At 34.3% G+C, this 71,415-nt stretch overlaps 6 protein-coding genes and 1 long non-coding RNA gene across 10 annotated transcripts; 4 read left to right on the forward strand and 3 right to left on the reverse strand.

The window, feature by feature from the left end:
* Positions 1-8,315: 8,315 nt before the first annotated feature.
* On the reverse strand, positions 8,316-14,307 carry LOC108220999 (uncharacterized). 2 transcript variants are annotated; one of them, XR_010291867.1, is made up of 3 exons: positions 14,222-14,307; positions 11,723-11,837; positions 8,316-11,596 (listed from the first exon to the last, which is right to left on the reverse strand). It is a non-coding gene; the product is annotated as an uncharacterized LOC108220999 (long non-coding RNA). The 2 variants fall into 2 exon arrangements; XR_001806841.2 differs by lacking the exon at positions 14,222-14,307 and adding an exon at positions 12,518-14,207.
* Positions 14,308-14,840: 533 nt separating this feature from the next.
* LOC108220541 (exosome complex component RRP45A) lies at positions 14,841-20,090 on the reverse strand. 3 transcript variants are annotated; one of them, XM_064094758.1, is made up of 9 exons: positions 19,783-20,087; positions 19,391-19,595; positions 18,958-19,053; positions 18,742-18,856; positions 17,197-17,277; positions 16,890-17,078; positions 16,531-16,784; positions 15,794-15,852; positions 14,841-15,290 (listed from the first exon to the last, which is right to left on the reverse strand). In XM_064094758.1, exons 1-9 carry the CDS (start codon positions 19,829-19,831, stop codon positions 15,082-15,084), a joined length of 1,257 nt encoding a protein of 418 aa, XP_063950828.1. In that variant the 5' UTR covers positions 19,832-20,087; the 3' UTR covers positions 14,841-15,081. The 3 variants fall into 3 exon arrangements, 2 of the variants coding, with proteins under 2 accessions (XP_063950828.1, XP_063950827.1); XM_064094757.1 differs by having other exon boundaries at positions 19,391-19,600; XR_010292573.1 differs by lacking the exon at positions 14,841-15,290 and having other exon boundaries at positions 15,789-15,852; positions 16,531-16,638; positions 16,719-16,784; positions 19,391-19,600; positions 19,783-20,090.
* Positions 20,091-25,117: 5,027 nt separating this feature from the next.
* On the forward strand, positions 25,118-25,940 carry LOC135152847 (protein MAIN-LIKE 1-like). Its single transcript, XM_064093972.1, has 3 exons — positions 25,118-25,213; positions 25,300-25,827; positions 25,917-25,940. The coding sequence occupies exons 1-3, from the start codon at positions 25,118-25,120 to the stop codon at positions 25,938-25,940; spliced, it is 648 nt and encodes a 215-aa protein (XP_063950042.1).
* Positions 25,941-33,549: 7,609 nt separating this feature from the next.
* LOC108223408 (potassium channel AKT1) lies at positions 33,550-40,146 on the forward strand. The gene is made up of 11 exons (XM_017397660.2): positions 33,550-33,856; positions 35,402-35,767; positions 35,854-35,911; positions 36,008-36,325; positions 36,416-36,661; positions 36,772-36,870; positions 36,968-37,000; positions 37,092-37,277; positions 37,383-37,577; positions 37,680-37,755; positions 39,185-40,146. Exons 1-11 carry the CDS (start codon positions 33,684-33,686, stop codon positions 40,054-40,056), a joined length of 2,622 nt encoding a protein of 873 aa, XP_017253149.1. The 5' UTR covers positions 33,550-33,683; the 3' UTR covers positions 40,057-40,146.
* A 244-nt stretch (positions 40,147-40,390) lies between these two features.
* On the reverse strand, positions 40,391-46,278 carry LOC108223409 (uncharacterized). The gene is made up of 7 exons (XM_017397661.2): positions 46,163-46,278; positions 45,845-46,058; positions 43,644-43,729; positions 43,419-43,565; positions 42,598-42,721; positions 41,311-41,597; positions 40,391-40,678 (listed from the first exon to the last, which is right to left on the reverse strand). Exons 2-7 carry the CDS (start codon positions 46,047-46,049, stop codon positions 40,586-40,588), a joined length of 942 nt encoding a protein of 313 aa, XP_017253150.1. The 5' UTR covers positions 46,050-46,058; positions 46,163-46,278; the 3' UTR covers positions 40,391-40,585.
* A 3,613-nt stretch (positions 46,279-49,891) lies between these two features.
* LOC135152848 (protein FAR1-RELATED SEQUENCE 5-like) lies at positions 49,892-51,566 on the forward strand. Its single transcript, XM_064093973.1, has 3 exons — positions 49,892-50,784; positions 51,021-51,297; positions 51,375-51,566. Exons 1-3 carry the CDS (start codon positions 49,892-49,894, stop codon positions 51,564-51,566), a joined length of 1,362 nt encoding a protein of 453 aa, XP_063950043.1.
* A 125-nt stretch (positions 51,567-51,691) lies between these two features.
* On the forward strand, positions 51,692-52,551 carry LOC108221533 (protein FAR1-RELATED SEQUENCE 1-like). Its single transcript, XM_017395405.1, has 2 exons — positions 51,692-51,940; positions 52,171-52,551. Exons 1-2 carry the CDS (start codon positions 51,692-51,694, stop codon positions 52,549-52,551), a joined length of 630 nt encoding a protein of 209 aa, XP_017250894.1.
* Positions 52,552-71,415: the final 18,864 nt, after the last annotated feature.

Genomic DNA, 71,415 nt, shown 5'->3' on the forward strand with positions numbered 1-71,415 from the left:
AGATAAAATGGATGAGACGAATGTCGCTTGAGGGATATTAGTTTGTTATATATTTGATTGCTAAATGTAAATAAGATGGATGAGATAGAATGTCGTCAGATACTTTTCTTATGATATTATTTAGTTATAATTAGATATTGATTAAAAAATAATTAATTAATAATAATTTTATTAAAAATAATATTTTTTTAAAAAAATATTAAGTTCTTAACTCTCAATACAATAAATATAATGTATTAATTTTTATATATAATTACATTTTTCAATCATAAGACTGCTATCTTATACTCCCCCGTCCCACTGGATTGTATACAGTTTCTTTTTTGGGACGTCCCATCAATTGTATACATACCAAAAATAGTAAACTTTTATAATATAAAAAACTTAACTACACCCACTACCTTCTTCCACTACACCCACTTTATACATTAAATATTAGTAGGTCCCACTATTTTACTAACACCACACTCATTTTACACATTAAATATTAATGGGTCCCACAAATTCACCCATTTTTCTTACTTTTCATCACCAAATTACACTTTTTCTTAACCTCCATGCCACTTCCCATACGTATACTAATCACTGGGACGGAGGGAGTAGGAACTTACAGGGACTTAACTGTATGTTATTTTAATATTAATTTATAAACTATAAAAGTAACCGATGAAACATGTGTTCCACCATATTTAAAATATTTAAACATAATTTTATGAGACCCGATCTATGATATTGATTGTTAAGACAAATTATTCATATTATCTTACTGTTATTTTACAGAAAGACATTGCCCATCAACGTTTTAAATATGGGTAGCTAATTTGTTAACGGAGGAATTTGGTAGTTAACAAAATTTGAGGTTTATGGCCGGAATCACGATCTATGACGGTGGCTGAGCGATGGTGATGAAATTTGAGGGGTGGCTGAGATTAGGGTTTCGAGTTGCCTCCATGTGCTCCCAACTCGTGTCCCCTAATTTGCCTACGTACCCCTATATTTATAGGGGATCAAACCAATACGTAGTTCTTTTCTCCTAAGAAACCTAATAGGATTAGGTTTCCCCTTCTGCTGTCTTACTCTTGAAAGGGGCCCAATACGATGAGGCCTAGACTTGGGCCTTGTAGACTCTCGAGCACCCAAGACTTACCCCAAATGCAAGGACGCTTCTCTACTCCCCGACAGGGACAACCCGCCAGACTACAGAGATAGAGCCTTCCAGGGCGTATCTTCGAGAAGGTTCCACAAGCTCCCCGACAAGGACAACTCGCCAGACTACAGAGCAAGACCTCCTCTAATCTTCATTCTCTATCTCCCAAGGAGGACAACTCCTCAGACTACAAGGTAGAGTCTTCGACAAGTTAACAGTAGAGCCCATATACACCTAAGGGCGTCCCCCTAGGTAAAATATGTCTCCTCCTGCCCTTCAAATAACGATCTTTCTCTGTAAGATACAACTTGGCGCGTCCTGAAGATAAGGCGCGCCCCATCTTTTTGACGACACAGATTTTAGGTCGTTGGATGAACCTGTATGATATTTAAGTGCTGAGTAAGACTCGTACAACGGTTAAAAAACATTGTACGTATTAAAAAAAATGTTATAATTGTGATTGCAGGATATTCATCTAACAACCCAAAACATGTGTGTTGTTTAACTCATCTACAATCATTAATGACTGCGAACCGTGACCCGATAGGCGTTTACGGTAAAATAAAAAACAGTGATTTATCATGGACAGGGGCGGATCTAGGAAGAGGCACGGGGGACACGTGCCCCCCCTAAATTTTTTTTTTTTACATTTGTTCACCATTCTAAATTTTAAAAAATTATAGAAGTGCTCCCCCAAATTTGAAAATATATAGGTGTTTTCCGAAAATTTGCTTGGTGCCCCCCTAGATTTCATCTCTAGATCCGCCCCTGATATTCATGGACCATCTCCATTTTCATGATCAAACGTTGCACAATGCAATAAAAAAGAGGCGGTATAGACAATGGTTATCGAGAGTTTTGTAAAGTGAGGAGGTTCTCATAGACATAGGAATAAAATTTGTCATGTGTGTACGTACAACTTATCAAATGTTTATAGATCTGCAAGGTATATCCAAATATGCTTGATTTAGCCTCTCTTTCAGGTGTCAGATGATAACTGAAAAGGCTGCCCGAAACAGTTTTCTCTGGAAGATTTCTTGCAGAATTTTTGGCACTTTGTGAAACTAAGGCGTAGCAACTGCGTTTTAGTTTATGAGTTGGTTATATATTTCCTCTTTCCAGAATTTTCCATTCATTTTCCTTAGAGCATCTACGAGAGCCTCCTTGTTGCCTCCTAAATATAATATAAAAAATGTGGATCTTAGCAATTTAGGACAAAATTAAGAGTGTAAATTCTAACAATACTCTCTACATCTCTTCTCTATTTTATATTTTATTCATATATTAGGCTCCACTATAACAAAAGAAAGGGAAAGATGAAGGTGAATTGGAGTGAAGGATTTTTTTATTGTGAAAAAATAAGTTAAGAGCAATGTGGCGGCTCTTAACTTTGAGGAGAGAGGAGAGATAAACAAGAAACTATTAGTGATTTAAAGAGCTACTAAGAGTTTCTTGGAGCAACATTTTCCACTCCTTACTCAAATCTCAACTTAGGAGCCTAAATCAAGAGTCTTTTGGAGATGCTGTTGCTCCTTTATTCATTTTTTACATTACTTTTTGGCATGATTTTTAAAACTCATTTAAAATTTGGTTCTGTTATATATTTTTAAATTTTTTTGTCCCAAATAAAAATTGGATGTTTAAATTTTTATTTTGAAAAGAAAATTTTCGAAAAATTATGGAACTATAATTTATAAGAATTTCAAGATGGCATGTTTTAATGTGAGTATAAATAACCTAGAGCGAGGGAGTATTTGCTTTTATGTGTATGCCTGCATTTATTGATTGGGCGTTTCTTTCAAGTCATCAGAAATTCCTGCCTTATGCCAGTTATTTTTGTGTCACTCGTAAACAATTCCGTTTATCTGTTTATAATAAAAAAAGATGATCCGTAAATTCACTAACGACTTAAAGTTACCGTAAGTAAATTTCTTCAAAATTTTATTTTTCGAGAAAAACTACCGTAAGTAAATCTCTTCAAAATTATATTTTTCGAGAAAAGTGTTATCCTTCGTATTTAGAATTAGAGAGACCCGAGTGACAACTATCGTATTTTATTTTTCTTCTTTTGGGTAATCACACCATCATACACTTAGGTACTCCCTCCGTCGCAAAATGTAACTTTGATCCTTTTTTTTTCCCACATAATTTGAAGTGTAAAAAAAACATAATTCTACATATTATTTTTAATTTTTTTTTTGAATAAAAGTTTAGCAACTATATTTTTATTCAGAAAAAAAATTTGAAAAATAATATATTGAAGTTGAAATATGTTTTTTTATTTTTTAAATTACATGTAAAAAGTCAAAACGCTACCCTGAAATCAGGGAAAGTATAACAATAAAAGTAAGACAAAATTATCGTAGACATTGGTCTAGGATGTTAGCGAGAAAAATAAATACTCCCTCCGTCCCTCCCATTTCTTTACACTTTCCTTTTTGGGATGTCCCATCTAATTCTTTACATTTCAAAACTTACCCAAAATAGTCAATGGGTCCCACCACTTCTTCACTTTTCTTTCCTTTTCACACTACTTTTACTCCACTATCTTCTTTTTATACATTAAAAATCAATGGATCCCACCACTTCACCCACTTTTCATTCTTTTTTTCACTATTTTATACATATTTCTTAACCTCCGTGCCCAACCCAAACGATAAGAATTGGGAGGGACGGAGGGAGTACTAGGCAGTGAGCAAAACGACAAAGCAGGAGGGGAACAAGGCGGGGATATCTTTTTAAATGTGAAGCTGAGTCCCCTACCTTCAAATCACATCTTTTTCCAATTGCTTAATAATTTATCCCTCAGATTCATCCCTTAAATAAGGATGTGAATTATGAAGCAACCCTACGTCTTTTTTACACACGAATCCATCTGCCTGACATATAAAAAATTGAAAATATATTCGATCTTTACAAAAAATTACACTCTAATCATATCAACCTCTTCTCTATAATTATAGTCAAACTCACTTATTTGTCAAAGATGTACAAATCTGTAACAATCTGTAAGAAATTTACACATTATATATTCTCATATGAAGCTGATATATTTTATTTATAACAATCTAAATATTAACAACATAATATTAACTATGGTCTGATTTCCGTAAAAGATAGAATATTGGAGTCGGTCTGAACTAAAGGGATGCTCCGAATATATAATAAGGCCGTTTGGGTAAGTTTAAAATAAGTGTTTTTTGCTTAAAGTTAAAAAAGTGATGTAGAAGTTATAATTAAGTTAAGACTTATAAATGATTAAAGTGTTTGTAAAATAAGCAGAAGTCCTGAAACAAAAGTTAACATTTTTAGCTTTTTTTAAATGCTTCTCAATTTTTTACGCAAACGGATTAAGAAAAACGGAAACTAGCTCCTCCAAAAAAGAAGCACTTGTACTAGGCACCAAAACAGGCACAATATATAATGAGAAGAGAAGTCGGTAAGGCAAAAAAGCGAGGGGTGTTAGTTATTGAGGTGACAAAGCTAAGAAAGGGAAGAATAATAGATAAAAGGACTTGACTTGCTTCTGATCTTCATCAGCTGAATGTAAATGTTTTGAGTTTTCGTCTACGCAATCAAACAGTGTGACTCGTCGCTTGAGTGACTTGTCTCTGTTAATTATTTTATGGCATGCATTAAAACGTCTGTCAAATTTTAAAAAAACGGATCCAATCATTTATAGCTGCAGCTATTTTGTGATCTCCACCGTCCAGTTACCAAATCTTATCAGCTCGTTACATCAACTCATATTCATAGCCAGGCCTCTCTTGGTCCAGCTACTACTTAGCCTTTTATAGCACTTCTCTCTTTACTATTATTGCTTCTTTGTCCTTTTTACCTTATTTTTTGGATCTTTTTCTTCTTAATTATTTTTTTCGAATATAGCACAATCATGTGACTGCAATTTTCAACAATTTAGCTGCATAATTGTGTTTTGATATTTTTTCCTGCTCTGAATAAAATTATATTGAAAAAAATGAGGTGGAAATGGGAGGAAAAAAGTAAAAGATGAAGAGAGAGATGAAAAATCACGTGGTTTGAAGATGGTACGAAACAAGGTGAGATACTCAAGTTCAGATTTTGATGAGAAACATAACAAACTTTGGAGGTTTTTGCAGGGAAAAGAATCACAGGCCGAACCCTACAAAATAATAAATGCCTCGCAAATTGTGTTGTGTAATTTAGTAGTACTCTCTCCGTTTCAATGCACTTTGAAGAAAATTTGTTGTTTCAAATTATTTGTCCGCTTCAATTTTTAATGCAAAATCATAATTACATTCTACTCCACATATATCTTATTTATATTTCCTAGATCAATCTCACTACATATATTTTGATTATTTAATGCAATTAATTTGTAAACAACCACTTTTCTTAAACTGTGTGATTTTTTTAAAGTGTACATCTAACTTGAAACGGAATGAGTACTTATTATAAAGGTATTTTTATTTAACCCTTCAATTCTTTGGAAAAAAAGTATCAATACTTAAACATCGTTTTGCCTAGCATATCGCTGCTCCTTCCTTCCTTTTCGTTGTCTTGTTTGATTTTTCATGATTAAATTGATCAAATTTTGATCAGTGATGAGTATTTATTTTATAAGACCTCTAAAAATCAAAAAATACATCTTAAAATGGAATAATGTAGATTTTAGTAATACATTTTTTATAAATTTTTTAAAATTATTTAATATACATGAATTTCAGTTAAAATTTAGTCAATTTGACCATAAAAAATCAAACAAGGTAAAAGAATCGGGACAGAGGAAGTATATTTTTTCCCACGAGAAAATGAAATTTCATTAATCCAATAAATCATATATAATTACATCAATGAGTTCCGAATGGGCGTTGCTCACTTGTCAAATATATAACCGGTAATTGAATAATTGTATATCTCGGTAAATAAGGAGCTATTCTGAGCGACAGACCATTCAACAAATGTTAGAGACACACTTTGATTTTTTTGAACTCGGACAAAAGCTGTTTGCACTCGTTTATTATTATGCTAAGTAGGGCTGAGCTGAAAAGAACTCAAACCGAAATTGAAGTCAGTAAAAACTGATAAAAACCGAAACATATAACCGAGAAAAACCGAACTGATTATTTAAAGAAATCATGAATATTATTTATTTATGTAATTCTATAATAGATATATAGATTAAATTAATATCTCATAGCGTATTTTGGGCCTAGTGGGATCATGGTGGCCAAGTTTTGGCTACTAACTCCTAAGACTGTCTGGAGCCTGTCCAGGCTCTATACGGAGTTTTGGCGAGGCTCTAGCGGCCCGAGGTAGATTAAGTTGGGGCGATGGTATGCCTAGATGGATGATAGACATACATGGGTGGGTGATGTCGTTCATGTGTAATTTATCTTTGTTTTGTATTTTATATTTTATGTTTGTGGTTTGTATTGAACAATTGCATATATGTGTGTGTATGTAACCCCATTTAGCTGAGTTTATGATCTATGACTTCACAAGACTCATGACTTAATCCGACTTATATGATAAGCTGGGTGTTTAAAATATCTGTTTGGTTAATTTTGACTTATTAATAACTTGTGAGTTATTGAAATTAGGGATGAACACGAGTTGGGTTGGCCGGGTTAGTAGTAAAAATTCAACTCAACCCAATATAATCATCAGTTTATAAAAATCCGAACCCGTTAACCATGAAAAATATTTCCAACCCAACCTTATTATATATACGTCGGGTAGGGTCGGGTCAGGTTGGGTTGATCGGGTTTATTTTCGATTGTCTCGCTATTGTTGCATATAATTTTCTAAAAGTCTTCTCATACGAGTTTCTTGAAAGTAGCTATTTTTGAAAAAAAATCAGCTACGACAACATATAAAAAAAATGAAAAGCTGTGTTTAATTCTATTGTAAATGTTCAGCATACTTGTTAGTTTGTTCCTGATATTTTCCTTCATTAAGTTATTGACAGTGTATCTTGCATTGCAAAAAACTGGAGTATAGCAGTTGGTTCAACTCTTTATACTTGTTTCTTTAACATTTACGTGTGACAATGCTTATATTGCTTATATTGTAATAAACAACTAGTTGTCCAGCTACTTCAAAGTTTTGGTTTGATCATTGAAATTATTTATAATTTTAATATTATTTATATTTCTAAAGACTATTTTAAACGGGTTGGATCGGGTTGGGTGGGGTTGATATTGTAAAAACCCTAACCCAACCCAATCTATTCGGTTAATAAAAAACGAACCCAATTTTTTTTCGGTTTAGAACAGTTCGGTTTATTCGGCTGAGATAAGGGTTGGGTTGGGTCGATTTTTCGGTTTAATCGGTTTTTCGTTCACCCCTAACTGAAATATAATAATAAAATAAAAGTGATTTATAGAAGAACTTATGTCTTACGAGTTACGAGTAATTTAATTCAAATAAAAAGTTGAAAATTTAAGCGACTGAAAAAAATATCTCAAACTATTTTCTAACTTTAAATCAGTTTCTAACTTATTTGTGTTTTTATTGACTTCCAACTTTGTTACACAAATAAACATTTTTCGATTTAAAAAAAAAAATGACTTAAAAATCAAGCTTTAAGCTCAGACAAGTGGGATCTAGACCTCATGCCTTTCGTGAAACTTTAATCGAATTTCTTAATTTACAAAATAGGAAAACAACGCACTATATATATATATATTATTTTTTTTGTAAGGTCTACATACACGTAGATGAATTGTATCGAAATACAATAAACCACATCCGAGATTTCTTTCTTTCAAAAAAGTTTATCATCTAACCGAAAGTCATGCAAGCATAACTCCGGACGCTTAGAAAATAAAATTTAAATGAATAAGAAAAGAAAACCCATGGTCCCGTAACTTCCAAAGTATCCTGAAAAAACAAACCAAACAATACATAAATCAACATACGAGAATGTCACACACATATAAATTTAATTAAAGTAAAAATAGAAAATCTAACAAAAAGCAAAACAAAAATATATATATATATATATATATATATATATATCAAAATAGATAGAAAATAAAATAATATAGAAATATTAATTAATTTCTAACCAAAGGAAAATCCTTTAGTTAGACACATAAATATCAAAATTTAAGTGAGGAATAAAAACAATGGTTAAAACATAATTAAATATAATAATTATTAAAATCGTCCCACTCCACCGTAAAACAACGCACTATATTGAGTACGTAATATCCACCATTTGATATGTTACCAATCAATAACCCGGAAAAGGTGCTCTTGTCTAATTGGGTGCGGAAGCTGTTTTTTTTGAATAATTACGTTTGGAAAAATGTTAGATACTCAAAAGTTATTCCTCATTTTTTTTTCAAATTTTAATTGACAGTATAGTTAATTTCACCCTCTCTAATAATAATGGTCCCTGTAAAATTTTTACCCAATTAGAACCAGTCATCTGTCTGTCACTTTATTTAGAAAAAAATGAAAAAATTTGGGATACGTAACATTGCTCATTTAGGACCCTTATTTGAAAAATTGGACGGATTTAGAACTTACAAACGAGTATTTGTTCTACCAAATATCGTATTAATAAGAATTAACCCTAAACATGGGACAATAAGAGATAAACCTTCTGTTTGAGCTATCTCATCTCATTACTCTACCAGAAACAAACATCTACTTTGGCTTCCATGATTTAAACACGAACACTTGGATATAGGAAAATAAATGCACGACAGTGAACATTAATAGAAAGACAGAAATTATCAAAGATTGGTATCTGCCGTCCCACTCCACCGTTCCTAACCCGAAACATGCCAATGCTGTTGAAGAACATGTTCTGTTCATGTTCCAGGGCTGTGTACTCATGTTTTCAATCCCTCTCGATTGCATCCTTCCATATTACATCTCACACTATATAAATACATAATCTCCATAACAAGCTTTTACCCTACATGTCCACAACTCTTAAAAATCTCCTTCTCTGCATTTAGTACAGTCCATCACATGATATGCCCATGTGTCTGTAACCTTGCTTCATAATCGTTATCATCTATCAGCTCTCGTTTCTCTCTAGCCTCCGCCGTACCCATCTGTCCTCAAATCCTAAATACTATTGCTTATCTATGTCTTGTTTGCCCCGTTTTAATTTTCCAAGGATTTTCTAGGCAAACTCCTCAATTATTTGCACCAAGGTAATTGCAGAGTAATAAGCTGAAAGCAACTATAGTGTCTAGAAATAATTGAAGGGTGCAAGTCACTTCATACAAGGATCCTTCAACTAATCATCTAAATTAATTTTGTGATAAATAATTGTTCTATATTTTCAAAGCTTTTTGCTATCAATTTACATTGCCCTGTGTCAATGACCGCATGACATTATATCATTATACGAACACTATCTTTTGACAGAGTGATGAGTTTATATTAGCACCAACGCGTAAGTTTTAGTTTTTATTCAAGCCACCACACATAAAAATAGTAGGGTTCCCACCCAGAAAACATGAATGAATAAGATGAGGCAACAAATTAGGAAGCAGAAAGGTAGGGCCAGAGAGGAGAGTGTGGCCACTGGCCAAGATAATATCAATTGAAATTCGAAGGTACCGGTCCAAAAAAGATAACAAGAAAGGTTCGGATCACTCACCGACAGTAGTGAGAGTCACTACAAACGGGCTTTAACTCTCAAGAAAACACTGGCCCAAAAGGGAGCTTTCTATCTGTCAAAAGTGCAATGGTGGAAATCCCAGATGATCCCCACAATGTCTAAGACGTGGGTGCTGGCTTTAATAACCTGGGTTCGCACAGTGTTCCCCTGAGTTAAATTTGAGACTGGCACATGGGACTATTCAGTTTGCCACCAGACCGACATTAATTGGGACAACTAATTTAATCTGACAGTGTTTGTAGATGGTAACTGGAGAACACTATAGCCCATTTGCTATGAAGGGGTCACCACAACTATTCTGTGCGTTCGAAATCATAGAATACGGGCAACTTGCTACCGTTACATGTATTTACACACATTACACACACAGGCAAACAGAGGCTGATCCAGAAGCTAAGTGTGTGGGCTATTCATTATAAAAAAGCAAAGCAGACCAAAATTTTCAAGGAAATGTCAAAAAATAGTTGTTATATAGATAAGTAATAAGCTAACCTTAATAGAGGGGCTACCGTTTACCAAGCATCATTAGAGGTCTTTGGTCTTGTATTGCGCAGGTTCTAATCCTGCATAGTAAGCTTTAAAATGATATGTTAAATTAGAGAAAACTGAAATTAGGTGAGAGATCTGGACCCCCTCGCGAGTCCCTGCATGAAAAGAATCTTGGATTTTATGCAATTCTAATAAGCATAACTCAGAGCAAGCAAATTTTTGGCCAGGAGGAATAGTGGAAGGGGACATGGTGAAGTATATTAACTCGCTAATTACTTGAAAGTTAAAACTAACAGGAAGATATGGATTCCTGTTTATATAGCTCCTTTCATAAACAGTGCTCGCCACAGCATATAGCCCTTTAGGCACAATTAAAAGGATATAAAATCCCCCACCCCCCGGGCTACAAAGGGTGAAGATATGTAAAATGTTAAATCTAATTTATGTGATGGCGCCTGGCTGTAAGTAAAGTCGGCCAAATCCACATCAACTGAAACATCACTAAACTTCAGGAAAAGATATAGCCTTTCCAAGAACAATAATTTTACGTTCAACCTAAATAATATATCAAGGAATTGACCAATTGAACAGCGAAAACTCTGACAAGCCAACTACATACACTGTATTTACTAAGTAGAAACAAAATATGTTTTGACTGCAATGGATATGTGTTAGTTGTTGGGGGTGTGGCGCATGTCAATAAATTTTTAGTGCTGGTAACACTTCTTATCCAGTTTCAAGTACTGTTAAGACAAGAGAGCCTATAAAGCTATAAAAGGAAGGATTAGACTCTCGGGCCTGTGTTTGTCATTACCCAGCCTCCAGGCTCCACAAATGTATGAATTCCTGCTTTGCAGTAATCAACAATGCCACTCAATGAGCCCCAAGTAACTCAGAACCACAGCAAGCCTGACCCAACTCCTCACTATATTAGACAATGGCTGCTTGCCCCACACGTAAAAGCATAGAGCTTTTTCCATTGAATAGGGAAAGCCTACAAGATTCTAGGGTTCATTATGCTGAGACAGTGGAGTAACCCAAGCATTGATTAATTTACTTGGCTGTACTTTCAAAGTGAAACAATATTTTTCTCCACTGAGTTTACGCGTCTGTGTATTTATGGATATCAACATTGAATATGAAAGCTTGTGCTTAATCAGCACTACAAGTCTATAACCTTGACTGGACCCCTTGAAAAGAAACATACCGGATACCAACTGTGCTAGAAATATCCACGCCTCCCATACACTCGAGGGTCCATCTTTGACATGTCTCCGCCACATCAAACGGACAACTGTCAACAACTTTCAGCAGAATAACCAAACAGACCCCTACAACAATTCCCAGAATGAAAGAGATTTTAATAGCTTTAAAGAATTTGGGAAAAAAAGAAAAGAAAAAAAGAATCGACATCAGCAATCAGCATCGTGATTTATAACTTGCATGGAGAAGCATACCCAAAATCCTCTTCAAATCTTACATAAATGACTTAAAACTTTGGTATGTTGCAGATATTTTGGTAGCTGAAATATTCATAGAAAAATATTCCGAGCAGTAGGAGAATGCAAACATCTGCCAAATGCGTGCATAAAACAGAATATCAGTGCAAGTAATCAATGAGAACAAAGCCCAATAACTCCACAAACCGGAATTTTAACTGAAAGCTAGGCCTTGTTATGATACTAACAGTATGATCTATACTCAACACAATGACCTAAGTCCAAATTGAATCATACTATGCAACTCTAAACCTAAACAGAACCAGAGTACTAAAAACAGGAGATCCACCTATATTGCTTTTAAAATGCATTATCATCTAGATGTTGATAAATAAGAATTTTCGATAGCTTGGCTTTTTGCCTTCAGAGGTTGTAAAAAACATTCACAACAGTAAACATATTTTTCATAAAGAACTATTCTACATAACAAGGCTTCGTTTCTGAGTTCAATGACTCCAAGCAACTCTGTGTATTTTATTCAGAAATTTTAATTTAATCTAAGTTTAGGTCAATTTTTGATTTTGCTATTTGCAAAATGTTTTGAGCTACTGAATGACACAAATTATGATCCACATATATGTGTGCTCATAATTTCTTTACATTGCCTTGACAATGTATCTCTTATAAACATAGAAATAGTCAATTGCAGAAACTCAAATCACTTGCATTGGTGGATTTAGCAGGATCTAGAAATGAAGCATTGGCTTATTAATAAAAAATCCCAGAAGTTCATCTATAGTTTGTGTATCATACATAACATCAGACTCCTCAGTGATGGAGGTAGCAATTGTAGGAAATGAAATATTCTCAGGTCTCAGGGTAGTCCATGGTGACAACCCACATTACCAAGAGCCTCCGTCCTGCATAATGCTAGAATTGCACAAGAAAACATGTGACAACTAGTAATATCATGTGGCAAAAACTGACTGCTAACTCAGAGAAGGAGTTCGCAGAGCTCAGCAAACTTTACGAGAATGCTGATACCTAGATCTCTATTATTGTAAGAACTCTCTGTTCAAATTTACGGCACAGCAAATCAAGTCAAGTTTAGTCATGCTCCTCACACTGATTTCCACTATATTCAAAATTTGATTTATAAGAGTTTCCTTGTCTTAAGAACTGTCACAAGCAACCAAAATTTTCTCAAGTCGATTTTACATCAACCCTAATTTATCAGACTTTATGGTCGTTGTAGAAGGCACAACTCTTTATGCTTCATAAAAGTCATATTTCCAAAGCCTTGCTCTATTCAATACTCCGATATTTTTTCCTTAGAATCTACAGTTTGAGTTGCATTCTCACTTATTCAATATTATGATTGGTACATTAATATCTAATAATACAATCCCACACCAAGTTGGTGTAGGATAGAAAGTAGGCCATGGAATTTGTATAGGAGTTAGCCTAGCTAAAATTTGCTGCTATTCATACTGTTCTTTTATCATATCTCCTCTATCTACATACCTGCATCTAATGAAATCAAAAGTGCTTGACTATTGGCTCGTTAATTAAGCCATGGACTGTTTATATAAGTAGTCTCCATACTCTGAAAATCTGCCAACGATAGTTAGATTACCAAAATAATCCCTCCCCTCTACATTGCCCTTTGTTACAACTTACAACTTTAACTCAACGTCTCAACCTGTCTGTTTTCATATTAACCTTGGTTACACATTGAACAATTGGTTACATCAAAGACAGAATCCAAAACTTATCACAAAGGCCAAGTCGGTTGAACCAGACAGACAAATAAATTTAAAGAGAAAGAAATGGATGTAAACTAGCTGAAAATGATATACTACTTAGTAGAAGCTGACCCACCTCAAAAATCTCAATGTCATGCAACAATTAACGACATTTTGAGCCTTAGCCGAGTGGTAATATACTAATATCTATTATTCCCTATATTTTTAAATGGACGTTTGACATTTTGCCACACGTTTTGAAGGACATCGACTGTATAGCCAGAGTTATTATTTTTAAAATTTTCTTTTTCTAAATAAAAATATTAAACTTATATTTTAATTCACAAAAAGAAAATTTCGAAAAGAATAATTGTGACTATAAGGTCAATGCATTATAAAAACGTCAATTATTTGAAAACGAGGGAGTATTACAATTGTGTACTGCATCCAAATCCAGATATACAGTGCCTTCAACAAATACATTGCTGATCTTATAAAACAGAAACCCCATAGCAATCTACCAAAAATATACAGTGATCAGCCTTTTAACTAACAAAAATATATAGTGTCATTTCGTTAAATATAACATAGGTATTGAAGAAAATGTAGAAAATCAAAAATTTTATCTACTTCATAAGATCAACTTAGCAACGAAAGTTCTCCAACAATTATACAAATATAAAATATGAAGCGTTGTGAAAAGAGACATACAAAGCATAGGATACATACAGTTATATACAGAAAAGAGACAGAACAAGTTGTCGAAGCTAACCTTTAAAAATGTTACTACATGAGTATTCACGATGGTGCTTCACACTCGTGTCAATTGTGTCTGTATATACCAAAGTCCAAACAAATGAATGTACAATGTATAATATTCTAATGGGTTGTGATTTTTTTTATATAAAATAAGCATGGTTCTAAAAATCGGTAAATCACGATTAATCATCGATTAATCGATGTTCCGTAACTTGCCGAATTGATTAAATCTCCGATAAATCCAATTAATCTCTGATTAATCTTTAATCCTTGAATTCACCGATTAAATCTGATTCCCGCTTTTTACGACAATGATAATAAGTAATTTAATAATCACAAATTTCGAATGTTTTATTCTATTAAATTTATAAAAGTTTATTTTAATTTTTTATGAGCATATAAATAAACAACTATTACATTTTGAATAAAATTTGTTTATAACATTTTAGTGCAAAAATGCTATATTTACTTCTTATTTTGAGCAATATTTTCCGGAAGAAGTCATTTCTCTCAACTGTTTAGCCACTCTTCAACAATATATGCAACTCGAACAAAGATGCTGTCTTCCCCAGGATTGTTTAAGTGCAAGTAATAATAGTAATTAAATTTCTAATGACTTGATCTTTTCTGGATAAAATAACTTTCGTACTTGATAGATCATCAAGAATGCTTTAAATATAACTTGTCACTAACTCTATATATACCGCAGATATGCGTTCCCAGAAAACATTGTAATGCTCCTTTACACCAAGAAACTTTCAAATTTTAAACAACCTACTCTCATCATGCAGCCATGTAACCAAACTTGTTCAAACTTGGCCTCAACTCGAATAGGAGTCTGTTGCCAGAACACATTTCCCATTTTCCCTTGAATTAATGTTGGGAAGATGCCTTCCTCCTCCTCCTGTGCTTGGGCTTTATAGCATCTATCAAAGTCTTCTCTTCATTTGTTTTTGATTTTGTATTGGTTGCTTCTTTTGGTGATATATATGAATTGTCATCAACAATTGGTTGGTTCGGTTCAATATCAGTGGGCTCGTCGACTTTAGAGTCTTCAAGCTTCTCAGTAGGTGCTAGGACTACTGCACACCATATCACAACAATTAACAGTTCAAATTAGATTCATCATTAACATACATTATGGATGGAACACCAAGTACTGGTCAGCAGGCCAAGGAAAGTACTTCAATGACAAAACCCTAGTCTGTTGAATATCTTTCTCTACACTAAAACAAAAGACGGCTGATGTCATCAAAATGTGTCGCCTTTTCATTAAATGGATGACATCAGCATTCTTATGTGTCAATTGCTCATTAAATCTCACTTTTAAATTAATTATTCTATTTTTTTTCTAAATTTAAATAAATATAATTATACTATAACCGAGCATCTCCCTAGGGACTGATCTAGTAATAATACAATGCAGCCATGCAAGAAGCTAAAAGAACATGTTTAACTGTATAATTCTGAAATTACAAAAGAGATGTAATTCTATTCTAGGCTTAAAACATCAGCCAATATGAACCAGGTTATAAGAGATTGCAGATCGTTGTAACGTAATTTCCTTTTAGTAGCAGTGTTGTACCTCGTGAAGCAAAAGAAGCTCTTAATGCATCAGGATCAATGCCCTTCGAATGTGGGTCCCTAAAAATGAGAAACGTATGTAATGTTAGTGGTTATATTAATTAAGTTTATGGCTTGATGGTAAGTTTCCAACAGAGTCAATAGTTTTGTGATATAAAAAATCATTTTTCCTAAAATTTGACGGAATAGTTAAATTCTAATATCAAGGTAACATTAGTGATAATAAGAAAAATATTTATAGTCAGTGGTAGGTTTTTAAACAGGTCGATAGTTGAGTAATAAAAAAAATTCATTTTCCCTAATCAGAATAACTAATAAAATTTTTAATGATAAACTCATGCACACATAACACTCGATGATATCAAGAGATCACCAACTGTCCACACGTAACTAGGTGATACTCAAGAGATCACCCACTCTCCACGCACTCATTGATGTCTAATTCAAGCCTACCTCAACTTGCAAATCTTGTTTCTATTTATACTCATACTAAGATATTATTTGTCCCATTAAATCCTCTCCTTGATTTGTAGCGTTGACAACTATTCACGTTTTTTATGTCCTGTGATGGCTAAAATTCTTCTACATATCTTTTTTACATACAAGTCTATCGGAATGGAGAAAATACTTTTATTCAAGGTGAAATTTAGAGTTCCCAGTAACACAAGACACAAGAGATCACATTGGCTAGACGCTTGCTTAAATAATAGCAGGGTGTAATATGAAAAAAAGCAATACCAGCTAGAAGGTCCACCAATGAAGCTCTTAGCACTACTATCTCTCTTACTAGTTCCTTCTTTTTGTGATATTTGACCATCAACTTCCATACCATTGCCTTGAGCAACCCTGCTGTCCTCTGACAACTTTAGTCTATTCACATGATTAGTAGAAAATTTTACGTCTACTTTCTGAGCTGTTTCACTCACATCAATAACTGATGAGTTATGACGTTTGATCTTCCTTAGTGATCTTTCGGTATTGAAAGATTTAACCTAAAGAATTCATAAATTAAAGAACAGGTTAATGCCACTTATCCAAGAGCTGAGTATCGATATCACCTCATCCAAATAAAACATTCTCCAACATCAGAAACTCACAGCATTCTTTATAATATTTGTTATGTCGCCTGCCTTCACAGAGGCTAAACGCAAGCACTGCATGATGACACTCGGTAAGACACCCACTCCTCCCGCTTTCTGAATAGCACATACATCCCCATTTGTATTAAGTGTAGCGGTCATACTACCGCCCATAACAGCCTCTTCAAAGTAAGTTGGATCAATTACCTAGAAGCCAGTTACATCATAAGCTCTAATCAGCACAAATTTGTAGAAATAAATCTTTTACTGAGCTTAGAGCAACATCATAGGGAGAAGAAACAAACTTCTAGAATAGTTAACCTACCACAATATTCTCTTCACCAATAAAACCAAAGGTTACTGCTATAGGAAGATGGTGTATTATCAATGGAACTGGCTCCCTCACCTGCCAAAATCAACATGATAAATACCTTGATATAGTAAGCTTACATCTTACCCCTACCCAGACCCTGCTGGGTATGTTTGATTTACTTGCTTCATAGAAAGATAAGCCCATAATGTATGTACTGCTTTTTAAAAAGTAAAACACTTATATCGGTACCGGAAACACCATTAAAACACTGAATCATATGCAACAAAACATGATCCATTTCAGATTTATGGCCAGCGATAAAAGACATCCTTGTTAAATGAGCTTGGAGGATCGGTATAGCTTTCCATTGAAGAGAGTAAATCTAACAAAAGTGATTTTTTTTATAGGAGAGATGGGGGAAAGAAAACAAGAGCCAGCTTATCTTTGTTGAGAAAAATAATCCCCAAATATATTTCCGACAACATAAGATTAAACAGTGGAGAGAGCGAGAGAGAGAGAGAGAGAGACAGAGAGCATGATATATTGATATACAACAGAACTAATATTACATGAACAAGACAATAGTTATCACTCTGATTCACCAACATTTGAAGTGCTCTATCCAACTTAATGGAAGAATCCGAACACCAGCCAGAACAAAATATCATGATACTCGAAATTCAGATAATAAAGGAGATAGGCGGAACATGAGGCTTGAATAACAATCACCTATATACAAAGTATCATCTTTAGTATTAAATTTTGAACATGGTGAACTTAATGTTTAAGCAAACAAAGACACTTATCAAACCAATTACTACCCTCCCACCATGGCTGCTGCATTTGCAGATGAAACTATGGAACAGGAGAACAATAGTCATAATTCGCAATTTGACCAAAAGTTGCGCTTCAATAAATAAATTGCAGAAAGTTCTACTATTTTGGCACAACTTTTATACAGGAAACAGACATGCTAGTGATCCTGAGTTCAGAGCACCACGTTATAATCATTTTCGATACAGACATGAATGAGACCAGCGGAAAACCTTAACTTTAATTAGCTAGATATCACCCAACGCAATTATTTCCACGTTAGCAAATAAGTATTGATAAATCTAGTTACACAATTGCTAGTGTAACATATACTTCAAACTGCAAATCATACTTAGAGCAAGTCCAACACGTTAGGTAAACGAACTCCTTATCTAAAATTTTAAGGAATTTGGTACAAAATGGTGATCGAACATTATCCTAGTATTTCCTATAAGAATTAAGATACTCTTCTCATTCCCTATTTATAAGGAAGCTAGAGTCGTGCCTTATATTTTTTGATGCAATCAAATATTTATTTTTCTCCTTGACATAGTTGAAGTTCAAATTCATTATTATTATTGTTGTTGTCATAATGAGCAGCAAGTATAAGGATTGTTGTTGAAGTTGATATACAAAACATCATCGTAAATTACTAGGAGTCCTATTATTTATAATATATGTAAAGAACACACTAGGGCACTGTTGGACTTGCTCTAATTTATCTACAAAACTTCAGGGGCCAACCTCAGGTGGATGTACTATCAACTCCTGACCATCTTCACCTCCTAGAGTACATTCAGGCCTCCGGAATGTTGACAAAGCAGCTAGTGCGGCAATGTTGGCAGCATCAACAAGATTTCTGTTCCATTGCGAAACAGAAAAAAAAACTTAATGGTAAGCTGTAAAACTCATTAAAGAAAAACAAATAACTGGATAGCAATTGTCTTTAAGACCACATACCCCCCATTGTCTAGAATGTGAATGTCTATGCGAATGGACCACACTAACTTCCCGGTAACAACACAAAGTGACTCTGTGTCTACCGCCATGCTTTCCCTACAAAATACCTACTCATAAGAATACCTAGTCAAAAAAAAATCACGCAAACATAAAGTGTATGCTCGGCCATAGAATCTAAAGGGACTGTTGTTAAAAAATAAATATAAATAATCGACTGAAACACTACAAACATCATCGATTAGTGGATATTATTTGAATAAGGAATGGTACGACAGGTATAATATTCTTGTATGATACAAATAAAAAAAAAAGAACCTTATTCCTTTTCTCCAATGTTAATATAAGCTGACAATCTCCATATGTTCCTTAAACACAGTCAACTAGGTCATTCAATTCAAATGCAGATCAAGGCAAAAACAACATACAACGATACCTTAAACCCCGGTCTATAATACGCCCCAACTCCACAGCAGACTCTCCAGGCCTCCCAGCCTCAAACGAAGGATCAGCCATCGGCGAAAACTCAGTATATATCGAAAGCGTCCCTTCATTAGGCCTATCTCGATACGGCTGAACAAGTTGGGAAGTCACAACTCCCATAACATGAGTCTGGCCTAGTTGCACCTCCGACGAGCCATCTTCACTAAAAACAAAAATCATAACCAACTAATAACCATAATTTAACTCCCACAGTAACCACATTACTTACAACAAACAATTGCATTACAGTGAACTGAAAAATGCAATATAGATATACTGGAGAACACGGTTTTCGATATTTTTCAATTTAAATTGGTTCTCGTTGGAGCGGAACTCTAAATATACCTTCCAAACTTGATAATGAGACGTCTATAGTCAAAAGGGCGGCGACCATCAACTCTTAGGTCAGCAAGCAACGAGGTTTTGATGAATTTCTTCTCATTGATTGTCATACGCCATGTATTAGATAATCTTTGCTCCATTAATCTGCGTTATATATCTGAAATTGAGGCGTGATTGATGCAACTGTAGTGTAATGTATGTATATGAAAGGCATAAACCTTAATTGGGGTTTTGTAGTTTGAGGGGGAACTTTGATTTTGATTGACGTCGGGTCGGGTAATTCCTCTTTGTTTTAAATTTTAATTGATGATGATGGAAGTTGGAACCCGTTCAATTCTATCGATAAAAACATTCACCAGAGTGATGAGGAAGTTTGATTTTATTTTTATTTTTATTTTTTTGAAAAAATTTTATTTTTATTTTTAAAAAACGTGATTAGAGATTTCAATTAAAAATATCGTGTATCGAGACTTGACTGTAACAGACTAATAGTATACGAGAGAATTTTTTATATATGTATTTTTCTTTAATTCTGTTCTCATCCTTATTTTTTACGTCACAGTTATATACTCCAAAAAACAAAAAGAATAAAAATATCAACCCAAAGTACCTACTACAAAATCAACTAAAATGTCATATGAGATATGATCACTGAAATAAAATATTGTTCAAAAATACCAAAAAAAAAAGTATATACCTTATTTGATTAAATTTCTGAGAGACTCAACTCGAAAAACAATATATTTTATATATAAGATATTGTAAAGCAAATCATTTTATAAATTATCTCTAATACAAATTATCATTAAGTTCGAAAATTCTGAAAAACCATATATGCTCCATGAAATAAAATATATTACAGATTAATAATTTATTTACCACTTAATTCTAAAAAAATATAAATGCGCAAAATTTCATAAAATAAGCAATTTCTTTTTGCATATAAGAAAAGATAAACATATGCTATGTAGTAAAAAATAGTATATAGATATGAGAAAGGGTCGTAGAAATAAGTCACTATTTACTTAAAGATAATGGGTCAAACATGATGAAGCTAGCTAGCAAAATACAATAAAATTTATAAACTAAAAATATTGTGAGCTATTAATTAAATTCATTATTAATTAATCAAGGTTTGTGTTTTGTGTAAAAGCACCAAGGGTATTCCATATTATTTTATTTGGTAACAGAATATGAAGAATTTTGGTATATCTCTCTAGTAGTTCGGCGAATATAAATACGAGAGATTGACTACTTTTCAATTAAGAGAATTTAATAATTTTGAACAAGTATTAGCAAAAAAAATTTATACAACCGAATTTTAAAGTCAAAATTGACTATTTAAAAGCCGGATCAATTATCTTGTTGTAGAATAATTTGATATTAGTATGGCCGAACACAAAAGTCAAAATTGACTATTTTAACGTAGCATATACTCCCTCCGTCCCACCCAATTGTTTACATTGGGTTTGGGCACGGAGGTTAAGAAATATGTATAAAGTAGTGAAAAAGAGGAAGAAAAGTGGGTGAAGTGGTGGGACCCATCGATTTTTAATATATAAAAGAGAGATAGTGGAGTAAAAGTAGTGTGAAAAGGAAGGAAAAGTGATAAAGTGGTGGGACCCATTAACTATTTTGGGAAAGTTTTGTAATGTAAAGAAATGGATGAGACGTCCAAAAGAGGTAACTGTAAAGAACCTGGTGGGACGGAGGGAGTAATAACTTAACATTAGCGTGGATCCATTTCATAAATCACAATTAGAGTATGTTCAACGGTGTTATCTAAAATAGTGGGCTAAATTGAACATATTAGCCGTTTGTTTAATGGAAGCAGAAGCTGCTTCCGGCTTCTGCTTCTTTTGATCCGTTTGTGTAAAAAAGTAGAAGCACTTTTAAGAAGCTGAGAATGTTAGCTTCTCTCTTACAGCTTCTGCTTCTTTTCCAAACACTTTATTAACTTATTTACTTCTCACTTCTGTTCTACTTATCTAATTTAAGCAAGAAGTCACTTCTTTAAACTTGCCCAAACGGCCCCATGAAAGTGTTTGGGAACAAGAAAGAAGCACTTTGAAGTTGCTTCTGTTTTTCTTAATCTAGTTGTGTAAAAAGCCAGAAACATTTATAAAAAATTGAGAATGCTATCTTTTGTTCCACGACTTCTACTTCTTTTCTAAACACTTTAATCACTTATAAGTTTTAGCTTACTTCGTAATTCTAATCCACTTCTTTACTTTAAGAAAGAAACACTTTTTTAAGTTAACCCAAATGATCTCTATGTAAAATTTGTTTCGATGATGTTAGGTATATTAGTTGGTTATATTCTGAAAATTGTATGTTTTGATTTTTTATTATTATAAAGAAAATATATTATTTTAATATAATAATAAATGATGCGAAATATTGTTACATATGTTTAGTGAGGTTGAACAAATATTGTCAAGAAGTTGACAGACAATAATAGATAAAGATTTTGTTATACTAAAGTGATAAACTTTGTATATACTCCCGTATTTATGAATCGGTTTGGGTAGTGTGTGCCCATGGGCACATGCTAAGCGCAGAAATTATTGTATTTGGGAGATTTTGATTGGTGTGGTTGGTGTATTTGCAGGGGGGGTCCACCATTATCATGAGATAGGAGCCAATCAAAATGATCCAAGCACAAAATTTTCCGCGCTTAGTATGTGCTCATGGGCACACCATAGAAAAACCGTTTATGAATATGGTTTCACATGTCACGTAGATTCTAGCGAAGGAGTTTGTGGGGGTTAAAAATGTTGTCAGAATGTGAAATATAAACTAGTATTGAATTTTCTATAGTGTGTCCGTGGGCACACAATAGTCACTAACTCTCATGAAAATACTAGCTTTTGATTGGTGGATGAGTAATAAATGTTAATGATCCTCCTGCATTCACATCAATTTCACCAATCAAAACAAGCCTTTTTCATGAAATTACGTGCTTATTGTGTGCGCTTGGGCACATATTAGAAAGACCGAACTAATAATATAAGCAATATTCAATATTAAAACCCTAGGGGCAAGGCGGCGAGGGACAGTAGTTCTAAAGTACTCCTGGACCATCTCTCTCACATTTTGTAAAACTGGACCCGATTGGCCCTTTTTGTATCTTGTTCATGGATATCCAGTACTTAATTATTGAATTTCAAAACTGTTCCAACTTGCCTACTCCAGATTCTGATCCCCACTGATATACAAAGTTACAAACTGCTACAATAGCCCAAAAAAGAAAGAGAAGAAATGTCTGTGAAGATGGACAACATCTATGTATACTTTCTTATACTTACATTTAGTAAACAGTCGTAGAATCCAGTAATCCCTCTTTTCTATTCATTTTCATATAGAGTACGTTTGGGTTATGTTAAAATAAGTGACTTTTTGCTCGAATGGAAGAAGTGAAGAAGAAGTGAGAATTAAATAAGTTAATAAAATGTTTGGAAAAGAAGAAGAAGCTCTGAGAGAAAAACTAGCATTTTCAGATTCTTAAAAGTGCTTCTACTTATTTACACAAACAGATGAAGAAAAAGCACAAGTCAGAAGCCGGCTTCTGCTAAACAAACAAGCACATAGTCATTTTGGGCTCCCTTACAAAAGTAATCAGTTCAAACGTAAAGTTTTCAAAACTAACCAGCCTACGTTCAACTTTTCAAAACTAACCAGCCTAATTCATTCAAAGTCGGGCGACCCAAACTGAGTTTTTTCCCGTGTACAGGTCGCCCTCGTCAGGGGCGACCCCCATTGTCTTCTCCACCGTGCAGGACGCCTTCCCCAGGGGCGACCCCTGCTGTAAAAACATGACGTGGTCGACCCTATCACGGGCGATCACCTGTCCAACTTTTTCACTTAAAAACCCAGCCGAAGCCACAGAACACACACAACAGTCACACACAAAATACACACAGCATTCATACGGCCGAAGTGAAAGAAAAAAGGAGAAGAGAAAAGAGAGAAAAGAGGGAGAAGAGGGAGAGAATAGAGGTCGCCCGAGGCTCACAATCGAGATTTAGCGCGGCTTAATACCAAATCAAATCCGAAATCTTATTTAAGGTACAATCTCGATCCTCTCTAAATTAGTGTATATATATATAATGACTTGATTTGGATTAATTTGTTGTTTGATTAGCTTGAGTTGCATGTTATAAGATCGGTTAGTTTAATGATTGTGGCTTGAGATTTGTTATTACATTTGGATTTTTAAATTTGTTAAATATTTTTAAGATTTATAATTGAAATTAAGGCTAATTTATAGATCTGATATGTTGGAATTTTAGATTTTGTGCATGTTAGATTTGTAGGCAGTAATTTAATTTAGTTGGAAACAAAAATTATAATATAATATTCGAAATAAAATCAAAATATTAAGAGCATAAAATAATTGATTGGAATTATTTGAAATATGTTGGAATTTTAGATTTTGTAGGTAGAAATTTAATTTGAAATGAAGAGAATTAAATTTGAAATAAAATATAATATTCGAATTAAAAATATATAAATATATATATATATATATATGCTAGAATAAAATAAAATATATTGAGAATTAAAAAAATTTGAAATAAAATAAAATATTCGAATTAAAAAGATATTAATAGCTTATATTAAAAAATTCGATTTATATTAATATTATTAGCATAAAACAAAATTATATTAAAATTCGATTTATAATAATAAAAATTTGAAATAAAACAAAATAATCGAATTAAAATAAAAAATTCGAATTATATTAATAAAAATCTTAATTATATTAATAAATAATTCGAATATATTAAATTTTCTATAAAATAAGATATATATGAAATTTTGAGAATTAGAATATTTATGAAATTAAGAGAATTAAAATAAATAGGAAATTCGAACAAAAATTAATTTAAGATACGATCTCGATTCTCTCTAAATTAGTGCGTATATATATATAATGACTTGATTTGGATTAATTTGTTGTTTGATTAGCTTGAGTTGCATGTTATAAGATCGGTTAGTTTATTGATTGTGGCTTGAGATTTGTTATAATTGAAATTAAGGCTAATTTATTGATTTGATATGTGTGCATGTTAGATTTTGTAGGTAGTAATTTAATTTAGTTAGAAACAAAAATTATAATATAATATTCGAAATAAAATCAAAATATTAAGAGCATAAAAAATTGATTTGAATTATTTGAAATATGTTGGAATTTTAGATTTTATAGGTAGAAATTTAATTTGAAATGAAGAGAATGAAATTTGAAATTTAATAATATTATGTTGGAATAAGATTTTGTATATATACAAAAGCTTTGAATTCGAATTATAAATATATTTGAAATTTGTTGGCACAGATGGATCCTGCAGCTTATCATCCCGGGCCGGTCAACGGCACTTTGTTGACATTGCAGGACACGCATAGGTCCACTTTTGTGTGGAACAGTAGTAAGGTAATGACTTGATGGACTGCTGTTTATTAAAGTTAATGTTTGCTTCACTATAAACTGCTGACAAGTTCATGTATTTTTAATTGCAGGACCTTCATGATCTTAGAGTCAGGACGAACTTCGGTGAGTACTGGAATGTAGTTGATCAAACCAGGCCGCCTCAGGCGATAATGGATGATATTAATGATGCGGGCTTTGAGTGGGTGTTCAAGTTGGGTCAGGTCAAACATGACAGGGGCTTGATCACTGCTTTTATCGAGAGGTGGCGTCCAGAGACGCACACTTTTCATCTACCTTTCGGGGAGGCCACCATTACACTGGAGGATGTCCATCACATTCTCGGGTTACGAACCACTGGCCGGCCATTTATTCTACATGGCTTCACCACCACAGCTCGCCAGAGGAAGGACATGATACGCGATCTTCTTGGACTGACTCCCGAGCAGGGTGATGTGAGGAAGAACTGCTTGAGGATCGGTTGGTTGATTGGTAACTTTGGCAATTGTGCCCGGTTGGACGAGGCAGCGGAGGATTTTGATGCGCAGACTATCTTTCACATCAGGGCACACCTACTATGTGTTATTGGATCGTTGTTTCCTGATAGCAGCGGGAACTATGTGAATCTCAACCTCCTTTGGATGCTACGTGACTTGCAGAGCGTGGATGGTTATAGCTGGGGGAGTGCTGTTCTTGCATACCTTTATAGGAAGATGTGCGATTCCACCCATAAAGTCGCAACCGACTTCGTTGGATACGCCACGTTAGTACAGGTACGCATTTACTATCATTTTATTTATCAAGTTTTTCTTCATATATATTTTGATGTGCACATATATGTATGTACCTTCACACTAGGTGTGGATATACGAGCGGTTCCCTACATTAGCTCCCCGACACACGGCCACACCCCTGATTACCTACCCACTTGCGCTAAGGTTTGTAATATGCTACTCTTCTCGTAATCGCAATAAGTTTGTATATCCTCCAGTTTGTGCACATGTACTAGTTCACACGTATAATATAAACATTTTGTTGTAGGTGGACAGGGCCGTTTACCCGTACTGAGGTGCCGCACGGTCAGCGTCGTATCACCCGGTACGAGCTGGATAACATGATTGAGGCAAATTTTCGGTGGAGGCCGTATGCAGATTTAGATGACGAGCATCAGCCTGAGTATGATTTGTACCTGCGTTGGACTGCTACTACGCCTTTGATGTACATGGCCTATGTCGAGTGGTGTTATACTGATAGGGTGACGAGGCAGTTCGGGTTCGTGCAGGACATACCCACATCCTCTCCACGTGCGAATCATAGTAACCTGCACGACATTGTGAACGAGGCCATTAACTGGGAGGGCGCCAGGGAGTCTCACACTCGTCTATGGGATAGGTCCCTTGACCGAGCTCTTACATCTCCCCCACTCATGTTTGGCGAGGGTTGCACTGCGGCATACATGCCTTGGTTTCTTGCAGTGACACGTAGATACATTGTAAACCCTGTCTATTGGAGGACTGCAGAGGCTTTCCAGGGCACACAGGGCGCCACACAGGCACTGGTAAACTCCCTTGTAACTGTTCTTCTAACTTCCTTCCATTATTATGCTAGCTTATTTCTATATGTTCTGTTATAACTATTCTTCATCTGATTATGTCTTCACATGGCTGTTAACAGGAGGATCAGCTTCTAGATATGGAGAGTGCCATTGACCCTGCTACCTTGGATCTTGATCGGGCACAGAGGATTGTACAGGGGTTGTTAGGACGTTTTAGGGGTTCAAGAAACCCTAGCAGACACATAGGACGACCACCAGTTACACCAGTTGAGCCGGAGGCAGGCACGTACTACACTCACGTGGCCAGTAGTAGCTCAGATAGGGGAGGTTGGTCACACCTGGATGTCACTTCTTCTTCGCCGGTTGGGGATGTAGCGGGTACTTCTAGGGCGGATAGATGGGGCTCCTGGTCCGAGTCGACGGTCCGGCCATCTACATATGCAGGGGATGACTACGAGGGTGGTCCACGTGGCTTTACGGTCAGATTAGAGGATGACTAGGACATGTCTGCTGAGGGTCAGTCGCAGGAGTCATACCAGTTCCAGGATGCAGATGCTTATCGTCCTGACATGTCTTTCCTGAGGGATCAGTACACCACACCACCGCCAAAGGTCCCGGTGCCGTCATTTGCTAGCCAGTCCTACATCTTCGGGGCACCCGCGTTTCCATTCGCACCGCCACCAGTGAGGTTCACTCCTACTCCTATACAGATGTCCACTTTTGCTTCGTACACTGGTGAGAGTAGTCCATGGGCGCCCCCCAGCACAGCAGTACCAGGGCACTCCGAGGCCGAGGAGCAACCTGAGGATGGGCATCGACAGCAGCCACCTAGAGCTGCGAAGGGAAAGGGTCGAAGATGTCACACTGGAAGCCACATCTTCGGCCATAAGAAGAAGTAGGATTTCCCTCGTATGTAGTTTGTTTATGGTTATGTACCTGACCATGTACTCGTACGTTTTTATTTCTTGATCTGATTATGTACTCTTAGTCTAGTAGATCGGTTGTTACGTTATTATGCAGTTCTTGTGCTTTTCTTCATTCTTATGTCATAATGTTTTATAATGATTCAAGCATTGAAATTCATATGGACAATAAAGGAAACCTAACATAACATAATAAACGACAGAACACTAAAACACATACACATGTTGATCTTTCTCGAAACCAGTAAAACTGACTTTATTTTGACTAAACTTTACATATATCAAATAACTGAAAAAAATAATATAAAATTTATCAGATGTTATATGTAACTTTCAGATTTTAAATGCAACTTTCAGATTTTAAATTTATCAGATTTATATGCAACTTTCAGATTTTAAATTAAATTTATTGGATAATCGGAGATTAATCAGAGTAATTAATCGGATCATTAATCGTAATCAATTTAATATTATTTTTTTAATTATATATATATATATATATTAATATAATAAAAACTACTTTAATTTATGTGTTTTGTCATTTCCGTGCCTTTTTGTTTTATTTCAAATTATATTTAAATTTTTTTTAAAAAAATTACTTTTTAATTTTAAATTTTTAAAATTTTCCCGATTAATCGGCGACCGAACAGCGATTAATTGGCGATTAATCCCGATTAATCGCCGACTTTTAGAACACTGGTGCTAAGATATATATTATTTCATGTTATTAATTATATTTATTTCACAAAACAAATAATATTTGATTTTAAATAAAATATTTAATATATAATACAATAAAAAATTAATTGCGTACATACGATTTTTGGAAAAAAGATCAAGTAGGGGACACCCGTGTGGAGGGCGACCTGCCCACGGAGAAAATCAATGGGGGTCGCCCTCATCAGGGGCGACCTGCACACGGAAAATTATTCCGTTTGGGTCGCCCGACTATTAATGATTTAAGCTGATTAGTTTTGAAAAGTTGAACGTAGGCTGGTTAGTTTTGAAAACTTTACGTTCAAACCGGTTACTTTTGTAAGGGAGCCAGTCATTTTGGATGTCTCTGTACAATCCAAAAATAATACTCTCTTTAATCCATTATATGAGGAGTTTGACCTTTTACACGTATGTTTAGGGAGGTTTGACCACATAGCAAACATTAATATTTTTATAATTTTTTTTAAAAAATAAAAGTATAACATAAATATTTTTATTCAGAAAAAAAATTACAAAAATATTATATTTGCTATGTGGTCAAACCTACTAAACATACGTACAAAAAATCAAACGTCATATATAATGGACCTTTGAAATGTTATTATATTCACTACTTTTTCAACTATCTTTAGCCTTTTTCAACTATCTTTAGCCTATAATAATATTACACTCAGTGATTTGCCGTGCTAATTTTTTTCCACATTTTCTTAGTTTCCAAGTCTCACCACAATATATATAATGACAATTTTAATGTGAGCAATGACTTAAAAAAAGGGTTAATTATATATTTGGTCACTGAAGTGAGCTTAATGTATCAAATTGATCACTGAACTCAAAACGGTATCAAGATGATCACTGAAGTGGCCATAAATATCAAACAAATACCTTGAAATATAAGTTCAAAGTAAAAGTAATATTTATAAAGCTTTACACATTATTTTTGAATATTACCAAAACCAAGTAAAAGGTTATGACTTCTAATATTTATGATAATATATTTAGATTTTATCAAGTTTATTTATTATTTATTTTTAATTAAAACAAAAAAATAACTATAAAATAAAATATAAATAATAAATAAACTTGATAAAATGTAAATATATTATTTTAAATACTAGAAATCATAACCTTTTAGTTGGTTGTGGTAACATTTAAAAATAATGTGTAAAACTTTATAAATAATATTTTTACTATTGGAACTCATATTTCAAGGTACTTGTTTGATATTTATAGTGATTTTAGTGACCATCTTGATACCGTTTTGAGTTCAGTGATCAACTTGATACATTAAGCCCGTGACCAACTTGATAATTAACCCCTTAAAAAAAACAGGTGAGCAGTGACAAACTTCACGCCATTGAGGAATCAAGAATAAATTTTTGTCATTTATAGTAGAAGATAAGTTTTTATCATTTAAATTATCAAATTATTTGTGTAATCAAGAACAAACTCTTATCACTTACATGATACACTCTCATATATGCCAAAAACCTTTTCTTAAAGGAAGAAAAAATGGGAATATCACATGCCATTATAAAGATCAACAAATTAACAAATTAATTGCTCAAAAGGACACTACAATTTCTGTTAGTCAATTACTCCATATAATAATTCTTAATACTCCTGCCTCCAGCCCAAACATCCAATCCCATATGTATGGAGATTTCAACGGTTTCAATCTTGTCATATGATATATCCATGTGAGTTAGAAGACACTGAACACTGCATAAAGTCACTACTAGTTGGTCGGAGGTCTTCTCTGCCACTATGTGTTTGTCATCCTCAATCCTCATCCCTTGTTTTTTTGTAATTATTTCTTTAAGCTTTGTTTTTAGCGATTATTAAGTACAAAGAAAAGGTCTTACACGATAATACTATTTATTTACAACTGTTTGAAAAAAACACATTCTATAGCTATATACAATTATATATGACAAGTAAACAAGATATATAATATAAAAAACAAGTGGGAGTGAAATGAGGAGCTCTCGTGCCATCTTAACGAACCAACCGTGTAACACCTCAGTCCCACGTCGAGGCATTTGAAGACGAACCAATCGTGTAACACCTCAGTCTCATGTCGAGACGTGTGAAAGATTTTAATTCAATTAATAAGCATAAGTACAACTGCTAGTTGTACCAACAAATCATGATCTTTTGGGAGCCTGTGCTGGCTTGTGAATTACTTAAGTTGTTGGAGTTGAGCCAGTATATTTAAACTTATTTTCGGATTTGGAATTCGGGACTTGATTAGATTTCCGAAAAAAAATCGAGAGTCTGAGCCAGCTCTTGAAAACTTGATTACTCAAGTTGCCGAAAGTGAGGGCACGAAACAAAGGTTGACTAGAGAGCACAATGGCTAGAGAGAGGAACAAATCATGATCTTTTGCAGTTGTGGTGGGATTGTGAATGACCCAAGTTTTTTGTTGTTGTAATTGGAGCAATATATTTAGACTAATTTTCGGATTTAAAATTCAAAATTTTACTCATTTTTCGAAAAAGACTCGGATATGACCAGGTTATCACAAACCGGTGTCAAAATAAGCTATTGAGGTCATACTCCTGTCTCGTAATAGTCATCCGTGTACATTATGGTGTTTTTACTTTGCAATTTATATGGAGTTTATTTCTAGACAGAATAAAATATGCATGATTTAGGCCGACCAATTCCTTATTTTTATTATTGACTCTTGTTAACACAATATTTCACGAAGTGGCTAGCTAAAATTAATATTTTAAGAAAAATGCAAATAAAAAAAAGTTCAATTGCTATATGACAATCAGAATATATCTGTGTATTTTTATTTTTCAGGAGGTTAAGATTTATGAGGATCAGTCGCACAATTTAAGACTTGTGACAAATCAAGATTTGTGAGGATCAGTCGCACGGGAGTGAAGATAATACAAACATATAAACAACATAATTTAAGTACCAGGAACAAAAATTAGATTACGTAGAGGATGTAAATGAGATTTATATGAACGATGTATATGGTTTACATGGTTTACAGGACATATTTTATAATAATAATTCTATAAATTTGTTATCCATCGGTTATGTTTGTAAGTTTAACACAATAAATATAAAAAGGAAAAAAAATATTGATTCAAATTATATCAATTTGACAAATAACTTTGCTACTAATTAAAATTAACTGAAATTTTGATTCACAATAAATTTAAGAAATTAAAATATATTAATATATGATATAGATTTCTTTAAATCCTCATATCAGTTATTAGATTTTTACACTTTAAACATAGTTTGTTAAGAATTTGGCTGGTTTAAAGCCATCATTAGATAAACTTTTTAAATTTAAGATATATTTTAGATATAAAATCATTATCGTTAATAACTGTATGCTATTACTATAAAAAGTATCATAAATGCCCATTAGCTTCCTCTTCCCCTTTTATCTTATGAACACCAAGATTCCCATTTCCCTCTCAGACATATAATCCCAAGTATTAATGAAGATATGTCCCGTTGACGTGATTATTCTTTTTCGATTTTTCCTGATATGTGTATCACTATTATTTAAAAAGCATAATAATTCATTTCAACAATGCAAAATCTTAGTTAATGAAAAATTCAACTTGAGAATATAAAATTTGAGATATCTACGTGCAACTTGTGTCTACACACTAAATATGAGTTGACTACAATAATTACTTAAAAAAGAAAGTGAGAACCAGAATCCTGCTCTGTTTATATAGACAATGACAGGCAAATTTTGATGTTTTTATAATTTTATGTTTTCTAGGTTATTGTATAGTTTATCCAAGTGTTACATAAGATAAAATAATTATAATTTTCAGTTAATGAAGATTCCTAGCAGTGATAATTTGACTGATACTAGTGAATGAAAAACATTATAATTCCAAATGAAATCAAATTTATAACACATTGACATAAATTTATATATACTATAAAATTAATTATAAAGAAACGAATGGGCCTATGCATGCATTATTGATACGGCTTATACAACTAATTGAAAACATTTTTAATTACTGAAAATATATTTAAAATGTCTTCGTCAACCATCATCTCACACACAAAAAAACTATACTATATATCCCCTATAGGATTGCATTTTGACAATTTTAAACAAGGAAAATAGAAAAAGAAATTAATTGGGGCCGGTAGGTCCAAATTTAATATACCATGCATAGCCTCTGGACTCTGGAGTCTGGGCTACAGATTGATCTGCTAACTACTTTTTTCAATAGTAATATGTGAGTAATAAACATAGGAACTGTATCAACTCATCAATATGTTCTGCAAAAAAGCTTTAACGTGTCATCGAACGCGGCATGGATGAACATTAAAACACGGAGTAGCGATTTTCACTAAATACAAGATCATATCATGTGCACCCTGCTCTGCTTCCCATTGATGTACTCCCTCCGTCCCTTTTTACTTGTCCATTTTGAAAAGATAACGCATCTTAAGAAAATGTTAGGTGGATATCTTGTTTTCATACATATCCCTAATAAATTTAATGAATTAGATAGAGTTGTGTATATATATATGCTAGTCAAACATTGGAAGTTGTTACATTTTGAAAAAACATACAAAAAGTTGTTTTGAAAAGAGAAGTGGACAAGTAATTTGGGACAAAAAAAATTTTCAAAAGGGACATGTAAAAGGAGACGGAGGGAGTATGTCTTAATTATGAACATAAATCATGTTAAAATAGTAAGGATTATTAAATATCCACCCGATTCATTCATGGACAGAATTCGTGAAAAATAATTTTCAATTTAGGTATTTTGATACTTTTGAATATTTTATTTGCAGACTATCGATAATTTTGAATATTGTCAAAGAACACACACGAATTATAAAAAATATATATGTACTAGTGACTTAACAAATAAGGTTCCCTCCGCAGCAAAAATAGCAAAAACAATAATAAAAATAATAAATAATCAAATTATGGGGAGCGGAAATATTGTAAAAAGTAAAAGTTAGAGAGGAAAAAAGGGGAAGTTGTCTTCAAAACGAAGTTTGTAAGCCTGGGAGAAAATATACAAGTAGATAATTCGATATAGCCGCGAAAACAAATACGACCCTTTTCTCTCCATAAATACATAAGCTCTTTCTTTTATTACCGTTCCCACGTTTATATAAGACCTGATTCTTAACCGCCTTCCATACACTTGTTGTCATAAATTAACAACGCAAACTCTCTCTCTCTCTATCTCTCCTGACAATAACTAAACAGAGAAGAGCAGCATAAATACATAGACATCAATTACTGATCGGCGGCGAAGGATGTTCAAGGTGCCGGTGATATGCGGAACGGAGTTAGAAAGAGAGATAGAGCTTTCACGTGACGGAAGTCATTACAGTCTCACTACGGGTATTCTACCTTCTCTCGGTGCACGCAGCAACCGTCGTGTTCAACTCCGCAACTTCATCATCTCTCCCTATGATCGACGTTACAGGTCTCTCGCTTTTTCCTACCCTCTTCCAATATATTTTTTTTCCGAAGATCAGTCGGGACTCTAGCCTAGGCTTTATTATTCGGTCAATGTATTTATGTGTGTTTGTCCATTCATGAATAACCTCTGAATCTTACTACTACTAAACTATTCATTGTTCATTAAGCAGGGAGTAGTTGTTTCTCTGCAATTTTTTACTCTTTGCATTGATTTCTCCAGTTGCGCTATTACTGCCTTATATTCCGTGTCTTGTGAATCACGCTTTTTTATTCAATCCTGCAATATCTTCTTCTTGGCATTCTCTTGAGACACTATTATATCATTTGTTACTATTATTTTTTATTCTTGTTTTTTTTTACCTTATATGGATATGTGTTGTGTTGCGGGCAACCAGCTCTGTGGCAAATATTCAGAGTTCTTGATATATTTAATTTATTCTATTTTTGTGTAGAAAAAGGACTAAAGGACTTAAACCTAGATGATAATTACTCTTTCCGTCCCGTTTATTTGTCCATCAATCAAACTTCACAACTATTATGTTAATTAAATGGGACGGAGGGAGTAATATTCTATGAGTCTTCAAACTAAGCTATCGACGAACATTATGTTAATGGTTCTGATCTACATACAATTTTCATGCTTCACTCAAACCCCACCACATTTCAGTACCATTCTTTTTCGCTTTTTGATGGAATCTTGAATCTTTTCATGTGAAGCCTATTCCATGGTCTAAATTTATTTTAATTCTGTCAACTCTATACAAAAGCAAGATTTCTCCCCTTTCTGCCTTCACTGTTACACATTAATAATTATGAATGTATACTGCAGATGTTTAATCAATGTATCTTTAATTGGTTCCCCACACGGGTTTATATGTTTCATGGTTAGTCGCCTAAAAGTGTTTTATCAACAGCAGTCTGTATGTTTGCTATTGGTTCATTTTGTTATGCTTGTCCATAGATTGTTCTTACATGTTTTCACATTTTCTTTCTGCTCTAAATCTTTTTTCTGTTCAAGCTCACTTTCTTTGATGGTGTTTTTATTGACTTTGAACATTCATGAATCAAGCATTACTCTACATTTGTTTATAATAGTTACTATTATTATTATTATACTGTATCTAAAAGTCTTTGCCACCGTTTTTTTATATTTGTTTATCAATCTTATATTTCACTGAATCTACCCTTCACCTACTTGTATTTTCGAAGAGTCATCAGCTACTTTTGAACATTGCAATTTTGTTTGGAGATTCTGACTTCCCGTGCTGATAAAATTTGATGATAACAATTAAACTTTCAAGTGATTTTCGAAGATCTTTCTTGAATTTATGATTCGATGTGCATACGATGCCATTCAATTTAATTGGAGATAGATAATTTATACCACAGTTGTACTCTGTAGTTAGTGTTTATCGAAAAATTAGAGCATATAACAAGAGTATCGTTCTAGTGTTGAATGATCACACTCTCTATTGGTCGATCATTATTATTTCCATTTCTACTGATAACAATTATGCAAAGCTTGATAAAATTGAAATCAAATTGACAGGTTTTGGGAGACTTTTCTGGTTATTCTGGTTATTTACACTGCCTGGGTGTCCCCATTTGAGCTTGGTTTTCTTCACAAAGCACGACCACCACTCTCTGTCCTTGATAATGTTGTAAATGGGTTTTTTGCCATCGATATCGTACTTACTTTCTTCGTAGCTTATCTTGATAAAAATACCTACCTCCTTATTGATGATCGCAAGCTGATTGCTTGGAAGTATGCAAGTACATGGTTGGCATTTGATGTCATATCTACAATACCTTCGGAACTTGCTCTGAAGATTTCCCCATCACCTCTTAGGACCTATGGTTTATTTAACATGCTCAGACTCTGGCGGCTTCGTAGAGTTAGTTCTCTTTTTGAGAGGTATATTTCATTTCTGCTAATTTTCAAGGGTGTACAAATTTTCAGTTTACTAAATTGTGATCGTATTTATTCTTGAACTTATACAGACTGGAGAAAGACCGAAATTTCAACTATTTCTGGGTTCGATGTGCGAAGCTTATTTGTGTACGTATGGATGGTTTTACTCTTACTTTCTAGATTACCTGCTGTAGAAAAAACACAATACGTATATTAATAGAATATCATTAATTCATTTTACAGGTTACCCTTTTTGCAGTTCATTCCTCTGCCTGCTTTTATTATCTTATAGCAGCTGACTATCATGACCCTTCGAAGACTTGGATTGGGGCGTCCATCACTGACTTCAAGAATCAAAGTTTATGGATTCGCTATGTGACGTCAATTTATTGGTCCATTACAACTCTCACAACAGTTGGTTATGGAGACTTGCATGCTCAGAATACAGGGGAAATGATCTATGACATATTTTACATGCTTTTCAATCTTGGGCTAACAGCTTATTTGATAGGAAATATGACCAACTTGGTTGTCCATGGTACCAGTAAAACCAGGCAATTTGTGAGTAGTCTGTTATAGTACAAATTAACATTTCTCGTTCCATTATTTGATCTGTCAAGTCTCATTGTCATTTTTTTATAATTTGAACAGAGGGATACCATTCAAGCTGCATCTAGTTTTGCTCATAGGAATCGACTTCCTGTTCGACTGCAAGATCAGATGCTTGCACATTTATGCTTAAAGTTTAGAACAGACTCTGAAGGGCTTCAGCAGCAAGAGACTCTTGATACTCTCCCAAAAGCCATCCGCTCAAGCATTTCACATTTCCTGTTCTACACCCTCGTGGATAAGGTTTATTTGTTTCGAGGGGTGTCTAACGATTTGCTCTTTCAGCTGGTAATTTGATTTGTAGATTTCCAAAGTTATGTGCTTGTGTGTCTTTGTAGCCCCTTTATTGTAGAAGAAGCTTATTTTCTTATTAATGCAATGTCACGTCTGTGCTGCAGGTTTCAGAGATGAAAGCTGAATACTTTCCTCCCAAGGAGGATGTCATTTTGCAAAATGAAGCACCCACAGATTTTTATATACTTGTTACAGGAGCAGTTGTTAGTTCCTAACCTTAAATATTCAAGACTTGGAACTTTAATTATCTTTAAAGTGTTTGGTTAACAACGATATATGACTTCTGTTTTAATTTTACAGGATTTGGTGGTTCTCAAAAATGGGGTCGAACAGGCAAGCATACTTGAATATCATGGCATGTTTCTAGTCCTCTCTTCTTGCATTATGGTCAGCTAACATTATGCTGTTGGCAACTCAAATACAGGTCGTTGGCGAGGCAAAAACTGGTGACCTTTGTGGTGAGATTGGTGTACTTTGTTATAGGCCTCAACTCTTTACAGCACGCACCAAAAGATTGAGCCAGCTCTTACGTTTGAATCGCACAACATTTTTTAATATAATTCAGGCCAATGTTGGTGATGGGACGATTATCATGAATAATCTCCTCCAGGTTTGTGTGTTGTATATGTCGCGTGTAAATTTGAAATAAACCCTTTCTCTCTTGTGAAATTTGTTAAAGACCATTAACATCATTTTGTTTTATTGGTGGTTGCAGCATCTGATAGAGGAGAAGGATCCCATGATGGAGGGAGTTCTACTGGAGACAGAGCATATGCTAGCTCGAGGGAGAATGGACTTGCCTCTTAGCTTATGCTTTGCTACACTTAGAGGAGATGACCAACTATTGAATCAACTTCTTAAACGTGGCCTAGATCCAAATGAGTCGGACAACAATAATAGGACAGCTCTGGTAACTTATTTCTTCTTTGCAAAGTTATTTTTACCAATTATCGTTACTTGATTCTTATGGAAGTTACTTTTACTAACTTCTGTCTGTGTAAACATATTTCAGCACATAGCTGCATCCAAAGGAAATGAAAACTGTGTGCTACTATTACTGGATTATGGAGCAGATCCCAATAGTAGAGGTATTTATTTATCCATCAGTGCTAAAATTATAAAAAAAGTAACATAGTTATAAAAAGAAGCAATGGTAGGTCAGTTGAGCTTTTTTTTGCTCCATGATTACTTGAAGGTTATGTTATTTATATGTATTGTAATCCTGGAGTTACTAGAATTTGCATCTATTTTCTTATATTTGATCCATTAAAATAATCTTACAAACTATTTATGATCACTCTGTATATATTTTGAAGGACTATTAGTCCTATGAGAATGAACTAAGAAGCGACTGAAATTTAGTTTACAAGATGATTGAATGGATTATATCATTATAAATATGCTAAAGACCTCAAAATCAACTCCATTAGAAAAATTTTAACCAAAGCAACAGGTCTATGAACACAATTGACTTCCAGATTAAGTACTATTAACATATGTCAGTATAGTAGAAAACATCTCAATTATTGCCAGCATGTTGCACAACCCACTAGGAACTAATATAAGTCGTAATGTATTATGTTACAAGTAGCATATTTGATGATTGAGTTTCTTTTATAAGATATCAGCATAGTTGGTATGTGTTAAGTGTATATGAATCATTTACATAGTAACATCTCTAAGCTGTGATTTCCTTCTGGTCTGATATGATCTCTGCAAGTCAAGGCACCAAATCAAGTAATCTGAGACATAAAGCACTTAGTTCGGCAACACTGTTTTTGGGAAATCTTGAGTTGACCCTATCATCTTCTTATGGGGACTGTTCATATGATTTTCTGAACATAACTTCTGGGCTGGAATATCATATGTGCATCCTAGTTACATGCTGTCCTGATCTGTTCATTGGTTATGACCAAAGAGTAGAATATAAAAAAAATCTTTACGTGTTATGGATAATATTAAGTATATCTATACAAAGTATGATTATCCATAAAGTATTGCTTAATCAATTGAGTATGAGGGATGAACAGTCGAATTTTGAGGGTTGACTTTCCATATTTAAGCAGTAGTTTAATATGCAGCAGGTTAGTAGTATACTACTAAAGTCGGTTGAATCATGGATGATTGGATCACACATTAATATAGGGAGGCATGTCCCAACTGTATGTTTATTTTTATTTATGAATCTATAGTAATGTCATTTTTCCTGCCAACATGACTTGAATGCCTCCTTCTTTTACTATCTAGTTAATGCATGTCTACGGACACGAAGAAATTAATAGGTCGTATATGATACACAAGACTTCCGCATCAGACTATAGTATTGTCTAATGAAGGTTACTATATAGGTAGTCTCGGTTTAGGTTACTATATAGGTAGTCTCGGTTTTATCTTTTGTAAACTGATTGTTTAAATGTGTTTCGACTTGTGACCTACAATAGCGTATAGACACTATATATATTTGCAGAATGTCATAAAAGAATTAACTTGAACTCCTTTTCCCCAACCTGTGTGCAGATTCAGAAGGGAATGTACCACTTTGGGAGGCCATGTTGTCTAATCATGAACAAGTGGTTAAAGTGTTGGCGGATAATGGTGCTGTAATATCTTCTGGTGACACGGGATATTTTGCTTGCATTGCTGCTGAACAAAATAACCTGGACCTGTTAAAGGAAATTGTCCACCGCGGAGGGGATGTCACTCGTCCTAAGAGCAATGGAGCGACAGCTCTCCACGTTGCAGTTTGTGAGGGTAATGTTGACATTGTTAAATTTCTTTTGGACCAAGGATGTTATGCTGATAAAGCTGATGACCATGGCTGGACTCCAAGGAATTTAGCTGAGCAACAAGGACATGAGGATATTAAACTTCTTTTCCAATCCCCAAAACCTGAAAGAACTCAATCTGCTGATGTTCAACTGCCCGAGGAAAAACACGGGGTTCGTTTTCTCGGGAGACATAGAAGTGAGCCAACAATACGGCCTTTCTCTCATGACAGAAATGGAGAAGGGGAGTCACTGGGACGTGCTAGGCGTCGCCGTGGTAATAACTTCCATAACTCACTATTCGGGATCATGTCATCTGCTACTGGTGAGGAAAATGACTTGCTCTTATCTGTAAATCAAAACAGAAGTGCACTGAATGTCGCACATTACACTGCCAGAACAACAGTTAGTTGCCCTCAGAAGGGAGATGTTACCGGAAAGCTCGTGTTACTTCCACAGAGCTTTCAGCAGTTGCTTGAGATCTGTATGAAGAAATACAGGTTTGTGCCTACTCGGGTTCTAATCAAAGATGGAGCTGAGATTGATGAAATAAATTTAGTTAGGGATGGTGATCATCTAGTTTTTGTTGGTGATCTTACAGTTAACGGTGGACACATGAGATAACAGATGTTTCAATTTTGCCGCCAAACTCTGTAATTCTCTGTATGTATTTTCTACATTTACAAAGGAAATCTGAGTATACACTTTTAATTCTTTAAATTTTTGCAAGTTAATCTAGGAAACAAGTGGAAATTAATAATTACCTCTTTCTAAGCACAACATATTACTGGGACCAGCAGATTGCTAATTCTTTATTGTTCTAGGCAATACTGTACAAATATCTCTAGCTTATGAAATTTCTATTCTGGACAACGGTCAGCTAGTAATATTCATATTCTCAGTTCTAACTGGTAATTTGAAAGAGAGATGAACAAGCATACATAGTGGGCAGCAAGACTTGTCAACTCCATTGAGAATCTGGCGACTCCATTCAAGTAATCATCAGTAAGAAGTACATAAAAAATGTAACATTCCCTTACAAAACTATATATACGACAATAACTTTTCACAAAAAAGCCCTTCCAAACGCGTATTTTCAGAATACAGCTTCCAGACCAGAGTTAAGAATGTTCGCAGCTCTAATTCCACAAGGCTATAGAAGCTTCAGCATTTTCAAGCGCGCTTCGTGCTCTGGATCCAGTTTTGGAGGAGTGTAACAGCCATGAAGATCCTTTACTATGTACTCCTGGGAGATTATATAAAAGACATTTAATGGCAAAGTATATGACTACAATTTTACAAATCCCTAAAGTCTTCAACCGTTCTGTTCTTTCTATGGCAATCAAAAATTAGTTAACCAAATAGAAAAAATATGTCATCAATTTTTATCTGATGCTATCGTGCTCACGATGCGACAAAGGTTTTTCTAGAATACAACTTTACAAACTTTTCCTAACATGTTGAGCATTACTTTTGTACATGTGTTGCTGATAATTAGAACACCACCCCCCCCCCCCCCCCCAATTGAATTATTTTTTTGTATAACGTGTCCCAATAGAAAAACCCATAACTGAAATTTTTTTTGTATAACATGTGTTGAACAGATAATGTTGAGCACAGGCAACAGGTTACTGAACACACATTATAACTTTTCCGTATAACATGTTTTTAACACAATTATAACTAAATGATGTCTTGAACCCATTTATATATGCATTGAAATATCATTATATGAAAATTTCAATTTTTCATATGTAATATGTCACCAATATGTTCTTTAATTATTTGATATAAACAAGGTTCAAGGACCCCCCCCCACCCCCCCCACCCCCCACCCCCCACCCCCCCCTCATACAAACAAAGATGCAGACTCATCACCTGCGTAAGCTCCCTTTTGGTGAGGATGTGGTAGTGTCTCTGCCAGATCCTTTGAATGGCCATTGTGGCAGCAAGGAAGGCATATGCAATGCCAAGAATAGCAAAAATTACAACAAACACGAGAACCAGTGCGAAGCATGCTTCCATGGATGCAGGAAAACAATCTAGGATTCCCCATCCATAACAGCAGTTCTGGCAGCCAGCCATTCGAGGATCACTGCTGTTAAAAGAGGAGCAATGCAGTATGAGCCCGAAAAATCCAAGCAGCACAAGGAAGCCCAGCACTCCTGAAAGACATTTACTCAAGGTTAGACTATTATATACCGACCTTAACTGTCTAACATCCAAGATCTTGCATAATTAGTTAGACTGATTTTAATAGACGAAAAGGGAACTTATGCTGTGTTCTAGAGTTTTTTTTTTATGATAGAAAAGAAAGAGACAGATATAATTTATTCAACATGTTCCTGAGAGATATTTTGAGAAGGAAAGGATAAGAAACCTAAGATTTGGAAAGAAAACTCTGTCCAACATAAAATCACTTTTAAGAAGATTTGGAGAAAAGAAAATAATCAAGTTTCCTTTCTTTTCTTTCCTTTTTCTTGAACTCGGGAACACAGCGTTACTATTTTATGTTCACTATATTAGTAAGCAGTTAGTATAACTGAATTTGTCGTGCACTCATTCTAAGCTCATAAGTTCATCCAACCAGACATTAGGTATATGATCCATCTTTTACCAATGTTCAATGCCAGAGGAAAGTTCTGTAATAACTCTTTTTTCTTTCCTTTCCCCATGTTTAAAAAAGCTTTCATGAAGTCTATATTTGGTCCAGGCCTCCTGCCTATACACCCAGATAATCGAGTATAAGACTACTGCTACTGTTACACCTGGGAGGTAGCGGATACTCCGGATAGCCTATAGTAAAAGAAGTATAACTATACCTACACCTGGGAGGTAGAGGTTATCCTCCATCTTAATAACTTGACAAAGACAAGTGCGTGTTAACTCAAGAAATACTCAAGATCAAAATTGAAGGACTTAGATGGAAGGTAAGAAACTGAGAACAATAAATAAGTTCTAGCACCCAAGCGAAAACTGCTAAACACAATGAGAGGCCAGCTTGATTTTTCAGCACTTCTAAAGGCCAAGTGACATCTGTCCAATTTCATTCAAAAGTGTTAAAATAAGTCAATAGATGATTCACCCTAATTAGCCAGTTATACCCCTCCCTCTATCCCCCTCTCTAGCCTGATGTTTATCAGATATAAAGAGCTTGAAGTTCACCTATAACATAGTAGAATGGTATAGGATGCTTTGAAAGTAAACGATCCCAGCTATCATCAAACGAGTTCCTAAAAGATCCATCCTTGTCCAATAGGTACGCCAGACCAGCGATTACTGCAATCACCTACAACAAAACACCAATTATATATTAAATAGGGGCCATCAGTTCGATATTTATAGTCATAAACATATTTTAAATAGATGAGATTTTGGAGAAAGGGTCCCTAGAAGTATAAATACAGAGGAAGACACAGTGCATCAACAACCACATGTGAAACATAGAAAATGCAAATATTAAACAACACGGGCAGTATATTAAGAATGTAAATCCAGGGTAAGACCTGGAATAACCTTTTGAAGGATATAACTAGTCTCCAATTTGAGGGAAGACAGAAGTGAAGTGAAACTACTTTTACTCATGTGAAAGGAAAAGCAATAATACCTTCCAGATCCGCTTTACAGCAATCACTAAATATTGATGATACAAGACACAAAAAAGACACTTGCGTAACAACACATATGTAATCAACTGGACACTCGTGACTTTCAGGTATATAGATTTATTTTTAAGTTTAAGAGTAATAAAAAGTCGGGACATTTTTAAGCTGAAACTATTAAATAAAGAGGAAATGATCTGCCTGAGAGAGTAAATTGTGTTAGGCCGTCCTCCTTAAAAATTTATGAGAAAGTCAAACATGGGCATCAGACCAGTCATCTTTAATTTATCATATAACATCCAAGGGACAAAACATTGCTAGAGAAAGTTTCAGGCAATTAATTTTTTTTTTAAAAAAAAGATGAAACAAAATGCATATACTCACAGTTTGTACTGCTAAAAACACAAGGAACACATCTCTCGCCACAAAGAGTCGAAATTTTATTTTGCGCCACGAGTTGTCCTCCAATTTTACAACTTGAAGATGAAACTGAGCTTTACAAGTTGTACAATGCGAGAATGCAAATCCTTCCTGTTTTAAAATATCACATAAATAACCTCCAGAATATATCTTACAAGCAACTTTAAGGATAGGATTTATTTTTATCACCTTGACTGAGCGCCAGTGATCCAGGCATATGCGGTGCACAAACTGCTGGGTGCCTTTGCACATACAGGGAGATATCAATTCACCATCTAAGGAGCCAACAAAAGAAGAATTATCATCAGAGATGAGATACACGGCGCAGGATAGGAGCAAACAAAAAGGAGATATTCAATATGTACGCATAGTAATTTACTACTGTGTTGGAAGAAAACAAAAAAAAATGCTAAATAGAGCACATAATATACTGTTTCTAAAAAAAAGTAGAGGAAGAGACCTCATCAGATGAGGCATGCCCCTACTCCAAGTTGCCTCACCCAGGGAAATTGAGGCACTTCAGTGCACCTCTTGCCTATGCGAGTGCCAAGGCTCACCATTAATAACAATAGAGAGCAATGGTATAGGAGGTCCAATACAAAATATATTTTCTTTTACTTATCCATTTATCTTCTTTTACTTATCCATTGCCCATTATCTAGTAAACCGTGACAAAGTATATTGGAATAAAGACCCCTCCACAATGACATAGCATAATATATAACTGAATGCAATGACAGTATACAGTGGATACATCAAGAGCAGGAGAAGGATAAGAAAACTCGAAGAATATATGTATATTCACCAAGGAAGGCCTCACATTTGACATGTTACCCTACTTTAGAATATAGTTTAAAGAGGATTAAATGAAGACATAGCTGATATAAGCTAAATGTAAGCCAAATTGCACCACAACCTGTTACTCCATAATCAATTAAACCCTGAACTAATATTTGCACAAAAACTGCCCACCAAATAATGATACTACCAATATTTTGTGTTCAGTTGACATCTACTATCAATAATCTTAAATATAATGCAGTGCAGCTATTTGAAGATCCTACACTCCCTCGCCACTTTCTTATCATTCATTGCCCTTCCCAGTGAAACCTGTCATCTTTACACTATTGTGCTCCAATGAGGCCAATTAACCTCAAAAGAGTGAGAAATCATAAAGATGTTCCAGTTTTCAGTTAATGATAGATAATGATAGCAGAAGTAGTGTGAGGAAAAAGGCATAGCTTTACTGAATCCTGTGGTAGCCCTGAAGAAAGTGTGCAGGAACTATGACCAAAATGGGATATTATTGCTAGATGGATCAACCTTTTACTGATCAAGATAATATCAGAACAATAACCGCTGATCCTTAAAGAACAATTCAAATTTGCATCCCCTCGAAGGCCTCCCAGTAGAAAAAGCCTCAAAAGTAGCTTAATTTTATTGGTGTGGAAACCAGGATAGATATAACCAAAAAATGGAGGGGAGGGTGGTAGAAAGGAAGTGGAAAGACGGATCACAGATGGAAAACAATGGGGGGAGAGGGATGACGAAGAAGAGTTACATGACATTATAATCAATGCTGATGCTCATTCAAGGGAATCAGCTAGGGGATTGTTGGCAACTGTATTCTGGACAGACGATGACAATCTCTGTTTACACACACAAATGCCTTGATATTGGTCTAGAAGAATGAGTTTTTGTGGCTTCAATAACAGAATTAACATTCTGGTGTAGTTAGTTTTAGCAAGTAGAGAAATTATATTCTGGTAATTGTTCAGGAAACGAATTGGATATTCACAACAGTATCGAGTGCATATCCAGTTTCTTATCTTCCAGTTCATGCACGAAGCTGGTTGAAGCCAACTGGCTCTTTCACAAGCTTCACCGAGAGAAGTGAAATAATAACAAAGAAAACCATCTAACCTACTGACCAGGGGGTTCAATTTTTTAAATCTTTAAAAAAACAATTTAGTCAAAGATCACCGAGTTTCGCTTATAATGCGCCATTTTCCACTCATCAACTCTCTCCTGAAACCATGAGGATCGCCTCAGCCAAAATTCAAAAAATCTACACACCAACGCCTATATGAGTCCCTTGTCTAGGTGGTCACTCTACAACACACATTATAGTCGCTCCATTTCGGGGGGGGGGGGGGGGGGGGGGGGGGAAGAAGTAAAAACTAACCAATAGAAACAAATGCAGTATTCATTAAATTAGAACTTCAAATAACAACATCAATTTTAAACCTATAACCGAAGCAAAAATAATCTCACATGGAAACCAAATAAATATTAATCATTTACATACCAATATTCACAACAATGAAACAAAAATACGAGTAATTCACGAAAGTTTCCATCATATTAAAATAATAAGGCAAGTAATTCACCATTATCATCATCGGCATCAACGTCACATTCGAGGCAAATTCGACAACACGGAACAGAGCCATCTTCGACATCATCCTTATCATTATCATCAACATGATGATCATCAACAACATCCTTTAATATCTCACTCCGATTATCAATTAGAGGATCTAAGTCGCTAGGGTTCTGATCATCAAATCGTTGTAACTGTAATTCACCTGTCATCTTCTTGTCCTTGTGAAAACAAATACAAATGAACTTCAATTTTAAACAGCCCTAATTACATCAATTAACATAGTAGAAATTAATCAATTATAGATTAGAGAGAGAGAGAGTACCTGATAATTTGAAGGATGAAATGATGAATGGCGTCAACGGAAAAACTGGTTGGTTTGTTCGAAGAGTTTATAAAATATTCTGGGCCAGCGTTAACAAGAAATATCAGGTCCAGCCCATATAGGGTTGGGCTTAACTAAATGAAATAATGAGTCATGCTAGAGAGTGAGAGAGTCGACACTGAAGAACGTTATATTTTTATATTTTTGCATGTAAATTAAAAGAGTCATTGCAGAAGATATAAAAAAAAAAAGAGTCATTGCAGAAGATTTAAATGATTAGTTGTTTACTTGTTTATATAATTATATAATTAAAGATACAGGATATTACAGAACAGTATATGGTATACATACAAATATACAATCTCTCCTAGCCAGATCTCAAATCTCTCCTCGAATTCATCGAGTCAATCGAATCATCAATCGATGATCCATTCAAATCGGTGTTGATCTTATCTCTATTGTTATCATTCGTTGATTTTTTTTCGTCTTTTTGTCCGTCTTTTTGTCCATTTTGTGAATAGAAACCCTAGTTTGAAGATTGTGTGTGGGTTGTTTTGTGGGATGCTGCTCTTGTTGATCTCGGCGGGCTCCAAAACTACATCGCCGAAACCCTACGTCCCTATCTTTCTTCATCATCGGATTTCTCTGGTACTTTAATATTTATTACTTGAAAAGAAACCTTTATAATCCTAAAGGTACGATTTTTACATCTTTTTCTTTGTAAATCTTGATTTGTCCTTTGATTTGTACGAGTTTTCGACTACTGCATTCAAAGTGTTTTGAGTTCTGCGGTGTACTTGGGTTGTGCTTCAACTTTGTTTGTATGATTTTGAGTTCTATTGTGTTGTTGACGAGCTGCTACTGAGATGTGTTTCGTCGCTGGTTTGTTTAGTTGTGTCTTGTGGGTTTTAGTTTCGATTTTCTAAAAAATCTGTATTTAGATTATATTTAGTGAATTGTTGTGTTTATGTTTCTGCAATTGCTGAGTTCGTCGTCTGAGTTTCGCTGTTCTGCATGTAATCGAGTCGTTGAGTTTTGTAGTGAGTCACAGCACTAAGTCGTCGAGTTTTGCACCGAGTCACAGTTGGCCGAAACCATTACATTTTTGAATCCGTAATTTATTGTGGTTGTTTGATTTTTAGGTAACATTTTAACTTTAAATTAGGTTGGCTTTAATTACGGGATCTTTTTTATTGACTATTCATTATTTGTCTTTATTAGCTTTAATTATAATTTTTACGTTTTAAATTGTGATTGTAATCGGATAAATACTCTTTATGAATATTTAGTACCATTTATGGGGGTCATTGATGACTTTATTGTGACGTATGGCTTTTAGTGCCATTTTTATGGCTTGTGTCAACATTTTATGGTCATTATATATAGACTTAATTACCAAAAAAACTATTAAATTTATGTGATTTTTTCATTTTAACTATAAAACTGTTTTTGTTGCAGAATAATGCAACTAGGTAATACAAAATCAATTCGACATAACCCAATTTTAATGAATCTCTAATCATGGTTAATTCATAACTGACATTAATGTCACATGTAGCACAAGACATCAATTTTTTTAATTAATTTTAAGATTTTACATAATCTATTATACATACATAAAAAGTAAGCTATATTTACATTTTCTTTTTGTGTATAAAAATTCAACTGATAAATTTTTATTTAGAAAAAATAATAAAATAAATTATGAAACTAAATTTTTTAAAAGTATTAAAATGCGTGTCAAACTCTCGTTATCGTATCATCAAAATATTACAAACTACCAAAATATTTTAATAATGCTAGTAATATAGTGTTAATAATCAAATCTGAATCTAACATCAATGACCAAAAAAATCCGAACCTAACATTAGTGACAAAAAAAATCATAGTTTAGTGCTAAATTTCTAAATACACAATAAGTTTGGTGGCGAAAAAATCTATTTATTCTTAAATAAAATTATCAATTCGATATAAATTAATATAAATCGCATGAAAAATAATCGATATACAGTACCTGATAGACGGTGGTTTCAAAAAATCACACTAACATCGTCGCCTTCGAACATAAGTTTTAGTACGCTCTGTGTTTGTGTGGATTGTGAATTATGATTTTGACTCTTAATGAGATAGTAATAGTATTAATAATACCCATGTACCAAATAATTTAATTAATAACTTGACAATATATGTAGCACCCATCTTAATTTTAACTTAACCATGGTTATGAACTAGTGAGATTGGGTTTTTAAAATAAAGTTTTTTAAAGTTGCTTGCATTATCCTGCAACAAATATACTATTATGGTTAAATTGAAAAAAACACGATAGTTATATAGTTTTTTTGGTAATTAAGTCTTATATATAATATTCTTAATTATGTTTTTTGGAAAGCATTTTTAATTATGTTTTAAACTCTATTTTTATTCCTTTGTTAAATTATTAAATTATTATGTGTCTAACCAAAGGATTTTTCTTTGGTTAGAGTGTAATTAATATTTCTTCTTTATTTTATTTCCCTTTTATTTTTGATATATATATTCTTTCGTTCTTGTTTTTTATTAGATTCTATCTTGTTTACATTAATTATATATATATATATATATATATATATATATATATATATATATATATATAGGTGTTTGCTCAAATACAAACTAATTTTTTGTACAAACCTACAAACTAAATCTCAGCCATTCATTTAATATAATATTTACATTAATCCTGACCGTTAGTTGTTGAGTATAAAAACTAATTTTAACACCCTAAAATCAAGGTAATTGTCTCCATTATTTACTTTCACTTTCTCTCTCTAGAATTTTTTTCTCTCTCACTGTGGCTGTAGCTCGTCTCTGTAGCTCGCGATATACTTCTTTCGCGCGTAATCTCTGAAATTATCTACGAGTTCGTGACATCTCTATGTGAACGTAATGATCTAATACATCACTATCTCTTTCTCTTTTATGTTTTTTATATCTCTATCGATGTATGTATCTCGATATGTTTATTTAGCTTTAAATTTTGTGTTTTGTTGTTTGTTGATGACTGCGGATATATATTTTGTTCAATTTGTTGTAATTCATGCTCAGAATGTATCAGCTGTAATTAACTTGAAAAATCACAGGAGTTATTGAATGCTCTGTAGCTTGTGTGATTTCGAGAAATCGTACTGTATAAATTTGTAGTTTTTTGTGTTTATTTTGTTGCCTAAAATTTGTAGTTAATGTTATTGTGATTTATAGAGTTAGACAAAGTAATCTGTATTTGAGCACTGAGTATGTATGTATGTTTAGTTAGTTTATTTTGTGTTGCTATAGATTTGTGGTTCATTTTTTTGTTATTTGTAGTTACAGTAACTGTGATTTGTAGTTGATATTGTTGTAATTTGTAGTCGTTGATGTAGATTTGTGGTTCATTTTTGTTATTTTCAGTTACTGTTACTATGATTTGTAGTTCATACTGTTGTGATTTGTAGTGTCTTTGTTTTGATTTATATTGCATTGTATTGTGTTTTCTTTAAAATTATATTGTGATTTGTATTTAAAAAAAATTCAGCTGATTGAATTATTTTTGTTTATTGTTCAGTGTCATATTATCAGGTGCTTAAGTGATTTGTAATAGAAGATGATTACTACAGATTTAGTGAAAATTAGTCACAATCAAGGTAAACTTTATTATGTGTTTTGATTTACATTTATGTGTATTGAATTGTAGTTATAGTTAATTGATTTAATATGATAGGTTCAAGCTGTGGGGACTCATCTTTTGTTAATCGTGGAGTTGATGATGCTTGTTCAGTTGTTAGTGCTAATGTTGTTTCTAACTCTAATGAAGAATCAGTGTCAAGTTATTTGGTATCCGCTGGTGGTCAAAGGTTGTATGCTCCATTCGACGTTCCTGATGTTTCGAAACCTGTAATTAATCAATTGTTTCAGAATTTGGAACAGGGGTTTATATTTTACAAGGAGTATAGTCGTTTAGCTGGTTTTGATGTTAGGTTGGGGACTGAAAAGAAAGATGATTTTGGTATAATTATTATCAAATATTACACATGTAGTAGAGAAGGTTCGAATGATTTTCGTAGTGTTTCAGACAGCACTGTCAGCAAATGTAAGCGTAGGAGGACTTGTTCAACGAGATGTGGATGTCGAGCAAAGATACTGTTGAAGCTTAATATGCAAAAACAATACTTTGTTTTGAAATTTGATGATTTACATAATCATGCTTTGATTGATGAATCTGGTAGGCAGTTTTTGAGGGCTAGTCGTGAAATGAGTATTAGTTCAAGAAATTTTGTTTTTGATGCGGGGAAAGTTAACATTGGTTGTAGTAAATCATTTAGTTTGATGAAAGAAATGGTTGGTGGATATTCTAATGTGGGAGCTACATTGAGAGATTTTAGGAATTTCAATCGTGATTTGAAAGAGTATGTTGGGGAAAGGGACGGTCAGATGCTTATTGATAAATTTGTAGGTTTACAGCAGAGGTCAAGTTCTTTCTATTATGCATATGATCTTGATGAAGCAGGGCTTTTGACAAAGCTTTTTTGGGCTGATGCAATTGGTCAGAGGAATTTTGATGTTTATGGTGATGCAGTTTCCTTTTATGCAACTTTCGATACAAATAAGTAAGTGACAATGTGTTTTATGTGATGTTTCTTTACTGTAATATGTGTTCTTAGATTAGACATTTTATAATTTTAATAACATTATGGATTTATAATTATTTTATGTCCAGATATATGATTTAAGAAATATTAGATGTAAATATTAGTGATGTGTGTTGTGATTTTTGTTGTTTTTTGGTTTAAATCCTTACTGTTGCTATTTAGTTTAGTGGTAATTTTATTTTGTTTGTTTTCAGGTATAATATGATTTTTGCTCCGTTTACCGGGGTTGATAATCATGATAAATGTGTAACGTTTGCTGCCTGCCTCTTGTCAAGAGAAGATGTTACACATTATACATGGGCGTTTGATCATTTTTCTAAAGCCATGGGGCATCATCCTGTTGTTATTGTGACTGATCAATGTCCGGCTATGAAGATTGATGTTCCTTCTTCATTTGGTTCTAAAGATGGATTGATTGCGAGTAAACACCGTTTGTGCATGTGGCATATTATGCAAAAATTCCCTATAAAGGTATTACTAAATATAGTGTTTTTTGATGAGAGTTGCATTATTAATATATTATAATTGTTTCGTATATGTTAATGCAGCTTGGGAATCGCTTATGTAAAGAAACTGATTTCATGGAGAAAATGAAAAGATATATATGGTCATCACATTTGGAGATTGATGAATTTGAACAAGGTTGGGAGGCAGTTATCAAGGAATTCAATTTAGACAATAACAAGTGGTTGTCTGATATGTATGATATTAGGTGTTCGTGGATTCCTGCATTTTTTTAGAGATAAGCCTATGTTTGGTTTGATGAGAACTACTTCTAGGTCGGAAAGTGAGAATTTTTTTTTTCGCTCAGTTTCATAAACAAGCAGATACATTGTGTGAGTTTTGGTTGCGTTTTGAAAGTGCAATGGAAAGACAACGAAATGAGACAGAAAGATTGGATACTGAGTCAAAATCGAGCTTGCCTCCTACTTTGTCTAGTTGGTATATTGAAGATGACGCTGCTGATTTATTTACTAGGACAAATTTTTACAAAGTTCAAGAGGAGATCCTGGCATCCTGTTTAGATATGCAGATAAAGCGTATGAGTGAAGAAGTGGATGGAGTGACCAGCTTTGAAATTAAGGATGTGAAGGTGAAGGATAAAATTTTTAAGGTATGTTATTTTTTTTGTTGAATATAATAGACATGTTAGAAAATATTTTTGAATATATTTGTGGTTGTTTTTAAACATAGTTCTGATTGGTCATGCATATAATAGTGACTGGTTATATTCATAGTAGTGATTGATGATGTTTGGTAATGATTGTTGTTGTTAAATTAGTATCAAAGTAGTTTTTAAATGAATATTTCTCATTATTATGTATTTCAATGTGTTAAATTCAGGTGTCAGTCAGTAAAGACCATGCTGTTTGTTCATGCAAAAAGTTTGTCATGTGCGGTATAGTTTGTAGACATAGTTTTTGTGGTCTGAAGCAGATTGGTGTAACTAGATTTCCTAGAAGTCTTCTTCTTAACCGATGGTCAAAAATTGCGGTTTGTGGTAGCTCATCTGATATGATATATTCTGATTACTTTAAGATGGAGAAAGTATCGGCTAAACTGATGAACATTTGGTTTGATTTCCGTCAAGTGCTTAACAAGGCTGGTGTGCAAATGGATGTTCTTGATTTTGTGCACAATACTGTGAAGGAGTTAAATATTGAAGTTGGGAATAAATTTTGGCTGGTGGTATTTTTTCTAAAAAAGATCACATTGCTGCTATGATAGGTGAACAACCTCAGGGAGAGATTACTGTGCTTGCTCCTAATATTTGTAAAAATAAAGGAAATTATTTTAAATCAACAAGGTTGATTAGTGAGAGAGAAAAAGCAATGACAAATGCCAAGAAGAGGATTCGGAAATGTAAAGAATGCCTGGCTACGACTCACGATTCTCGTACTTGTCCAAAGAGAAAAGAGGCACAAAAGCAAAAATTGTAATATTGTTTTTGTTTACTGGTGATATCTACTATTTTGAGTAGATGTGGATTTATTTTGAGATTATAATGAACTATTAGTATTTTTTGTATATACAGTGTTATGTTTTATGTTTCCTGACATAGTATTTTTGAATATTTATTTGCCAGCTATATATTATAATATAGTAGGTGGATACATAATGCTAGGACATAATTTGAATAATACGCTTTTATCATTAACTGTTAAATCATGTGTTTGTAAACTATATGAAAAGAATGATGAAGAGCATAATTAAATAAAAAACAATGAACAATTTAACAACATCAAAAGAACAAACAACATCAATCAAGAAAATATTTTTTCATAATCACTAGTTCATAAAACTTGAATCATACTCAATATGTAGATAATACTTGTAGATATATGATTAAGTACCAGCAGCATTCATTTGTTCAGATGTACAACATTCCACACAATTGCTAAGCAAAATAATTGACACAAATTTGTCGGATTAATAGTCATACAGATTTTTTGTTTTTGGACATTCAAAAGATATCAATTTGTCAAAGCCAATGTGATGATATTAGACAGACGGGTCACCATTTTTGGTGTTTGCTTCTTCATTGAAGACAGTGATCAAATTAGTTGCAAATTGAACTGTCTTTTTTGCAGAATCTGGTTTTTCATTTTGTCTGGATGTGCTTGTCTCAGCTACTCTGTGCTCCTCAACTGGTTTGGGCTCCTCAATTGGTGTTGGCTCCTCGATTGTTGATCTGAAAACTTTGTTACTTGCTAACAACTTTTGAGCATATTCCATGATTGGAGCTGCAAATTCATTCAGTGATGAGGACAAGATGGCAGTGTTGTATTTGATTCTAAGCTTTTTGATTTGCTTAGTCTGTGATATCTGCAATTCAGGTATTTGAATTAGTTAAAATTAAAAAGACAATATGTAAGATGGAAAAAGTTTAAAAAGGTGATTCTTACCCCTTCTTCACTTAGTTCAGTATCTCAATTCTTGTTGTCACACTTGAAAGTTTCCATGTGCCTCATCAGAAAAATTCCACAGTCTGTAGAATTTTTAATGGTCTGCCAAGGCATTCTTACATAATCTGGCTTCAATTTTTTGATCCTTCTAGCAAGATGAGGTTTGTCTTTTGAATGCATGAAGTTAATGAAGTGTGAATGCTGTAAAAATGAATACATCACATTAATATAATGAGAAGCGTATAATTATTATATTTTTAATCACCTAATACTGTATATAGGTTAGAACTAAGATTGTACTTACATGCTGAACAATAGTGATTCTTACATATTATTCTAATGAATATTATCAGTATGAAACATGATTGCTACAAATCACTTTAATGATTTCTAGATAAAACTGTACTCTTATGTATTTCTTACCAACACTTCTGGTGTCTTCCCATAATATGGCTTTGGATTTCCTTCTCGCTCAATGTTATCTATGAGGAAACAAGCTAGATTCTTCAGATCATATGTTATGAGATAATAATGCTCAGCCTTATGGATGGGGAAGAAGATCTGCAATCAAATAAGAAAGATATATGAAATAATCAAGTAAAATCATTGTAAATAATTGAGATGAAGTTTTGTTTAGAAGTTACCATGTCTATGTCCTCAATTTTTTTAACTGAGAAAGTTTGAAATTTTTTATCCATGTATGTTAAGAACGATGGAAAAGTTTCTTGATATTTTTTTTTGACATCAAGAGTGTAGACCTGAATGATTTGATTGTAAACGTTAGATAATAATTTTAAATGAAATTAATATTAAGCATTTTTACTGAATAAATGAAGGAAATAAATGTTACCAGATCAGCCATGGTACAAAATAATCTCATTGGAGACTCTTCAGACTTATACTTTTCATTGTCATTCAAAATTGTAGTCCATGAGTCAATCACTGAGTAGTATACGCTTGTTCGGGGAAGGAGGGTTTGCATTTGTTCCTTCATACATTGGATTCCTTTCCAATTGTATACCACCTCCCTGTAATAATTTTTGAAATATTATATGTTTTTCTAGATATGAACATCTACTATATAATGAATTAGAAACTTTGATAGCAAAATATATAATCTATAATCAACTTACAACAAATCCTTGTCTTGTACTGTGAAGCTCCACAGTGCATAATCATTACTGGTCAGCTTTGATTTGATATCGATGACTCTGTCCATGTAAGGTGATTTGGCATACTGGCCAATCTTTTTGGTTCTTTTACTTTTTGCTCGTTTTTGTTCTTCTGGTGTCATGAAGTCACCGTCTATTTCTTCTTCAATTCCAAGTGAAAAACTTGGACAATAGCGACTATCTTCGTTGGTTTGATTCACTGTATTGTCCTCTTGTACAATTGCTTCCTCAACATTCGCCATCTCAGCAACTTTGGTCCGAGCGTCTCTGTCTTTCTCAAAATTTTCTTTCTGAACATTCTCCATCTCAGTGTCTTTGTTCATAGCATCTGTCTTCTCAACATTCTCCATCTCGGCATCTTTGTTCTCACCATCCATCTTCTGAATTTTTTCTTGCTGAACATCCTCCATCTCAGCATCTTTCTTCTCACCATCCCTGTTCTGAACATCTTCTTTTTCCACGTCATTGTTAACTTTCTCGTTTTGAATATCATTGCCAATGTTCTCATTTGAATTGTTCCGATCTTCATGATTATCAGTTGGTGAGTCATCCTCAACATCCTCCTCTTCACTTGTTGAGTTGTCTTCCTCTTGAAATAAGAAATTTTCTTTGAAAACCTCTTCAATTATTTTAAGTGTTTGACTATCAGGGAATTGTTTTCGTGCTTTGAGCATATCATCATCAAAAGAGAATTTGAGGTCCAATATATCTTGTGCCCTTGATTTTAGATTTTCAATCAGTTCCTGAAAATCAAGTACAATAAAAAGTAGCTGACTGTTATAAAATTAATTGTACCATTATATTATTTGAAAGAAAATAGGGATAGGTATATACAATGATTTTAATATACCATTTCACTAATTAGTAGAAGGTATATTGATGAATATATTACCTGTTCTGTTTTGATTGTGTCATCCTCAGTCTCATTTTCCATGTTCTCTTGAATATCTGCATAGTCCCAATCATCTTTATCATAACAATCATTTTCATTTTGTTGTAGATTTTCTTTGTTTGTTGCTTGTTGACGCGATGCTTTCCATTTCTTTTCTAAATCATCAACTTCTTGCCAAGCAACATGATCATCCCATTCATCATTATCCTTGATAAAAATTAAAATGGTTAGAGAAAGTATGGAGATAATTATATAATTAGTTAATGATTAGAGAAAGTATGGAGATAATTGTATAATTAGTTAGTTTAAAGATTGTATTATTATACCTTTTGAGCTGAAGGCATTTTTGGTGATTCTGATTCCTATGAGAAACTTTCATTTAGAGGCACTATAATTTGACCGCTGCCAAAGTTGCCTTCAGGAACTTCCATTGTTTGCCTTTCTCTGAGGAGCTCATCAGTCCAACCTGAATAAGTGGGGAACTTTCTTTCCACTAATTTAAGTCCTTTGTGTCTCACGCGATCCACATACAGCAACTATATTCAAGATCATAAAACAAGAAAGTATCAATTATTTAAGAAGAATAATTACAACAATTAAGTGCAAGAGTTTGTTAATGTATTCTTACCGTGAGAAACACTAAAGGTCCTCTAAAGAAGTCTGATTCTGTACAAAGCCAACTTTCTTTTGCATTTACAAGATGCTTCATCAAGAGCTCAGCCCAGTTGTAATTAACAGTTTTATCTAGGTCTTCAAAATTCACCAGATATTTAGTAACATAAGAATGTGTTGATGTCCCAAAAAGAACCTCAGAAACAACTCTTAAAAAGTGTATTTTAAAGACATCTGTCACTGGAGCTTTTCTGACTTTGTCTAGTACTTGTCTTGTTGTGATTTGCTCATTTGGAAACTGCGCCAGCCAGTCTTCCATTCTCTTTTTTGTTATATCATTGAAAACCTCTTCAACAGGCTTTCCTCCACAGGGGATTCCAAGAACATTAAAGACTTCTTTCTCAGTAATATCTATCTTTCCGCTTTTTATTTCCAAGGAAACACTGTAATGGTCAAATGATTGCAGAACTTTTGAGGCGATTTTTGAAGGTAACATCTCCAACTTGAAATCTAGAAGATTTCTGAATGCAGATTTCTTAACCCAATTTTTTTGATCTTCTGTGAGAAAGAATAACATCTCCGTCAGAAGCCTTGGAGAGTTCCTAATTCTTGCAGTAGTATTGAGCTTCCTTGCTGCTATTGCAGCAACCTTTTCCTAATAAAACAAACAAATCACATAAATTATATATAAAAAACCTAATGGTGCATAGATTTATTCCCTATATTAGTAAAAGTCCTTACCTCATCAATAGGCTTCCGAGGTTTTTTGTAACCAAACTTTCTTTTCTTTTCAACCTTCTCATTTTCATTTACGTACAACTGTCGGAATAAAACAGATAATTTGTAAGAAGTATTTTGTGTGTAGTATAATACTATAAATAATAAAATGCTCTATATAGTAGGTATTTATGCAGTAGCACTTAATGATACATATAGTAAAGTTTAGTAATTATTTACCTTTCTGGAAAACTTTCTTTTTTTTGTCACATTGTTCATCATGTCTTCTTCTTGGAAATCCTGCTTATCTTGGCTTTCTGTTTCGTGGTCTTGTGTAGTTACTTCCTCTTCATTATTTTCTTCATCATGCTCTTGCTGATCTTGTACAGAAGTTTCTTCTTCAGATTCTTGATCATCATTTTCCATATCTTGGGAAGAAGATTCTTCTTCAGATTCTTGATCATTATTTTCCTCATCTTGGACAAAAATTTCTTCAGATTCTTGATCATTATTTTCCTCATCTTGGACAGAAATTTCTTCAGATTCTTCAGATTCTTGCTGCAAACAAGTATTATGAATCATAACACAGTATATCAGGAAATGATAGATAATTGTAAAGTAGAAATTGAACATTATTTAGGCATCATTAAATAAAAACTGAGGAACTATATGATAATCAAAGTATATAGTATCAATCAATAAATTAGTCTTCCATGATCAGTAGTTTATGATTTATCAATCATCATTAAGTGTAAGCCTAGAAACTAAGATAATACTTGTAGATATATGGTTGATTAAGTAGGTGGAACTGTACTATGTTCAATATAATTGTATTTCATAAATTTAATACTTATTCAATTTTATGAAATAAATATCAACGTATGCAATTAAGAACAGAGTATGACCAAGTTTTTGTGATAGAATATTGCACCTGAGAAGGAGGAGTACTTGGTCTTCCTGCAGTCTCTTTGATCTTGTTGTTTGATTTTTTGTATATTTTCTTCCGAACTACATTCTCTTCTTTTTCAGTTGCAGTTGCAGTTGTTTGATTCTCATTTTTTTCTGGATCTTGTTGCAGTTGCTGAAGCCTTGGACTTCTTCGTGTTGATCCTGAATGAATACATATAAAGTGATATTAGTAATATGAGTATTGTATATAGAAGACAGAGTATTATACAAGTATCACAGTGTACTATGTAAATCACAAAGTGACATATAATAATTATCATAAAAGCACAAACAGAGTACTCTACAAAATCACATATAACAATTATTAAAAAACCGAAAAAGAGTATTGTGTCAGTAAATCACAAACAAAGTACTAACACACTAAATCACAAAATCTCACAAAATCATAAAATCAAAAACAGAGTACTAACTCACTAAATCACAAAATCTCACAAAATCAAAAAATCACAAACAGAGTACTAACTCACTAAATCACAAAATCTCACAAAATCATAAAATGACATATAGAGTACTAACTCACTAAATCACAAAATCACGTATGAGAATCATAATTTTTCTAATTAAATATCTTATAATGAGTTGAAAATCACATATTCAGATCTAGAAGTAACACAAAAATTCACATATAACAATCTAAAGTCCATATAAAAACAGAAATGTAAATTAGAAGCATTAAATACATCTTAAAATCACAAATCTATAACTAAATCTTCGGCAAAGATGAAAATCGACAAAATCGCAAAAAAATCCCTAAGATTAACTTACCTACTGGAGTTGTAGCCATTATTCTCTGCTCCGAGATGAAATATATGAGACGAAATGAGAAACTTATGTTAATTTGAGTAAAATAACTTTAAAACCCTAAAATCATGAAAGTGCTAACATGCAATCATCAATATGTGAATATATGACTATTTTTGTGAGTAAATCAGTACGAAAGTGTAGTATCATAACTTTATAAGTGATTTCTGAAGCTTTTTGTTGATTGAAGCCCTCGCTCTTTCGTAGATCTGTTTTTCTTTGAATCGTTCAAAAATCACTGTAAGTAGACATTGTCGATGTTAGAGAGTTGCATAAAATTGCATAAAATTTGAAAAATAGTCATGATTTGTAGTATTGTTTAGTGATTTTACCTTTCCAGAATGAAGATGAACAGTGGAGAAGAGAAGGTGCAGTAACTGTATGTATATCTCGTGTATACCGCTTGTAATTAATTGTGTCTGAACAGTTAATTTTGAATTAAGCGTGCTGTTTCTTTATCGGGCCAGAGCTTTGAGTTGGGCCTCGCGTGCGAATCTTTATTTTCTCCTGGGCTGGGCTCAAGTTTGTAAGTTTGTACAAAAAAGAGTTTGTACTAGAATAGCACCATATATATATATATATATATATATATATATATATATATATATATATATTATATATATATATATATATATATATATATATATATATATATATATATATATATATATATATATATATATATATATATATATATATATATATAGGCAAGTGCTCAAATGAGAACCCCAACTAATGTGAGATATGAGATCTAATCTCAGCCCCACATTTTTATCCCTATATTAAATCACATCCACACATTTTATAACCCACTGTTATTTTACACCAACTATGAGAAAGATTGTAGAAGGGGGGGGTTGAATACAATCTTTTACAAATTTAAAAGATTCAAGAACAATACACTAGAACACAATAAACTGAAAAACACCAAGTATTAAAAATACGGGTGGATTGAATGATCCACCCGTGAGATTTTATATAGAAGAATCTGTGGATTGTTTTACAATTCGCACAGCTGCTGGTTCATCACTCAAACAAGTTCTAACTCTCAGATTTTTCTCTCAAGTAATTTGAACAAGTTCAACTGATGCTACTAACTTGGTTATATACTCCAAGTTTTACAAAGCTTTTAGCTAGATTACAAAATGCACTCTAATCTAAAAACAATGCTGCACAACTTTGTCTTATGCATGCTTTCTGAGATGTCTTCATCTTTGACCATCATCTTGATTTGATCCAGATTGCACTGCATGAGATAAGTATGTTTCTGCTTCTTCTTTATTTTCCTAATTAGGCTTCCATGTCTATTTTAGTGTAATTCGATCCATGTGATTTGTCAGACTTAAGCTCTAGTCACTTTCAACTGCTCTTTGCTTCATCAGTTGAAGGTTCTGGTTGCTTTCAACTGCTATTGACTTTATCAGTTGAATGCCTGGCTCATCAGTTGAATGAATTACAAACTCCATCAGTTGAATGCTGTTCCAGTCTCATCAGTTGAATTCCTCAGCATTATCCATTGAATACTTTGTCTTCAGTTGAATGCTTGATTTTCATCAGTTGAAACATCATCCAGTCTTTATCAGTTGAACAGTTATATCTCATCAGTTGAATATCCTTCACTTAGATAAAATTACATGGCATTGGATATTTACAATTAGCCATCCTATTCTACCCATCCGTTGATAATTCCCAAAGACAAGAAATGTAACAATTACAACTGAAATTTGATAAAGATTCTAAGTAAGACATGTTACAAAAATGTTTATGTTATCATCAAAAATTATTGATTCCTAACAATCTCCCCCAATTTATGACTGGAGAAGATGCAGACATAAATTCTACACTTGATGATAACAAAACATTAATAAAATAAAATGCAGAATTTAAATACTGGAGTTAGAGAAGATTACAGATGATTATGCTCCTCTAGACTGAGCAGTTACTTGTTCCTAGAAGATCTTCTTCTTCTGGACTTAAGTTTTTCTTCAAGAATATTGATCTGTTTCTGAAAGATCCTGTAGAACCATTCTTCATCACTGTCTTGTCTGTTGAGCTTGGATTGGAGAGTCTTCAGAGTATTCAAGCTAGCAACCTTGAGTTGATCTTTAGGTCTGAAAAATCTCCTAACACCTTGATTGTCCCTAAATTCCATGACTGGAGTAGGTTCATGATGAATTTTCTTTCCAGTGTAGGGAATTTTCAGCCTTCTTTGTAGACTAGCATCTGAGTTCCAATCCTTCCTGATCTCAAGGATTCTCTTTAGTACCATTTGCTTTGCAGGTGGTGTAAATCCTCCAGTCCTCTTCATAGATCCATATATTTTTGTTAGAGAGCTGAATCCCTCAGAATTCAGAACTCTGTGAAGAGGCCAGATGACATCACCCTTGTTTTTGTAAGAGAATACCAATCTTTCAGGTAACTTTGAAGTTGCTTCTATTCCTCTTACTTCTTGAAGATCATCTAGTTCCAGCTCCAACTCAGAAATTTCTTCAATGTTAGCAATGATCAGATAGTCATCAGGATTTTCAGGTTCTTTTGGAGGTTTAGGAGGGTTAGCCATCCTCTTAGCCACAGACTTGACTTTCTTCTTTGGCTTAGAGGATTCTTGAACAAGAAAAGCTGGAATTGGGATATCTTCCAAGTCAATTGGTTCCTCCTTTGGCATTATTGGCTCATCATGGAAGTTGACATCTGGATGTACTACTGTGGTATCCTTGATTGGAGAAGAAGGCTTTGAGATAGGCTTTTCTGGCACTTCTTCTCTTCTCTTAGCTGCCTCAGGCATCTTAGTCTTAGATTTGACTCTCTTTTTCTTTGGAGAAGATTCAAGAGGCAATCTTTTCTCATTTAAAAGCTCAGCTGCCAACTCCTCTTCCAGCTCAATAGCATACCTTTCATCAACCTCTATTTGATTCAAAGAGAGTTGGGATTCAAACTCCTCTTTTTCACATTCTCTGGCCACCTCTTCAGCTTTTGCAAATGAGTAGTGAGGATGGCCAGTTCCAATGAACAACTTCTGGCCTTCTCTGTAGATGATGGCAAAATGAGCTTTTAAAGCCACATCTGCACAGTCTTTGTAACTTTTGATCTCTTGGCCCAAAAGCTTGTACTCATTTTTGTCAGGCCTGGCTAGTGGAAAGTAGATTGAGCTTGAGTCTTTCCCAGGCTTGGAGTAACCACAATTGTTTGGAAACAGAATGGGCTTGAATTCATTCACAATTGATGGCTCACCCTTTTCTGTCTTGAAAGGGATAACAATCTCAGGTGTAATCACCCTGAGAATTGTGGTTGTGATTGGAAAAGAGATTTGAGCTGTGGTGGCTGTAGAAGATGTAGATGATTTCTTGCCCAGTTGAGCCACTCTCTTTGCAATGGAGTCCAATTCTTTCATCCTTGCAATCTTCTGCTTTTCCCTTTCAGTGTGGAAAGGGGGAGGAATTTGACTGATCAATTCTGCAGGAGTTGGTAATTCTTTCTCCCCCTTTTTGTTAGCAGCAAGTGTAGGGGATGGACTGGGAAGTGAAACACCAGAGGCAAGAAGAAGATGTTGAAGCAGTCCAGTCTGAATTCTTTGATGCTGCAACATCTCATACATTCTAGAGTTTAAGGTGTAGACATTTCCTTCCAGAGCTTCCACTTGCTTCTCCAATTGTAGTTGTTTTTGCTCAGATGCAGAAAGAGCTGATTTGACCTGAGCTGGAAGCTTTTCATCAATTTGCTTGGTCAGATCAGTCTTAACAGAGGCAATAAGAGAATTGAGATGCTCTATCTCATGCTGAAAATGAAGAGATTGAAACTTGTGAAGCTTGAGGTTTTCTAGAGCTTGACTGGCAATGGTGGCAGAGATGGCTGGAGAGGAGGATGTGCTTCCAGGTTGTGATTGAAGAATGGTGGAGGCTTGCCTTTCCAGCTCCATGCTAACAACAATTGCATTGGCAGACTGCATGGAGAGCCATGAAGGTAGAGAAGTTGTAGGTTGTTCAACAAGGGATTCCTCAAGAGCATCATTGAGGTCTTCATCACTATCATCATAATGAAAATCATCTCCAGCATTGGCAGGCAGAGCTGTTAATGCCTCCTTTGCTCTAAGCATTGAAGATGTAGTGTGAATCAGATTGAGGTGCCTCTCAGCTGCTTGATTGTCCAATCTGGCAAAGTCTTGAATGGAGGACATCCCATGAGTAAAAGTCTCAGGGTCTAGTGAAACACCATCCAATATGGATCTGTATTCAGCTTGAAACTCTTGTTCACTAAACCCTTCATTGACACCTGCATTTCTCTCAATTTCTCTCTTTTCTTGCATCAAGGGCTCCCCTTGGCTCACCACACAACTCACCTCTCCCTCACTTACCCTTACTAAAGGGTCACTCTTATCCTCTCCTTTTTCCTGGCTAGAAGAAAATGCCAGACTCTCCACACCCTCTCCTTTTGCCAGCTCACTAGGCTGCCTCTCCACTCCATAGCTCACTCCACTCAATCCTAAAAGTGTTTGTGCTACCATGTGATCAACTGCTGTAGAAAGAGGTAAATTAATTGAAGTAGCAGCAGTTGTCAACTGATGAGAGACATCAGTTGAAACATGAGTAGAAGAGGCATTCAACTGATGAGAGCTGTTAAGCAGATCAGTTGAAGGACAAACACTTGTCAACTGATGAGGGAGATCAGTTGAAGAAAATGAAGAAATAGGTTTAGAAGCTGTGATAGTTGAGTCTGTGGTGATTGATTTTAAAGGAAAATCCACAGAACACACTGTCACAGAAGAAGGAAATGGAAGAGAAAGATCCAACAAATCATCAAAATGATGATGATCAATCTCAGATGGGGGCTTCTCCATGAAGTCCAAAGATGGAGAATTTACAAGTGTGGTGTGAATTAATTCCACATCCACAGAAGAGGTTGGGGATTGTGTTTGAGGAGTAGAAATGGTAAGATCACAAATATGGGTGATTTGTTGAGATGAAGAAGGGGGCTGTGACTCCACATTTATTGGAGTCACATCAATCTGACTTTGAGAAGTTAAAGGCATAAAATCCAGAATGGATGCCTGTGTGTGTGCAGAGTGCTTCAGTTTTTCACTTCTCAGCTTCTTTCTCCCATAAGCTTTTATTGGTGAAGAAGTGGTGTCCCTCCCCCTTTTTGACTGTGTCCCTGGTTGAGGACTATTTTCAATAGCAACATCCTTTTGGGAGGATGCTGCTAGGGATGAGTTTAATTCCATATTAACATCTACAGTCTTTTGGGAGACTGCAGAGTGGCCAGGATGGTCAACACACATCTCTCCATCCTTATTCTTAGGGCTTCTTTTATGTTCACCCTTTCCCTCCCCCTCACAACCTCCAATCACACTCCCCTCAGGTTTGTGTTTCTTGGATTTTACAACAGATGTCTTTTGGGAGGCATCTGAGGTTGGTTTAGAAGATTTGTTTTTAGAAGGTTTTGCCACTTGTGTGGACTGTTGATGGGCCTCTTCAACAGCCCTGATGGCAGAAAGCAAAGAAGGTGAGGGTTGAGAAAGAGTAGTAGAAAAGCCATGTACCTCTTTGTGCTTTCCAGCCTCCATTGTTGGCAGGTACACCACCTCCAAGGAGGGGTATAAATTCATCCTAAAGAGGTCTTTAAAGACTCTCTTTTCCTGCACAAAACTGGGAAGCTTGGCTTCCTTGTTAGTAATAACTAGCTTATCATTGAGATGATTAGCTAGCATCATAAGAAATCTGACATAATAAATATTCCTAGGTCTATCAGTTTTATCACCTAGTTTCTCCCCAATTTCTTGGATCATCAAACCACCAAAGTTGAAATATTCATTAGTCAGGTACATGTAAAGCATTTGTAAAATCTGGGAAGTAAGAGCATTAAAATTACTAATTTTACCAGAAAATGCCTTAATAAAAGCATCACATAAATAACTCCATTCTCTCCTAAGACCCCTCCTTTCTATTTTACCTAAGGCATCAGTTGGTAAAACATAATTCATAGCATAAAGCAAATTAACCAACTGAACATCACTAGGCAAAGATAAAACAGTATCTTCAGGAATCTTAAAGCATGCTTTCATAATATCAGCATTAACAGAATGAGTTTCATTTTTAATAGAGAAAGTTAGAGTTTCATTCTCACTATTAAACTCTGCAGAGGTCCACATCTCCTCCACTATTTCATGGTAGATGATGGGAGCTTCAGTCATAGCATAAGAGAGCTGGCTTGACTTGATGAACTCCATCATCCTGTGATACTCCTTCTCCTCTACAGCCTTGGTATCCACAAATGACGCAAAGTTGTTCTTCTCATAAATAAACCCACTTGGTGCAGTATACTTTTTCATTGGTGCCATTGCAGTTACAGAGAAAGCTTGAAGAGAAATTAGAACTTGTTTTTGCACAGAGAGAGAAGAGAGCTTTGAGAATTCGAAAGAGTGAGATGAAAAGAAATGAAAATAAATTAAAACACTTAAATACTTTCTCAGAAAATTGCTGTGATTGGCTGAGAAATTACCGTTGAGAAGAAATTACTCTTATTTATCTCTACAAAAATTACACACACGATCGTGTGTATAAAGTAGGTGAGAGACAAAAGAAATTTCAACGGCTCAGATCTGATAATACTTTCAACGGATGAAATAAGCGCCTCTTTAAACTTCCTATTCAACTGATGAAGATCAGTTGAAGGCGTCCTCAACTGGTGTCATCAGTTGAATGAAAAACAACGCAAGAGGATATTGTTTCAAGCATCAGTTGAAACAATTTCACTAGTTCATCAGTTGAAATATTATAGACTTTATCCAGAATTATAATTAATTCAATTTTGATAAATCAAAATTAATCAAATTCTGGCTGCCAAATTACAGAAAAATTCACTCTAAATTAGGAGAAATTTAACATACCTAATTTACTTACCAACCTTGTGAATGTGGATTCATCAAGAGGCTTTGTGAAAATATCTGCAATCTGTTCTTCACTTGGAACAAAATGCATTTCAACAGTACCAGCCATCACATGTTCTCTTATGAAGTGATATTTGATGTCAATGTGCTTGGTTCTTGAGTGTTGTACTGGATTTTCAGTTATAGCAATAGCATTGGTGTTGTCACAAAATATTGGGATTTTTGAGAGATTTAATCCATAATCAAGTAATTGATTTCTCATCCACAATAATTGTGCACAACAGCTTCCAGCTGCAATGTACTCAGCCTCAGCTGTAGAGGTTGATACAGAATTTTGCTTTTTGCTAAACCAAGAAATCAATCTGTCACCAAGAAATTGACAGGTGCCTGTTGTACTTTTTCTATCAATTTTGCATCCTGCAAAATCAGCATCTGAATATCCAATTAGATCAAATCCAGAGTCTTTAGGGTACCAAATACCAAGATTTGGTGTTCCCTTAAGATATCTGAATATTCTTTTTATAGCAATAAGATGTGATTCTTCAGGATCAGATTGAAATCTAGCACAGAGACATGTAGAAAACATAATATCTGGTCTACTAGCTGTCAAATATAAAAGAGAACCAACCATGCCTCTATAATTAGAGATGTCCACAGATTTCTCATTAGGACTTAATTCTAATTTAGTGGCTGTTGGCATGGGAGTCTTAGCTTCTTTGCAATCCAATAAATCAAACTTTTTAAGTAGATCATAAATGTACTTAGTTTGATTTATGAATATACCTTCCTTTACTTGTTTAACTTGTAAACCAAGAAAGTAGGTGAGCTCTCCCATCATGCTCATTTCATACTGACTTTTCATTAGATTAGCAAACTTCTTGCAAAGTTTCTCATCTGTAGAACCAAAGATTATATCATCTACATAAATTTGAACCAGAATAAAGGCACCATTTACATTTCTGTAAAATAGTGTTTTATCCACAGTTCCTCTGGAAAAATGATTGTCTAACAAGAATTGAGACAGAGTGTCATACCATGCCCTTGGTGCTTGCTTTAGTCCATAGAGTGCTTTTAATAAAAAGTAAACATACTCTGGAAATTCTGGATCTTCAAAACCAGGAGGCTGACTGACATATACCTCCTCTTCCAGTTCACCATTTAGAAAAGCACTCTTGACATCCATTTGATAAACTTTAAAGTTTGCATGAGCAGCATAGGCCAGGAAGATTCTTATTGCTTCTAGTCTTGCAACTGGTGCAAAGGTCTCATCAAAATCAATTCCTTCAGATTGAGAATATCCTTTAGCAACAAGCCTTGCCTTGTTTCTGGTGACAACTCCATTCTCATCCACCTTGTTTCTGAATACCCACCTTGTTCCTACAATAGTTCTGTTTTTAGGTTTGGGTACCAGCTTCCATACATTGTTTCTCTCAAATTGATTTAATTCTTCTTGCATAGCAAGAACCCAATCAGCATCTTTGAGAGCATCTTCTATGACTTTAGGTTCATCCTGTGAAAGAAATGCACTATACAAACACTCATCTTGAGTTGCTCTTCTTGTTTGTACAGATGCATTTGCATCTCCAATAATTAGCTCAAAAGGGTGATCCCTTGTCCACTTTCTTTGTGGTGGAAGTGATTGTCTTGATGATGTGGCTTCATTATTGAAGTTCAGGTTTCCATGTTGGAAAGCTCCCCCTAAATTTGACATCTCATTATTTCTAGACTGATTGAAACTTTGAGACATTCTTTCAATTGATGATCCTTGAGGTGTTTCAACTGATCCCTCCAATGTAGTTTCAACTGATGCTTCAGTTGAATTTCCAATTGCAGTTGTTCCTTGCACCAGAGAGTCATCAGTTGGAATATTAATTCCAGGATTAATTCCAACATTTTGAATAATGTCATCATCATCATCACTGTCATACAGATCACCTTCACCTTCATTTTCAAATCTGAGATTATCATGAAATCCTTCATCTGAGAATCCTTGAATCTTCTTATCATCAAAAACCACATGGATTGATTCCATAACAATGTTGGTTCTCAGATTATATACTCTAAATGATTTTCCATCAGAGTATCCAACAAAAATAGCTTCATCTGCCTTGGCCTCAAATTTTCCAAGATTTTCACCTTGATTTCTTAGAACATAACACTTGCATCCAAACACATGAAGAAAGCTAATTGTTGGCTTCTTTCCTTTGAAAAGTTGAAAGGGAGTTAGATTATGAGGTTTGGTAATTAGTGAAATGTTTTGAGTGAAACAAGCAGTGTTCACAGCTTCAGCCCAAAAATAGGTTGGAAGTTGAGCTTCATTAATCATGGTTCTTGCAGCCTCAATAAGAGTTCTATTCTTCCTTTCAACAACACCATTTTGTTGTGGAGTTCTTGGTGCAGAGAACTCATGAATAATACCCTCTTCTTCACAAAATTCTTTCATCACAGAGTTCTTGAATTCTGTCCCATTGTCACTTCTTATCCTTCCAACTTTGACATCTGGATTGTTGTTTAATGCCTTGATATGATTGATGATGATTTTCCCAGCTTCATCCTTAGAATGCAGAAAGAAAGTCCAAGTGAATTTTGAAAAATCATCAACAATCACTAGGCAATATTTCTTCTTTGAAATAGACATGATGTTGACTGGTCCAAACAAATCCATATGCAAGAGCTGAAGGGGCTTCACAATTGATGAAAGAGTTTTGCTTTTGAAAGAGCTTCTCTTTTGCTTTCCTAGCTGACAGGCTCCACAAAGTCCATCTTTTGAGAATTCCAGCTTTGGTAGACCTCTTACCAAGTCCTTCTTTACTAACTCATTCAAGGTTTTGAAATTCAGATGAGACAATCTCTTATGCCATAGCCAACTGTCATCTGAGCTTGCTTTGCTGAGAAGGCAAGTGATAGATTCAGACTTTACAGAATTGAAGTCAGCTACATACACATTTCCTTTTCTTTGTCCAATCAGAGCCACATTGTTGTCATCTCCTTTGGTGACAACACAGGCTGCAGGAGTGAAATTGACTTTGTAACCTTTGTCACAGAGCTGACTGATGCTAAGCAAGTTGTGCTTAAGACCAGACACCAATGCAACTTCATCAATGATGACATTCTCTTTTGCAATCAAGCCATATCCCATAGTATATCCTTTGCTGTCATCTCCAAAGGTAATGCTAGGGCCAGCTTTCTCCACAAACTTTGTGAGCAGGGAGGAATCACCAGTCATGTGCCTGGAGCATCCACTATCCAAGTACCACAAATTCTTCTTGTGGTTTCCCTGCACACATTTCACAAACAGATCAAGTTGATTTTGGTACCCAAATTGCTTTGGGTCCAGATTTGTTAGTCTTAGCAGCCTTTTCCACTTTCTCAACTTTTTCCTTGGATTGACTAGGTTCAATCTTTGGTTTTGGTTGAGAAACTGGAATATCAACTCTGTTTTCAAACACAGGCCTTTGAGACATGCATAATGTTGCGTAAAATACTAATGTGCAAGTGTACACAATCGCAAACAAGTAATATAGTAATAAATACCAGATATCGTTCCTCAAGGACTATGTAAACGTATCAATCACGAATAATATCTAACAGTCTAGTTATCGAACACAATAAATTATTGATGGTTTTTATATTAAAACTAAATTTAACCAACTAAAATTATACTAAAGAGTTTAACGAGTTTCAAATATGAGAAGATAAGTCAGGATAATTACTTCCCCCTAACACAAGAATATCGGTAAAAGAGTCGCGAAATATTGTAGCAAATCACAATTTACTAGCCAGAATTCAATGGTCATAGGCTTCTCTCGAAATCACTATGATATAATTCCTAAAAATAAACTAACATATGTCTATGCCAATTTAATATTCGGAATCCAATTAAGCATCAATTCACAAAGCTATGCATGGTCACAATATATGTCTATACCGTAACTAAATTATAATCAAAAGATATAATCATGCACCATTCAAGTTTTGTGTCAATTAATCATAACCCTCTCAGTATTATGATTAACTCGATAACCCACTAGAGTTGATCAGACAATAGCAAGTATTAACATGAAAAACACTTGAATGAGTAAATCACGAAATTGCATACAATATTTTTAACAAAACACCAAAATCCTCATGCTAGGGTTCCATAAAAATCCCAACTTTATACAATTAGTTCATACTAAAGATCTCAAAATCAACCAAGAATAAGAAAAACATGTTCATGATAACAAGAGTTAAGGAGAGAATTCTAAACAAAGAGATGAAGAAACAAATCCACTGAATGTCTTCAATGGCTGAAATCTCTTCCGTCTCGCTTCTTCTTCCTCTCTATGCTTGTGCCTCCGCTCTCTCTCTCATACGATGTCTCGCTCTCTGGTTAGCTCTGAATAATCAACCCTAATATTTCTAATAAAAGTATTTTTAATGAATTAATGAAAATACAAGGAGATTTCCCAATCAGAATAGAATTCCAAAAGAGGAAATTCGCAGTTGACTTTTTGACTCTGATTCTGGGCTGATTAGACTGGGATAAAAATGCAAGTCCACCTCTGAATTAAAGGCCTTGTTCTAAGCTTCGCGTGGGCTCTTGAATCGCCTGATTTGGACTTCTAGAACTCTAGATATTGCCCAAACAGTGAATGCTGCGCAGCTAGCTTCAAAATCCGAATTTTATTCGAATTAAACTCCAATTCTTGCTATTTAAACTCCAATCCATATTTAATTAGAATTCCTTGCATCCTACAATAAAACATTAATATTTATTAAATAAAAATCCAATTAAGTACAAAATAGCTAAAATATAGGGACAATATTAAGATAAAATGCACGCTTATCACATCCCCACACTTAGCATTTTGCACGTCCTCGGGCAAAGAAAAAATAAAAAATAAAAAACTATGTCTAAACTAACTAGTACCACTTCCGTAGGTGATCACGATTGCATTTGGCATATGCAATAAGCCCTTTAAACCCCTAGACAGCTCTAGTGGACGAGTAAGGTCTCGTGAGGGTTTATAGTGAATATACCCACAAAATCCATTTTTTTCTGCCAAGTCTCAATTACACAATATACATGAATGCAACTACATGAATATATCACAATTCCAATCATGCAAGTATCAACCTTGTTAACATATAATCCTCAGAAAATGCAACAGTCAAGGTATTCATCTATCTCACATATTAGCCATGCTACTCTTTCATTGCAAGTGCGGAGTGCATCGTGTGTGTTTAAATTGCTCTCTAGTGAAACAGAATAGAGACCAACAAACTTCAACAGAGTCTTAACCATGAGTCGTTAATCAGAATAATGCTTAAACACTCCGTTACACTAGAGTCAACTCTCGCTTAGGGTCACCAAGAAACTTCCATGCCTCTCCTTTTTTTTTTTCACTACCTATTATTTGGTGTGTATGTGCTCAGTCTAAGGTCGGGACGCTTCTCAGGGTAAGTGAGTTACGACCACTATAAGACTTCACCAACCAAATTGTTCACACATGCAATTTAGGTGGCTTATTTGACCGTGCAATGGTTGAGATCCCTAAAGATTTATGCACTAATACCCATTTAACGAGTGTTAGGTCAGCAATCCCAAACCATAAAAGGCTTTAGGTTACTAGGCACAAAGTCCCCTCAGACTTA

Source organism: Daucus carota, chromosome 5, assembly GCF_001625215.2.
Source record: "Daucus carota subsp. sativus chromosome 5, DH1 v3.0, whole genome shotgun sequence".
NCBI lineage: Eukaryota > Viridiplantae > Streptophyta > Magnoliopsida > Apiales > Apiaceae > Daucus > Daucus carota.

What these genes read in the sequence shown, in the direction of transcription:
- LOC108220541 (XM_064094757.1), bottom strand. Translation starts at nt 19,919, where the DNA reads ATGGAGCAAAGATTATCTAATACATGGCGTATGACAATCAATGAGAAG. An exon ending in ATTATAGACCGGGGTTTAAG is followed by an intron (nt 19,054 to 19,390) that starts GTATCGTTGTAT and finishes GGTATTTTGTAG; the next exon opens with GGAAAGCATGGCGGTAGACA. An exon ending in CAAATATTATAAAGAATGCT is followed by an intron (nt 16,785 to 16,889) that starts GTGAGTTTCTGA and finishes TGAATTCTTTAG; the next exon opens with GTTAAATCTTTCAATACCGA.
- LOC135152847 (XM_064093972.1), top strand. Translation starts at nt 25,118, where the DNA reads ATGGATCCTGCAGCTTATCATCCCGGGCCGGTCAACGGCACTTTGTTG. An exon ending in TTGTGTGGAACAGTAGTAAG is followed by an intron (nt 25,214 to 25,299) that starts GTAATGACTTGA and finishes TTTTAATTGCAG; the next exon opens with GACCTTCATGATCTTAGAGT. An exon ending in CTGATAGCAGCGGGAACTAT is followed by an intron (nt 25,828 to 25,916) that starts GTGAATCTCAAC and finishes ATACCTTTATAG; the next exon opens with GAAGATGTGCGATTCCACCC.
- LOC108223408 (XM_017397660.2), top strand. Translation starts at nt 33,684, where the DNA reads ATGTTCAAGGTGCCGGTGATATGCGGAACGGAGTTAGAAAGAGAGATA. An exon ending in CCCTATGATCGACGTTACAG is followed by an intron (nt 33,857 to 35,401) that starts GTCTCTCGCTTT and finishes TCAAATTGACAG; the next exon opens with GTTTTGGGAGACTTTTCTGG. An exon ending in GTTAGTTCTCTTTTTGAGAG is followed by an intron (nt 35,768 to 35,853) that starts GTATATTTCATT and finishes GAACTTATACAG; the next exon opens with ACTGGAGAAAGACCGAAATT.
- LOC108223409 (XM_017397661.2), bottom strand. Translation starts at nt 46,049, where the DNA reads ATGACAGGTGAATTACAGTTACAACGATTTGATGATCAGAACCCTAGC. An exon ending in TGTTTTTAGCAGTACAAACT is followed by an intron (nt 42,722 to 43,418) that starts GTGAGTATATGC and finishes GTTTTGTTGTAG; the next exon opens with GTGATTGCAGTAATCGCTGG. An exon ending in CCAAAAGGGAGCTTACGCAG is followed by an intron (nt 40,679 to 41,310) that starts GTGATGAGTCTG and finishes ATAATCTCCCAG; the next exon opens with GAGTACATAGTAAAGGATCT.
- LOC135152848 (XM_064093973.1), top strand. Translation starts at nt 49,892, where the DNA reads ATGATAGGTTCAAGCTGTGGGGACTCATCTTTTGTTAATCGTGGAGTT. An exon ending in GCAACTTTCGATACAAATAA is followed by an intron (nt 50,785 to 51,020) that starts GTAAGTGACAAT and finishes GTTTGTTTTCAG; the next exon opens with GTATAATATGATTTTTGCTC. An exon ending in TGCAAAAATTCCCTATAAAG is followed by an intron (nt 51,298 to 51,374) that starts GTATTACTAAAT and finishes ATGTTAATGCAG; the next exon opens with CTTGGGAATCGCTTATGTAA.
- LOC108221533 (XM_017395405.1), top strand. Translation starts at nt 51,692, where the DNA reads ATGGAAAGACAACGAAATGAGACAGAAAGATTGGATACTGAGTCAAAA. An exon ending in TGAAGGATAAAATTTTTAAG is followed by an intron (nt 51,941 to 52,170) that starts GTATGTTATTTT and finishes TGTTAAATTCAG; the next exon opens with GTGTCAGTCAGTAAAGACCA.